The sequence below is a fragment of the Onychomys torridus genome, chromosome 2 (assembly GCF_903995425.1).
Source record: "Onychomys torridus chromosome 2, mOncTor1.1, whole genome shotgun sequence".
Classification (NCBI taxonomy): domain Eukaryota; kingdom Metazoa; phylum Chordata; class Mammalia; order Rodentia; family Cricetidae; genus Onychomys; species Onychomys torridus.
The window spans coordinates 89,911,726-89,983,814 of record NC_050444.1 but is presented as its reverse complement, the minus strand read 5'-3'; positions in this window follow the sequence as shown (position 1 = coordinate 89,983,814).

Below are 72,089 nucleotides of genomic sequence, written 5' to 3'. Positions count from 1 at the left end.
GTACCCTTAAGCCAACAGGCAAAGAAAGGAATAACAGTGTTAGGATCTGTAATCGATCCAGGTTACCAAGGGGAAATTGGATTGCTTCTCCACAATGGTGGTAAGAAAGATTATGTCTGGAGTACAGATCCTTTAGGGGGTGTCTTGGTGCTACCATGTACTATGATTAAAGTCCATAGCTAATTACAACAGCCTAATCCAGGCAGGATGACAAAATGCATAGACCCTTCAGGAATGAAGGTATGGGTCCCTCCTCCAGGAAAGAACCAAGACCTGCTGAGGTGCTTGCTGAGGGTGGAGGACATACAGAATGAGGGTAGAAGAAAGTAGTTATAAATACCAGCTAAGGCCATGGGACTAGTTGCAGAAATAAAGATTATATCTGACGTGAGTGTTCCTATCATATTTTGTTAAGAATGAGTTTGTACAGATACTTGTATTTTCTTTTCTCAAAATTTTTATCATGTAATGTGTAATATAACATCAATTAAGAGAATATCAGTGGTTATAATATTTAAGCTACTAAAAGAATGTCCCTCAAGGGGCATTGCCACCTATTCTAAATTTATAATACATTTGTGATTGTACAAGGGAATAGTTAAATCATGTTAGGCATAATTATGACCCACTTAAACATATAGTGTGTTTGTGATTGTATGTGGGATAGTTATTGTCATGTTAGGCATAACATTATGATGTGGTCATTGCGTTCATTTGGAAATTAAGCATAATATAAGGAGATATGATGTCAAGTTGAAAAGATGTGTACTTATGAAGACTATTCTTGGTTGTCAGTTTGACTACATCTGAAATTAACTAAATGCAAATGGCTGGCCATAAATGTGAGGGATTTTGTGTTTTAATTCAGTCATAGAAGGAAAAATCACTTCTAATGTGGATCTTTGAGGTGGAAAGATATGCTTTTAATAGTTCTTTTGAGGTTGGAAGATCCACCTTTTAATCTGGGCCACACCTGCTGGCAATCTATATAAAGGACATGGAAGAAGAGAACTCATTCTCTTTGCCTATTTGCTCTCACTCACATTATCATTCCTTCACTGGTGTTAGAACCTACTTCTTTGGTATTCTGGCATATACTGAAAACCAGCTGAGAAATCCAGTCTTGTAGAGTGAACAACTACAGGATTCGTAGATCTTCTCTTGGTAGACAGTGATTGTTGGACTAACTTGACCACAGTCTGTAAGGCATTCTAATAAATCCCCTTTTGATAGGTAGGTAGGTAGGTAGGTAGGTAGGTAGGTAGATAGATAGATAGATAGATAGATAGATAGATGGACAGATGATAGATTTAGTCAAATTCTGTTCCTCTAGAACAATGGTTCTTAACCTTCCTAATACTGTGATTCTTTAGTACAGTTACTCATGTTGTGGCGACCCCTAACTATAAAATTATTTTTGTTACTATTCATAACTGCAATTCTGCTACTGTTAGGAAAGGCGGCCCATGTGAAATGGTCATTTGACCCCTAAAGGGGTTGTGATCCACAGGTTGAGAATCACTGCCCTAGACTCTAAAGGCCAGAGAACCCTGACTAAAACATCTCTGAAAAAGTTTCAGGGCCCTTCTAACTCCTATTTTTCTTTATGCTTATTTGAATTGTAGCCCATATACAGTCTGTCTTATGGATCAGCAAAGTATGAGTTCTTGTTCTCAACTCCTGGCATAGGTGCCAGCATCACTGATTGTGTTTCTATGGAAACCAGTTTCAGATGGATGCCAAGAAGAAGAGGAGTTCCAACATTTCATCTGAAATAATTCAATAAAACCGCCTAATTCTACTACCCCTACCTATCTAACATTCTTTCTGTGGAAACAAGATGAGAAAGGTATGAACAGGCAGCAATGGATAGCAAAGCTACATCTCTCTAGGTGGCTAGCATCCTTTTAATATCTTTTTATCAAGCAATTTATTATTGAGAATATGGCCAAGTGGTTTGTGTCATTTTCCCAGATTTCCTTTAACAGTGTGCAGATCCCTCTGTCACATTTGCCATTCTTGTTTCTGTACTCATACTTAGCCTACATGGTGACAATCTACTCTGCACTGTGAATCTGATTGGTTCAATGTCAACCTCCTCTACCATCAGTATATAGGATGGAAATATCAGAGGTGGTGGTGTTTCTTTTTCTTTTTCTGTTTTTTAATCTATGGCCTAGTGGCTAAAAATTGGCCACATTGACAGATTATTCCTTTCCAGATGTAATGACTACTATAAGACCCTGACTGTATGTAATAATTAGAAACTATCAATTTGTTGTTATTATTTATTATTTTGTTTTGTGGTCCTGGGAATTGTACTCTACACACGTATCAGAGGACTTAGGGTCCTTCAGCCCTCACCATCTATCTCATGTAGAGTCATGAGACATCTCATGCTGTGCTAGTCACTCACATCATCAATATTATTTGCCTTTCTAAGTTTGTTTGGTTTTAGATAGGGTCTCATGTAACCCAGGTTGGCCTGGAATTCACAGTAGTCTTGCCTCAGCCTCCCAGTTGCTGGGATTCTAGGTATGTACCTTCACTTCCAATTTTCTTTAAAATCTCTAAGTTTCAGCCGAGCATGGTGGTGCATGCCTTTAATCGTAGCACCCAGGAGATCTCTGTGTTTGAGGCTAGCCCAGTCTACAAAGCAAGTTCCAGAACACCCAGGGCTATTACACAAAGAAACCCTATCTCAAAAGAACCAAGAGGCAGGGGATGGGGGGAGAAAGGGAGACAGAGACAGAGACAGAAATAAGTTTCCCCAAATGCTTTATATTTAGTAAATATTTGTTACTGGCTATTAATGGTGGGACACAATAGATAACTTTAATAACTAAGTTTTGAACACAACACTTAACCTGTGTGGTACAATACTTCAGTCTAAAGAGTTCCTTTCCATAACTTTGTTCAACATACTCCTCTTACCATCAACAGCTAAGGGAAGCTTTCCAGAATGCTTGTGAGGGCAAGGTGCCAAAGAGTAGCTGGTCAGTGGATCTTAATGCTGGCCCCTCTCCTTACAAGTGCAAACAAATATTAAGATAATTTACCAGCTGGCTCCTATTACCACAAACTGGAGAATAAGAAATAGCCTAACCTCCTCCCCATTCTCTTCTATTATCTTCAAATCAACTGAAATGAGCAAAGATGATATCCTGCCTGGGATCCACTGATAGGAGTTCTCTGAGTTGGGCTGGGAGATACTGAAGTCCTTGTGGGGTAGGGTTTTGTGGGTGTATGTGTGCCTTTGGTTCGATTTGAGTCAATTTCATTGTATGTAGTAAAGTTGGGCATTACCAACTGGTAGCTGTCTTGAAGCAGGTTATTAAATAGATTGCCATGGATAATTGTGAAACCTTTAAGTAGTTTTTTGGCATAGTCATAGAAATAGCAGTGACTGTCCTGTTAGAATGGGAAGGTTTCTGCAGCCTTTCCATAGGTCATCTCACAAATGACAATTGTCAACATGTATGTTTTAACTACTATGGTTAATGGCTGCTGTAGTTAGAATTTTCCTGCCTGGCCCATAGTCAGGACAAATCTCTCTCACCTGCCAGGCCCATAGATGCTCAGAACCAACAAATAAACACTCAGAAACTTACATTGTTTACAAACTGTATGGCCGTGGCAGACTTCTTGTTATCTATTTCTTCTATCTTAAATTAACCCATTTCTATTAATCTAGACTTTGCCATGTGGCTTGTGGCTTACTGGTGTCTTTACATGTTGTTTGTCATGGCGACAGCTGGCAGTGTCTCTCCTTGCCCAGCCTTCCACCTCCCAGAATTCTCTTCCCTCTTGTCCCACCTATACTTCCTGCCTGGCCACTGGCCAAACAGCATTTTATTTATACAGAGCGATATCCACAACAGGCTACTTTAATTTTTTTTCATTGTGTATACAGAAGAAGGTGCCAGATCTCATTACAGATGGTTGTGAGCCACCATGTGGGTGCTGGGAATTGAACTCAGGACCTCTGGAAGAACAGTCAGTGCTCTTAACCTCTAAGCCATCTCTCCAGCCCCTACTTTAATTTTTTAAATTCCAACTGTGTATATTTTACCAGTATTTAATATATTTTAATCATTCTGATCAATATTTCAGTGACAAGAAACTAGAGGAAAATTATAAAAAACAAATCCTGCTTCTTTTAAACATAATTTTTATTGGTTCTTTGGGAATTTTATATCATGCACCCCAACTCCACTTATTTCCCAGTCCCTCCTTATGTACCTTTCATCCTTATAGCATCCCTCTGAAGGAAAACTAAAAATAAAATAATAAAAATAAAACATACAAATAAGAATATTAAAACAAACAAAAATGCAAACAAAAAACCCACTTCATTCCTGCACCTTTCCCACCCCTTCATCACCTCCTCATTCATCTTAGTGGCATTGGGAGCTACTGAGTATCATGCATTATACCCTTTTGTCCAAACAGCATTACTTGCAACCGTTCATTGTATAATATGTTATTGGTCAGGTTCAAGGCCTCTGGTTTCTGGTACACCATCAATACTGGACCTTTACCAAAATTCCTCTCAGATATCCTGCTGTTTTCTGGAGTCATGGAGATCCTGCAGTTATGGTTCTATATTCCCTCTGTACACTTCAGCAGGTCATAGATGGGACAGATGTTGAGTAGGGCCAACTCAAAGCCCTGGATGTGTGTCTGTGTGGTAGTTCATTTGGTCAATCCCAGTTGCTAGGACCACTCCCATCAAGTGAGGGGGCAGGGTCAGCTTTCATAAGTGTGTCGGGGAAAGAGAGGCAGCTCTCCTGTGTCAGGGTCATCAGGATCATTATACCAGGGCTGACAAGAAGTCAGCTCTCCAGTGAGGACAGGGCTAGCTCATCATGGCCCCTGTACTTCAACACATGGTTCCTATGGTCCCCTGTGGCAACACAGGCAATGGACATCAACCCCAGCTGCAGTAGGACCATGGACCTAGACATGGCCATCAGCAGCATGTTGGGCCCAGATGTCACCATAGCCTTGGGTGGGTGGCATGGGCCTCTCAAATCAGTATGGGCCCATCAATAATCTGGTCCTTGGACTCCTACTTGGCCCCATGTGGGGGCCCAGACGTCCAGCAGTTGTAAAACCTCTGATGATAATAGAAGCCATGGACCTTAACACAGACCCTGGCTACTATATGGCCATGGACCCAGACATGGCCCCTGGCCACAGCTCAGGCCAGATGATTATGGCTCCAGGTGGCAGCATGGGTTACCCTGATCTGCATGGCCCTGGTGTCAATATGACCTCTGGGCACCAACATGGCATTAGGTATCTACCCATAGCCCTGACATCTAGACTGCCTTTGGTGGTAATCAAAGCCATGGATATCTGTGCAGACCCTGGCTGTGGTAGGACCACAGACCCAGACATGGTACTTAGCAAATCCTGGGTCTGGATACTACTATGGCTCTGGGTGGTCTGCACAGGCCACTCAGATTGGCATCAGTCTGACTTCAAGATGGTCCTCAGATACCAACATGGCCCCAAGTAGTGGTTCAGACCTTGGGCAACCACACAGCTTTCAATGTAACAGGATTCATGGATAGCAACACAGACCTTGGTTGTAATTGGGCCATGGACCCAGACATGGCCCTATGTTGAAGCGTGGGCATAGATGTCACCCATAGCCCCAGGTGGCAGTACAGGGCACTCAAATCAATATGGCCCCATCAGCAGCAGGCAGTCCAGACCTGCAGGCATCTGCACAGCCTTTGGTGGTAGCAGGAGCCATGGACATCAACATACACCCTGGCTGTGGAAGAGTCCACAGACCCACACAATGCCTTGGACTGCAGCTTAGGCAGATCAACATTATGACCACTGGTGTCTGTGTAGGTCACTCAGATTGGCACATCCTTCAGTTCCCAATATGGCTACAGGTGGAGGACCGGAACCCTGGGAATCTGTGTGCCCTTTGATGGTGGCATAAGCTGTAGGTATCAACACAGACCACAGCTGCAGTAGGACCATAGACCGAGACTTGGTCCTCAGCAGCATCCAGCTCAGATGTCACTGTGGCCCTAGGTAGCAGTAAAATCCTGATCTTTTAAAGTAAAACTAAAGTTGCTTTTTAAAAAGAAAAGAAAAAAATGAAATAGAAAAACCATCAAAACAAATCCAAAAGTCATTACCAAATTGAACTTCACTTTTTGAATTTTAAGTAGTAAACCACACTGACATGTGGCCATGTGGAAGTGAGTCTGCCTGGCACTCTTTATTGAATCACATTATTAAATCACCAATATAATCTCAGAGCAGATCTACATTCCACTCCCTGGAGAGACAGAAGAAACTGGTTTTTGTCCGGCATGAATTGAAAGTCTGATCTATGAAGAACTTAGAAGAATTTGGTGGAAGGATTTACTCTCTAAAAGCATAAAACTTTTAAAATATTGGAATATAACATGTAGACAAGCCTCAGCAAACAGACTAGACGTGCTAGACAACAGTAAATAAGTGGTGTGGTTTTGAACTAGGTAAGGGATAGTAAATGGACATAAATAGTCTTGATCTGATTATAGTTCACTTTATAATATTTCAGCTTTGCTATGATACAAATGCAAGGTGAAGTCTATGGAAGGTATTGCTGTGGAATATTACTTTAAGATGCATTACATTTGTTTATGCTGTGGAACATTTGTTAAATGATGCAAAGATGTGTTGCATTCTTTTCTGTTGCATTTGTTTAACTCTGGAGCTGTGTCTAAAACATTGCCTGTCTAAAACACCTGATTGGTTTAATAAAGAGCTGAATGGTCAGTAGCTAGGAGGAGAAAGGATAGGTGGGGTTGGCAGGCAGAGAGAATAAATAGGAGAGAAAATCTGGGATGAGAGGATCAAAGAGGAAGAAAAGGAGAAGGAGAGAGGATGCCAGAGACCCACCACCAAACTGCTCAACAAGCCACAGAGTAAGAAATAAAGAAAGGTAGATAGAATAGAGAAAGATAAAAGCCAGAGGCAAAAGTTAGATGGGATCATTTAAGTTAAAAAAAAAAAAAAAAAAAAAGCTGGCTAGAAATAAGCCAAGCTAAGGTAAGGCATTTATAAGAAAGAATAATACTACATGTATTTATTTGGGAGCTGGGTAGCAGGCTCCCAAAGAACACACAGTAAAAAGAAAAACAAAAAATAACAACAAGATATACTTTAAATTTTGGTGTTATATTCTTATTGTTTCCTGGGTGGACTAGTTCCTGGTTTCTGTGACCAAACCCCTGACAAGCAACTTATGAAAAGAAGCATTTTATTTCAGCGCAAAGTTGGAGTGTTCCAGTTGATCATAGAGAGGATGGTATGGCAGCAGGAACTTCCATTATGGCTGGAATATGCAGCTGAAATTCTTCACCACATATCTTGGAAGAGGAATGAGAGAGCGGACAAGACATGGGCTGAGCTGTAAAATCTCAAGATCTATCCCCTGTTACCTACTTTTCCCAGAATCACTGTACTTTCTCATGGTTCTAGAACTTTCCAAGACTTCACCCCCAGCTGGCAACTAACTATTCAAACATATGAGTCCATGGAAGAGATGTAACTTCAAACCACAACTCTGTTTAAGCAAGATACAGTACAGTATTTTCATTCTGTGCAGAGCTTAGGTAGCACTTGGACAACCAGATCTCTTAGTTAAACACCAGTCCATGGTCTGTGTTGATGCCAACACTGCATAGATATTGTATTCTTTGGTTTTGCATCCCATCTATAAAATGCTCATTTCTGTGTATATGAGCTAGTTAATACTTACAAAATAAGCTTTGTTTTAAATAGTTCCACCCAACTATAGACTAATGTAAATATTTGGAACAGTAAGCTAAGATTTTGGATAGTTATTGGATAGCATTATATAGTTATTTTTAACTTATGGGAATGGACTTAGTAATGTATATGCTTTTTACCCTAGAGGAATTGAGTTGAGAACCAGGAAGATGAGGTGACGAAGAAGTTGGCTTTGAACTCAAAATGTAAGGTGTTACCGAATACCTCAGTGTAGCAGGAATCTTAAAAAGATCTTATTAATAAGATCAAACCTGAGCCAGGTATTGGGGTGAATGCTGGAAGATCAGAAGCAGAACAAGCCACGGCTACCTCACCTTGCCAGTTCCTCAGCTGATTCTGTTTCCTCAAACTGGAAGCTTCTGAGTCCTCATCCAAATGGATCTCAGCTGAACTGTTGCTCAGAAACCTAAAAGCTTAACCAGCTCTAGTTCCTGATTTTCACGCCTTATATACCTTTCTGCTTTCTGACATCACTTCCTGGGATTAAAGGCTCTCTTCTGGGATTAAGGGCGTATGTCACCATGCCTGGCTGTTTCCAGTGTGGCCTTGAACTCACAGAGATCCAGAGGGTTTCTGCCTCTGGAATGCTAGGATTAAAGGCGTGAGTGCCACCATTTTCTAGCCTCTGTATCTAGTGGCTGTTCTGTTATCTGACCCCTGAGAAGTTTATTGGGATCTACAATATTTTGGGGAACACAATACCACCACACCTCAATGGTCTTTGGAAGTGATATTTTGTTGCAATGTATAAAATTTCAGTTTATGCACACACATAAAATAGATGTCAACATGATATAGCAAGAATTCTCATTCACTGCTATAGGAATGCAAAATGGTGCTTGCTATTCCTTTGGAAGGTAGTGTAGTAGTTTATTAGCTGACCAAACTCCTACCATCTGGTGGAGCAATTATGGTGTTTGGTATTTACTTAGATGAACTGAAAACATGCTAACACCAAAACCTGCACATAATGTTTACAGAAGCTGTATTCATTAATTCTCCAGACCTAGAAACAACCAAGATTTTTTTGCAGGAGGTGAGTGGATATATTGGTTGAATTTTTGGTCAGCTTGACTTGGTGGGCCAAGAGCTATCCAGACGCTTGGTTAAACAGTTTCAGAGTATGCCCTGTGAAGTTGTTTCTAGATGAGATTAACATTTGAATTGTAAGTCCAATCAAAGCAGACTACTCTTGCTAATATGGGTGCACCTCACCCCATCTGCAGAAGACCTAAACGGAGCAAAATTACTGCAAGAATTTGTTCTCTTTGCCCATTTTTGAGTTGGAATATCATGCCACTGCTGCCTTTGACTGGATTCTGGCTTAATTCACACCCCTGGCCCAACTGTTTCTCAGGCCTTTGAATTTGGGACTTTACCATCAGCACTCCTGTCCTGCCACAAGGCTTCAGACTTCTTGGCCTACATCATTGCAGAACCAGTTCCTTGTTTTCAGCCCCACCCTATGTGTGGGAACTTTTTTGGAGAATCTATACTAAAACAATAGCTAAGCTGTGATTTATACAACTCAGCATCTAAAAGTAAAGAATCATCAGGCTACTGAAGGAATTTAAATAAGTGCCTATCTCTGAGAAAAGTCAGTCTGAAACGCCTATATATTGGAAGTTTCCAACTATAACATTCTGTAAAAGGCAAATCTCTGGAGACAATGTAAAGGTCAGTAGTTAGTGGTTAGTACAAATGGGGGTGAGTAAGTAGAACTGGATCTTTAGGGCAATGAAACCATTCTTTGTGAAGCTACAATGGTGAGTGCATGCCATCATACATGGACCCAAACTCATACAACATAAAATAATAAATGTTAATGTTGACACAGATACAGGCTGTTGCCAGTACAACACTCTGTATTAGGAGGCTACTGATGGGGGGAAAGGCTAAAGTGTGTAGGAACTCATGGTGCTTTGCATTCAGTATTGCTGTGAGCTTAATACTGTCTGAAAATAAAGACTATGAAAATCTACATGAACAATTTAAAGTCAGTATCTAGCCCAGTGCTTGCTCAACAGTCTTGAGCCTGCTGGGTCACACCTTCATCTAAAATATTCATACTGTATCCACCACAACTTTTCTCCCTTTTTTTCTTCCCTCCTCCCTTCCTTCCTTCCTTCCTTCCTTCCTTCCTTCCTTCCTTCCTTCCTTCCTTCCTTCCTTCCCTCCCTCCCTCCCTCCCTCCCTCCCTTCCTCCTTCCCTCCTTTCTTTCTTTCTTTCTTTCTTTCTTTCTTTCTTTCTTTCTTTCCCTATTTCTTTCATGAACTGTTTAAAAAATCATTGCTTAAAAAAACAATTATCTTGATTATAGAATTTCTGATGCCTCTTTAAAATTTCTACCCATGGCTCTCTTCTAGCCCTGCTTGTGGCAGGTATAACATGCCGGCAGTTGTGATATAAGGGGACACATGGCATGGAACATTAAATAGATTGTAATAATTAAAAGATGACCTAGAAGAGTATAGGAAGCAAACAAATAAAGTATATAAATTAGAATAAAAATAAGGCTTGTGATACAACTCTTTCAGCTCCATATAACACTCATGTCACAAGATATCTGGAAGAGGGATAGCGAGGACAGTGACTAAGAGTTGAGAAGGGTTCAGAATAATAAATTGTGATATGTAACTCATTATCCAAAAGTAAGACAAATTTCTGCAGTAATCGATCACAGATTTAAGTAACTCTTACCAATTGTATAGGTATTTCCATCCTTTAGCAATAGGCTAGAAGTTGAAGTAATTCCAGTGATAGAAGCATGAGCAGTAACAAATGTCAATGTTGCTACTTTCTAGTTAGAATACCTTGAGTTTCTCATTAGCCAAATTATGAGGTTAAAAAAAAATGTGTTCATTAATGACAATGAGAAGTTTATTCTGAGAAAAGTTCAGAATTATCAAGATTGGAGCATCAAAAATGGGATTTATATTTATTCTGGCTAGGATTACATTCAGTCCAGTTCATTGAATTATTTCCTTAAATTACATCTAGGTGGTAGCTTTTTGTCTTCTTACCTTTTAATGTGTGACCAGATGAGGGACTCAATCATTATAATAATGGCACCCACAAATTGTTCTCTGTGGACATGCCTCTGCAATGGTATTGACCTTCTTCTGTCTGCCTCCTTGAATCTGGGTTGGCCTTAACTTCCTCTCTCCAGTAGCAAGTGTCAGAGTGATGGTGAGATTAGAAGCCACTGTTACATCTTGGAAATATGAGATCATTGTTGCCTGGCAATGTGTTCACATGGACCATTACAGAGGTGCCCCATTGACAGCCAGTACCAGTGGCCAGATATGATGAAGACAAGTCATATATAATCATCAACAATGCGTTCAGGAACTCAGATTGCCAACCTTCAAGAATATGAAAATTAGTAAATCATTGTCTGATGCCATTAAGTTTGGGGGATTGGGACTTGGGGGTGATTAGGCATGAGACAACAAGTAACTAAAATGGCCTAAAATGGGTGCTAGCTCCAGTCTTTCAAATATACAAACTATTATTTTTAAAAAAAATCTTTCTCAGAAATATCATTACCATAGAACTTTTCCCCTGAGCCTTGGTGCAGTGCCGTTTACTGTCCTCTTGGGTGTTGTGCATTCCACCCTGTGTGGAAGGATCAAATCCTCTAGTAGATCAAGCAGATGAGCCCTCTATGAATGGAGCCACCCAGTACCATGTCCTGTAACTGAGGTGCTGTTCTGAAGGTACTGAATATAGGATTTCTTGTGTGCTTACTACTTTGTTTCTATGGATAATGGTGCATACATAATTTTGTTAGCAAGCCACACATCTCAAAACATTTATTCTCCAGTGAGAAACTTAAATCTGTCATCCATATGCTAACTAAGAACTCTGGTGCTAAAATAGATGATCAGCCACTCAGAGTGCTAAGCATTCAAGAAGGCTGGAGTAAATTAGCACGTGTAGGGCACTGATTTTGCTTCCTCTCTTTCTCCAGGTGATAAGCTTAGATATAAATCTAAGTCTGTCTTATATAAGCCAAATGATCTTAAAGAAGACAGGAATTCTCCATGGAGACAATTAGTAGCTGAAGGGATGTTCAGGACCAACCAAGAAGGAGTCAGAGTACACCACCACCTGAGAGGCTTATGAACATTTCTATATGGGGCCATATCAGAGTTTCTGATTCAATCAGTTTTCTACAAAAGTCCACGTCTCAGATGTCAGCACCAAGGGGCACACTCTGAGAAGCTTTGCTTTAGATGCTGGCCATTCATTGTTCAGCAGGGGCATCACTTTCTCCTGGCATCCTGTAAAAATATACACTCATAATTGTACCTGCTACCTATGAAGTCAGGAAGTGTAAGTCGAGAAGACCTTTGGGTCACTTGTGAGATCTAAAGAAGCCCTTCAGAGATGGGAGAAAGCAGTTTCTTCAGCAAGCTGGACAAAAGCAAGGTTTGCTGCACGTATCTAGGCTCAGGGGCAGGGATTGTGAGTGATTCTCTGTGGTCAGCCTGCTTAGCCTTCATTGATTTCATAATTCCTCATTGAAATGTGCTACAGCATAAGTTTTTCTCAATTTTCTGAGGAAGATTTCAAGCCATTTTCATTCAATTCCTCACAGGTATGGAATTTTTCCTACAGTATGTGGGCAGCTCTCGCTTGTGAGACTGGATGTGTAGCCATGGTGGAAACTGCAGAAAGGTCAGGAAACAACAGACTTGTAAGAAAGCAAGAAGTCTGGGTACTTTCTGGAAAGTTAGGAAATATAAACTTGAGCCAGACTTGAGTGGCATTCACACTGTTGACTAAGTGAGAAGCAACTAACAGAATGAGCATGCCTGTGACCATGGACAACAAAGCTGAAAATGCTGAAGTGACCTCCAGGTGAATGGGCGGTTTCTTTGGTGATTCTGAGACAGACTTGGTAGCATCAGCTGTTTCAATGCTCAGCCTAAAGAATTTGATCTTGTGTGTTTGTGCGGACAGAGGAGTTTGATGAACTTGTTCTGTCACATCAGGACACAGGGAAAGCCCCAGTCCATAAACCTTCCAGTCCCAAGATTTCATTATGTTTCTTTCTGTTTTGAGGGTTTTTACATTTTTATCAACTGAAGTCATCCACTCAGACAAACAAGCACACTCTATTCTGGGAGCACTAAGCTCCTTTTTAAAAGCTATTTCCCTCTTCATTCAACAGCTATTTAGCAAACATTCCCAGCCTTTGAGCAAAGATAAGTAAGGTCATCCCTTCTGGGGAAGAGAAGCATGCCGATTTAAAAAGCACAAGGCAGCACAGCAAAGTGAAGTGCGGATGTTGTGGCATTTTCTCCCTTCTATTATGCAGAGCTTCCCAAACTCTTTGTTTCAGAAGCCAGTAATGTTTAGGGGATATCGCAGGTCTAGGTGTTCATAAGCAAGGCCCTGCTTGCATCTCTCATGTGCATGTCACAGTCAACCTGGTAGGCATAGGAATCACAGGGGGCCCCATATTTCTGGTCTGTAGTAGGACTAGACATCGCTGCAGGAATCCAGAACCCTGGCAGAGTGCCGTGAATCATCTCTGAAGCCATGTTTACCAGTCTTTTAGTCACGGTTCTAGTGGGAACTAGTATTGTGATACTTGAACTGGGGCCTTGAACACTAGAGCTTACTAAATAGCTGTGACTAAGGAAGTATGTCCTCAATTCTGTTAAGAAAGGTCTGAAGCCCTCTGGCTTCCAAGGTCACTTGCACACATGTTCACTTGCACACACGTTTATACCTATACACCAAAGAACATAGACACATAGTTTCCATGGCCTGCTAGGAACAGTGAGTTTACAGGCTAGCAATGTCACAAAGGGACTCCAACCCTGCGTGCACCATGGAGACTGAAAATGAACTTGCCATGGCCCTTGTTATGTTTCTAATCTGTTTGAAAACCAGTCTTTTAGTCTCACACTGTGTGTTCCACTGCCTCTCTGCAGTCCATACCAGAACATTGCTTTAAACTGGCAGCACGTACAGTAAACTCAGAACATTTTTTGTGGTTTGGTCAAGATATTCTGGAACATGACTAACATATTCTCATGTTCTCCCCCCTGCCCCATCCTTTAAGTCATTGTAACCTACCATCTTCTAACAAATGCTGAAGTAGAGCAAGTAGGAAACAAAGCTCCTGTTGTTCAGCCCTTCATCTTCCTCCTCAACTAACCTGCAAATGCTAATTGGCCTCCAATTGACCATACATCACACAGAACATCTTGATTCAATCGATTCCTTTTATGATCTCCAAATCTTAATTTCAAACAAAGCTTTGCTCCTTTTTCAGGAAAGAATTATCTTCCACGCAATAAACCAGAGTCCCCTGAGGCATTTCTTGGAGAGGCATTGATTCCTTTAAGGTCACCTAACCCATTAAAATACATGTTGTATTTCTGGATAACTAAGGTCATTAGAAAATGGGATTGCATGCAAGATATAATTCAAAGAAGTGAATTTGGGATTGTTGGCTAATCTGTTCATAGGAACATTTGCTGATTGGGAAAATATTTTTATTTGCTGGCTTAATCTTTTGCCAGACCATGGGAAGCACTGAAGGTTATTTTTCATTTGTCAGACCCAATTTTGCAAACAGAGAAGCAATGGAATTTATGATTTTTATCACTGTTCCTGATTAAGAAACACTGGCTGTCATTTCAAAGAGTTGTACAATCTGTGGAGGTTGCTATTTTTTTCCTTTGTTGGATGTGAATTGTGGCTCAACGTTATCATTTCCTCCTATCTTATTCTGAGGGACCAAACACATAGGAACATTATGCTAATGAGGCTAGACATTACGATGATAAGTGGTTTAAGCTGAGGAGTGATTGTTGAAGGATCTTAGTGTATGTGCTTTCATTAATTTTACAATTTTCATTACTGTGGGCATTAAAAACTTCCTTGGGGCTGATACTAAGCATAAAGATTTTTTTCCCTGGACAGTGTTAATACTTTAAAATTTATGTTGTGAATTCATGGCATGAAAAACTGTAAACCTTACTAATTTTATTCAACATTATTTTCTCTAAATATTATTATGAGATTCCACAACTCACATATGCATATATGTACATATATACATACACATATATATGTGTATGTATATGTGTGTGTACATATATATCATCAAAGGCTAGCCATAAATGAAGGATATCAATATTTTTGTCTCTCTAGTGAATTTTGTTAGTTTAACACTAAGTTGGATGGGACTCCAAGCAACAGATGCAACTTGCTGTCAAAATAGTTTGTGCAGCGGGGAAGCCTCACTATTGAGTATTTGCAGATAAGTTACAGGAGCTGAGCTCTCCAGATCTAAGTTCATGAAGGTCATGAAAATGTATGTGTACCTTTTATTTTCTTTTATTTTTATGCGTACTTTTTAAAATTTGAGGTTATGTAATATATAAAATGCCCAACATGTGACTTTGGGCAAGTCCTAGATGTGCCTTTTATCTCTAAAATTTAGTGAATTTAATTCTCTCCCTCAATTGAATATCAGCTCTGAGAGTAGCAGGCACAAGATGCAGTGAGGCCAATGGCTTCCCAGTCATACCCCTGTCTCTGCCACTTGGTTTGTTATTCCCATTCATTTTAGCTTTATGATTTACTTTTCTCCTGCTTATGGACAGATATGGCAGCAGCATACAAGAACTGACACTATCTGAGTGTGGTGACATGCTCTTCGAATCTTAGTACTCTAGACCAGATTTCTATAGCTTATAAGACTTAAAGTAGGCCTAGAACTGAGGGCCCATCCCCATGCATTTTCTATGGTGTGTTGTTGCTGTTTGTGGAAAAGTGCTATGGGTAGATATCTGGTGTCCATTCTACTCCCTTTATAATATATCCCAGGGCATTTTAACCCTTAATCTACAGAAGAATGGATCATGAAGATGTGAGAGCCTTTCTGAAGATCAATTCAGTTGGAGTTTCCTTAAGTGAAACTCCATGAGAATTGACTGATTTGTACCAGAGTATAATCAACTCTCCATTTGTATGATCTCATCTACAATTCAACTGAAGAAAATAGTATATCAAAATACACACACATATGTATATTGAATACATAAGATTTTCTTGCTATTTTCTTAATACAATGATTTATATAGTATTTATGCTGCATTAGTTATTACATGTAAGCTAGAGACAGATGTGGTGGTACATGCTTTTAATCCCATCACTGAGGGTAGAGCAGAGGTGGGTGGATCTTTGTTAGATCAAAACCATACTTTTTGTATTAGTCAGGGCTCTTTAGAGGAAAACAACTGATACAATGAATGTGTGTGTGTGTGTGTGTGTGTGTGTGTGTGTGTGTATAATTTATTCAGTGAGCTTCCACTAGAAATGTAACAACAGTTGTCTCACACTAAGAGGCTGAGAACCCAGTAGTTGTTGGGTACTTGGGGCTGATGCTTCAGCAGTCAGAGTCATCCTACAGTAGCTGTTTAATATTGGACAGGCTGACAAGACAGTAGTTGATGAGTCTACATGATTAACAGTCTCAATAGTTCTATCTAGCACTGAAAACCTGGAAGGTACTTGGAGAGCCTCTGCTTCTTAGTCTGTGATGGAAGCCTGGAAATGCTGGCTCTGATGTCTTCAAAGGAAATCAGTAGCAACACAAACTAGATGAACCTAGTGGCAAGAGTGAAGGCCTAGTGAACAAAAGGCAAATACTCCTCTTTCTGCTATGGCCTTTTTGTCAGGGCTGCAACCAGAAGGTGAGGTCCACACTTGGGTGGGTCTTCCTACATCAATGGAAGCAATCAAAACAATTCTTCTGGAGAGGCTCTCTATTCAGGTGATTTTTGACTTGTGGCAGTTGACAGTAAAACCAACCATAATGCTGGTCTGCATACAGAGTTCTAGGCTGGTGAGGACAGCATAGTGAGATCCAGTCTCAACAAAAACAAAAACAAAAAATCCCAAGTACGTGAGAGATGATCTGACCTATAGTATATAGGAGACATGCAAGTTACATTCAAATATTACAGATTTTAAATAATAAACTTGAGCAGCCATGGATTTGGGGTCCTAAACAAATCCCCCATAGACACTGAGGGATTGGCTATATTGATATTTTGATTAAAGGACTGAGTGTTACTCACAAAATCACCATGAAAGGAGGATTATAGCACTCCATGTCTGCACACTTCCAGATAAGAAACACGGAAGAACTTATGACCACCAAAAGAAGCCTTTGGCATGAAAGAAAGTCCTATGATTGGCTGGTGCCAATAACTGGGGTTGGAAGTGGCCTTTCCAGGACTCCTGACATTTTGTTCTTGGGGTGAGTCTCCCTGACTGTCTTTATAACAAAAGCCAGCAAATCTGTTGAAATCAACCCTGACAGACAAGATTGAAAATGGCCATGCCTAGCTTGTTTCATTCTCTCTTGGAAGTGATCTCTTCGTTGCCTCCGTCATACCTGGTATTAAGCACCAGCTGTGGGTCTGTGTTAGTTCCCATCTGGTGCAGGCAGGAGTTTCTCTGATGAACAAGACACTGAATTATGGGCATAGCTGAATGTCATTAGGAGTTCTTTTCTTGCTATGTTCTTTTAGCAGAACAACAGTATTTGGTTTCCTCTAGCCTGAGCAGTGTCAGGCACAGGCTTCATCTCATGAAACGGGCCTTAAATCCAATACAATATTGGTTGGTTGGTCTCTCAAGCTTAGTGCCACTGTTGCACCAGCATGTAGATTACAAGGCTTGGAGCTGGGTTAGTGTTTACCTTTCTCCTCTGGTAGTGTGTGAAGAGTACCTTCCAGCACCAGGAACACTAGCCAATAGGGGTGAAGACATTGGTTGGCACCAGGTGGACTCCTCCTCAGTGTTCAGTGAGTTGTGTAGGTGCTGTCTTCAGAGCTGTCTGATCTTTAGGAGGTGATTATCCTTTTTCCTGAACTTATTCTTTCTTTTATTCTTCTGGTGGAGTGGGGGAGAGTACAGAATGAGACAGTATCTCTCTATTAGGTAACCCTGGCTGTCCTGGGCTTTTTCCCAAATCCTTTTTTAAAATCTTATTCATTCATTCATTCATTTCATATGGTGTTCCGCCTGCATGTATGCATGCATGTCAGAAGAGGACGCCAGATCACATTACAGATGGTAATGAGCCACCATGTAGTTGCTGGGAATTGAACACAGGATCTCTGGAAGAACAGCCAGTGCTCTTAACCTCTGAGCCATCTCTCCAGCCCGTTTGGAGGTAGACATGATTTGGGGATGAAGTGTACAATGTGAGAACATCTTCATCATACACAAAGAGCTCTTAACCCTCCCGAGTAGCTCCTTTAACACTTGGGCTTACTGAAGCCTTTCACTAAGGACAATGTGTGGTGGGTATTGTGTTCCCTGAAATATTGTGTGTTCCCCGAAATAAACATATCTGGGGTCAGAGAACAGACAGCCACTAGAACAGAGCCAGAAATGGTGGCTAGAAAATGAGAAGAGTAAGCCATAACAGAAGTTGGGCGGTGGTGGTACACACCTTTAATCCCAGCACTTGGGAGGCAGAGCTAGCTGGATCTCTGAGTTCAAGGCCACTTTAGAAACAGCTAAGCATGGTGACCCACGCCTTTAATCCCAGGGAGTGGGGGCAGAAAGAAAAAGGTATATAAGGCGTGAGGACCAGGAACTAAAAGAGGAAAAAGCATGTGGTGAGTTAAGCTTTGGAGCAACACAGTTCAGCTGAGATTCATGTGGAGGAGGATTCAGAAGCTTCCAGCCTGAGGAAACAGGATCACCTGAGGAACTAGCAAGATGAGATAGCTGTGGCTTGTTCTGCTTCTCTGATCTTCCAGCATTCACCCCAATAACTGGCCTCAGGTTTGATTTCATTAACAAGTACTTTTAAGATTCCTACTACAACAATGGGGAAAAATGACCCTAATGCTAGTGCTCAGTCCATTTCTGTGTGCACACTTCCAGCAGCACATAAGCAGAGCACACAGGTGACTATTTGCATATTGCTCATCTAGACTAGACCTGAGTGATGAAAGCTAACTGAATCTCAGGTAGGAAATTTATTTATGTGGATTGGGGTTTTGTTTTTCTCTTTTTAAAAGTAGGATCTTGCTATGCCTTAACCTCATCATTCTCTTGCCTCCGTCTCCTGAGTGCTGGGATTCATGTGTCTACCCTCACCTGGCTATTACTTGCTCTGTTTAACTCTATCTGAGCTGTTGTGCCCCTTATAGCATTCATATAACTTCTTCCGTCAGGAGAGTTGTGATACATCTGTTTGCACAGCTGTCTTTTCCCCCAGATCAAATCCCCAGCAGCAGAGTTTCATGGTATTCATCTCTGCAGCTCAGGGCTGGCCATTCTTGCCTCAGAGTGGGTCTTTATAAAGAGCGGACAAACATGAGTTACTGTAACCACTAGCTTTTTCTTTAGTAAATCCTCTCCCTATATCCTTTCCAAATTTTTTAAGATGCACATTTATTATTTTTGTAACAAATACAGATTTAGGCTTGAAGCATAGCTCAGTGTTGGAGCAAGTGCTTAGGATGAAGGAGACCTGGAGTTCAGTACCTGGCACACACTGAGATAGCAGGGCTGGAGGTGGGGTAAGTGTTTCAGTTTAACTTTATAAAAATGTTTCTATTGTTATATTAAACCATTAGTTTTTCTTTACAAACATCAAGGCAAGGCAAAAATAAGTGCTGTAAACATGCTTTGCCACTGTTAATACTGTTTTCTGAATTGTGCTTGACAACACACAAGCATAGACCTACTGCACATAAGAAACAGTCTATCTGCTGCCAAATTCCTGTAACCTTTGTAGTGTCTCCTTTTCCTCTTCTTCCACCTCCTCCTCTTTTCCTTTTCATCTTTCTAGTCTTCCTACCCCAATCACTTAAAGACTACCAGCTTAGCCTAAGTCTGTAAAGAGAAATTACTAAATGCTAATAATTCCTTGTAAGCAATTTAGGAGACATTTAAGTCATACACACACACACACACACACACACACACACACACACACACAAGTACACACACACTTCTTTTTCTTTTCTTTTCTTTCTTTTTTTTTTTTTTAAACTGTGGTTTCCAGGGAAAGTGCTGCAAAGTGATACGAGGCAATAACAAATTCAGAAGGAAGTGAAGGGAATATGAAATTCTACTAGCAGCATGAATGATTTGCTGTTAGCATGGGGCCCAATAACACTACAAAGCTATAAACTCTGTCGATCTAGATTGCCCAGTTAGGTGGCAGCGATGCAATTTGTCTTTTCTGAAGCTACCTGCTGCTTGCTAGCTCCATCTCCTGTCACAGCCTATTAGCTCCCCAAGAAAATTGGTAGGAAATTGCCTACAGATTGTAGGAAATTGCATCTCCAGGCCCTGGAAAAAATGTAGGCTAGCACAACACTGACCCTCCCAGAGCAGCTATTAATACAGCAGAAACTGCCCTTTGACTTTCTGGGAAACGACTTTGCTATTTGCTAAATAAAGCCTGTATTACATGTGGCTGAAGGAGGGTGCAAATGATTATCCTAGAGAGACTCATTGCTAGTCTGCTTCGGAGACCTTAACTATTAGTTAGAAGTTGTTGTTGTTTGGTTTGGGTTTTGATTTGTTTGTTTTAGGTGAGAAGGGTTTTTTTGCACAGGACCACTGCAGGGAGAAAACAATCCAGCCAGTTTTCTTTAGCCAGCACCTTTTCTCTGTGTTAAAAAGCAAGAAGTAAATTATGGCCAGGAAATTTTCAGGAGTCACTGAGGCAAACATCCAGGAAGTCAGTGTTCCAAAGATGGGATGTAAAAACAGAGCCAGTACATTTGAGCCTGTCTTTCTCCTTCTGTGCTCCTGTGTACACACCTGGGTTTTTTTTTTTTTCTCCCTTTCCTAATTGCATTTTACAATTCCATCTACTTCTACTGACTTCTGAACATTTTCTTTACAGACCATCCCTACTTGTTTAGACATTAAGATAATTAACTGTTCTGCTGGGTTATGCATCATGCATATTTTAGATATCCTTGACTTTAGTTACAACAAACAAACAAACAAACAAACAAATAAATAAATAAGCCCTGATATGGTATTTCCAGGCTTGCCCTTCTCCTGAACAAAATCTGAGCTCCCATTTCAAAACCATGTTTGGCACAGTAGGACAGTGGCTTAGCTGCTACTGATTAGGTAGGTGCCTTGGCAGTGCTGCTGTGTTCTCGCTGTGATTCCTACAGCGCTGGCTCCACCCCTCCCTGCTCTTGCATCATTTATTTTCTGTGCCCTTGGGGAGAAAGCCTCACCTGACAGGAACTAGCAGGTGAGGATCATCGTTTTTATAAGGCTGAAAGGTATAAGCCATGGAGACAAGGAGAAAAGCCACTCAGGAAAAAAGCAATAACCCTGGTGGTACTCAAATGTGTACATAACAGAAAGCAAGGTCCATTCACTTCCATTGCTAAAGATGTGTGATCCAAATTGCTTCTGCATTTGGCTTTTCTTCTCTTGAGAAGTGTAACATCTCCCCCTTCATTATTTGCATTGATTAAAGACTTGTTGAAGGAGAGTTGTGCCAGCTTTTCCAGCCTAATGGGTTTTCTTCAGCCTTACTGCTTGCTTACATTTGTTTCTTGCTTCTGGGGAAAAAAGTACTGAATGCCGTGTTATTTCAGGGTGCTGTATTCAGCTCAAGAATTTCTGATTTTTAAAATGGGCTTTCATACTTTAGCTTTGTGATCCTGGGTTTCTTCAATTATTTCATCAATTTTTCTGCCTTTAAAGTAATGATGTTTTGTAAGCAACATTTTATATCTAAACTTCTGTGCTAAAAATAAGAACCAGGTAGTATGACTGAAGACTGAGCTATTGTCACAAGTCAGGGCCATCACAATGGAGCGTTCTCTCTCTCTCTCTCTCTCTCTCTCTCTCTCTCTCTCTCTCTCTCCTACTCTGCCTCCCTTACTCTTTCTCTCCTCTTTTCTTTTTAGAAACAGAGTCTCATATGTATACTAGGTACGCAGACCTCAAATCATAATTCTTCTGCCTCAGCTTTAGGAACACGGAGAATATAGTCATGTGTTACCACACTATACTAAAGTATCTCTCTTCTGTGCTGACTAGCTGTCCTTGAAAAGAAAAAACAAGGTTCTGTTTACCCCTCTCCAAAGTGTTTTGCAGTTATATAGACCCAACATGCAACCAACTGCATACTAATCACCACTTTCTGCAGCTACTGAAGAAACCCAAGGCGTTTTTTACAACAGGATACACTGAGACACAAACTCTAAGAGTGAGTAGATAGTGAGTGGCAAAAGGCCCATATTAAGATGACTGCCCAGCTGTAGAATTCCATTAGGTTAGGATTTATTTGCATAGCTGCAGGAAACAGAATGTGAGTACTGGCATCAAAAGAGACCCAGGTAACTGTGAAACCTTGGTTTGCCTAAAAAAGCCAGATGCAAAATGTCATAGTGTGCGTCGTTTGGGAAGAATTATCTAGAATAGGTAAACCCATAGAGGTCCAAAACAGGACTGTGATTTCCAGGGCCACAGAAGCAGAGTAGGGTAGGATTACTTGATGAGCACTGTTTTTGTTTTGGAGAGATAACAATGTTTTACTACTGGAGCACCTTGTGAATTTACAAATGCCCCTGAATATTACACTATTCAAGTGCACTGGAACATGATTCATTTTATAGGATGCAGTAAGATAAAATAAAGAGACCTGGTTAGTTTGACAAAGGAATACAAACAAAACACTGGATCACTTAAAATATAGGACAAAGACCTGTGTCCAGGCAAGGTAACTTTTGCTACCTACAACCTCTTTTATGGCTTTCTGTGGCACCAGCACCCTTAGCACCACAGCTTCAGAGCCTGTACTGGGCTGGTTTAAAGATATTTTGGTTTGCATACAATTTATGAGTACTACTCTTTCAATATACGTGCTTTCAAATTCAGTTCTGGGGTCCAGTCTTTGAAAAGTCTCCAGCATTTTCCAGCTGAAAGAGACCCTTAGCTTTCCCTGAGCAAATGGCATTTCTTGGCCCCTTGAGGAGCCTTCCTCCCCTACTTGAGAGAAGCAGCAAATACTCACCTGTGTCCGCACTAGGCTCGGGTGAGCGGTGCTCAGTAACCCCTTCCTGAAATAGCTGTGGACCATTCCACACCAGTTTCCCCTTCTTCCTATCTGGACATTTTCGATAGTCTACCCGTTCCTCATCATCAGTCCCTGTGATCTAAGCCAGTCTGGAGGCTTTCACATTTGCTCCTCATCCCCCTAGCCAGCTCTGGGGATGAGGTCTTCAGTATATTCCAAATCAAAGAGTCTCCATGTAGATTGAAGATTTGGGCCCCAAACCTGGAGCTGCACTAACAGTTTGCCAAGCAATGGGAAAACCTGCCTAGGAATAAAAACTGCAGAAAAGCAGAGCCCAGCTCTAAAGAGGCAGCTTCAGAAAGCTCACCCCTGGGGTCTCATGGTGCTGCCAACCTAACACTAAATTTGCCCCTGGTCCTGCATGTTACATGATCCAACCATTTTTCCTCTTTTGACTCAGTTTGATCTGTCTTTTGATCACTTGTTATTGAGGGACTCATATGCTAAACATTCTTAGTTTCCCCTCTCTGTGTCTAATGTGTCCTTTGAGACTTGGGTAAAGCCAGATGTTCTCTGAGAAACTCTTATGTGTCTTACTTTTTAACAATTGCATTCACTATTTTAGTTATATTCCACTTTCAACAGATTTATTAAGCAGTAGGACAGAAGTAGATATTTAAAAAGTGAAACTATGTTTGATTCTAGGAAGACATATTTATAGAAAACCTTATGTTAGGTAATTTGCATGATTTGTATCTTCTTTAATCTTTCTATTAGTCTTGTGAGGTGAGGACACCTGCATTTTATAGATGAAGAAAATGAAAACCATGGATCAGAGGTTGTAAAAGTACTCAGAGACATAAGACAATAGTTGGCTCATTTGGCCACTACCTCAGACATTGACTTATTTTTAATATAGTCTGCTCTGCATTATAGTTCACAGATGATTTTTGTCTCTTCTATTAGACCAAGGTCCCCCAAAGCAGGATCCATGACTTCCAAGTTTTTAATTAGTCACAACTTTGGTCATGATCTTTTAATAATGGTTGAATTCAGTGGGTATTTGGGGGAAATACCTGATAGATAGATAAGTGAACCACAGCCAAAGATACATATCCTCTAAAATCCAACCAGAACATCTAAATCTCCAGATTCAGGGAGGCTAGAAATGCCAAAATACTACAGCTGAAGCTTACTGTACAACTATTTGTTTTGACACATCATTTCCACCAAGCTGGGGGAGGATAGTGAGCACAGAACTAGATGCAGAGTTTCTACTAAATGATTAGGTTGGGGACATAAGGTTTCTATAAAATTGACAAAAACAAGTTATTTTAAACAAATTGACTAATTACTCCGACTTTCTCTCCAATATTCTTTCCCTAGGGTGGCATCGATGGCCATGCCTGCTTGGAATATACATAAGTATAGAGGCACTGTACCTAGTGAGATTTAGTTAGGATGAAAATGGCTTAAGATACCTTTTGTGGGAATACTAAGAACACAGATGCTTCCCACTGGGATAAACTCACAGAATGCTATGCAGACCTGACTCAAAGTTTTCCCAAAGTCTTAGTTATTGTTCTGTTGTCATGGTGATGAACACCATGACACAGTCAACTTATTTAATTGAGGGCTTACTTACAGTTTCAGAAAGTGAGTCCATGATCATCATGGCAGAGAGTATGGTGGCAGGCAATGTGCTAGAGCAGTAGCTGGGAGCTCACATCTGATCCAAAAGTTGCAGGAAGAGAGAGAGAGAGAGAGAGAGAGAGAGAGAGAGAGAGAGAGAGAGACTGAGACTGCTTTGAAACCTCAAAGCCTATCCCTACCCCTAGTGACACATCCCTTCAATAAAGCCACACCCACTCCAATAAGACCACACCTCTTCATCCTTCCTAAGCAGTCCCATTAATTAGGCACCAAACACTCAAATATATGGGCCTATGGGAGCCATTCTTGTGGAGGCCCACAAAGGTTTCCTAGTGAGATCTGAACTTGCTTTACCTAGCAGGGCTGCATTAGAGGATTGCTTGACCACATATGTGGTTACAGGTGATTGGAAGGGTCTGCCCTTGGCTGTGCTAGGGGGAGGCCTTTTGCTCCACCCCTTGGCATTCCTATAAAACATCCTTTAGAAGAGATAAAAGGGGGCAGTAGATGTTGATCCAGGCCCTCCCGAGGCTATCCTGTGTTTCTATCTATTTCTCTCTCCTCTTTCTATCTAAATATTTCTCACTCCTCCCTCCCCAAGAGTACCCTGGGGAAAAAATGGGAGCTGGCCTCCCACAGAGAAATGGGTAGGCCTCCCACACATTCTCACATAAACCACTACACCTACAATCTCACAACATTCTTTGGGTCAATTTTCAGCATTTCACCCATGACACTTGGTCTGAATTTCCTGAGCATGTATTTCATAAAGGGTCCTAGGCTGCTGAGCCACCATAGCAGCAATGATACCCTGCCATGTATAGTGAGTGGCACACTCTTCTAACGCTAGCCCTCAGGAGACAGAGGCAACTGGATATCTGTGAGCTTAAAGCTGGCCTTGTTTGTATAGTAAGCTCCCTAGTGAGATCCTGTCTAAAAAATAATAAAATAAATATTGCCTTGGCTCTGGATGCCAGCACTGAGCCCCTGTTCTCAAAGAGAAAGGAATTTCCCTTCTGCTGCTGCTGCTGCTGCCCTGGGTGCTGCTTTTCCCCCCCACTGCCTTAGAGTTTCTGTTGCTTTTATAATAACCCTTTTCCAGCTTTCCTTAGGTCATTCCCTGGAGATGCAGACTGATTGTCCCTGAGTGTTGTCTATCATCCTCTGTCTCAACAACTTGGTTCTCCATTACAAAGTACTTCCCATTATCTTTATTGCATATCTTTTGTAGTCCATTGTTTGATGGGGAAAATAAATTGGAACACTAAAGAAGGTAAATAAGAGGGTTTGTATCTAGGTATGTGTCAGCTAAGCTAACCAGATAACAGAAAGGACAGGTAAGACAAAACCAACAAAGCCAGTTTCAGCTGGCTCAGACTAGCTTAGGTAGTCTTCCTAGACAGTGCACACAAGGCACTCTTGCTCTTTCCCTAGCAAACATCCCAGCTGTATGGATAGTTACACACTTATATATACCAAGGTTCCTGCATTGAATGCATTTAATTATAAGAGGCTGAGTTGTGGGTAAGAGCTACTTCTAAGAAAACCTCTGCCTCTTCCAGGGAGGAGAGCACCCCATAGCTCCTCAGTGTGGATGAGGGGAGGGGAGGAGCAGTAGAATAGGTTTGATGAGTCCAGTTCGAAGAGGTAGCGGCATTGCCTCTCAGCTTAGCTCAGCCCAGTCTGCCCTCCACCTCTTTTACACTTTTGCTTTTTACTAGCTGAAATAAGGCACCCTTACTTGTGCACCTTCCCAGTGTGGTGTGAGCTCTCCACTGGGACCACAAGGACTGAGACTGTGCCCTGGAAATGAGAGGAAGTGGGGCAGTATATTAGTGTCTCAGTTTTGCTCTCAAGTGTTTAATGAGTACATTTGAAATTATTGATACAGAACAAACAAACTATTATTACTGTGAAGAGGTGGGTCAAGGATGGAGATAAAAATGTAAGGGAAATATAGTGGTTTACCAGTTACAATTCAACCTTTTTGAGTATTTTGTAACTTGTGATATTTTCCAATAAGTCTTTAAATGTGTTGTGATGCTTTTTGTTTTAAGACATAGTCATTAAATATTCCATTTACTGAAAGCTTCAGGCTTCACCACATCTGGTTTTGCCCCACCTGGGAATAATGTTAGTAAGTGACTTCTCCATGTCCACCTCCTAAAACACTTGTAGGCTTCAGTTTCTAGGTTCCCTCCTGACACATTCCCGTTGGTTTCCTTTGGGGACAAAAGCAGGGCTAGGCATGTTTGCCACCCACGCATGTCTGCAAATGCCAGAGTGGTAAGGTCACTCCTGCTTTCTGATGCTGGGGCTGTTTGTTTGGGCTCCATGTAACTTCATCTTCACCAGCTGATACAGGGTATCATCATTACCAGGGAGCAATGCTCCAGGCCAGGCTTCCTGGCTTAGCAGAAAGCAATAAACTAGGACATTGTGATGGAATACTATTAACTAGCTTATGTACAGACAGGCCACATTCATGGGGATAATGAATAACAGGGCTACAGTCACAATTTTCTGACTTTCCAACTGTACATGCAATTTACAGGTTTATGATCCTGTATAGGAAGTTGACAGAGAACACACATGGGCTTCTAACCCTTGCTAATGAAAGCATCACTAGTATTGCTGGAATAATTAAGCAAATACTCAGTCACACTTTAAATGAATCCAAACACTTATCCACTGAATAACATTGATTGTGAACTGAAAAAATTTTTACTCTGAAATGTAACACCTTGGCATGGTGTGTGTGTGTGTGTGTGTGTGTGTGTGTGTGTGTGTGTGTGTGTTTATAATTTAAAGCAGAGAAGGGTTAATCCAATAACCTTATTCCTATTGTAAAGCCACATTCCCCAGAAAACCCAGGCTTCTGACACTCAAAAGGCACAAGGTCAGAAGAATATTTTCTCTTTGTTGATTGTGCTTTTTTTCCCACTGAACTTTTGTTCTTCCTTATGGAATTAAACTGTTAAGTAAATTGCAAACAGTTCCCCAGCGGGAAGCAGTGTCTGGCCTCTTCTTCTGCCCCCCACAGTCATTGACATTTCCTCTGTAAATAACAGCAGTAGACTCTGCCCCTTCAAGGATGGGAACTAAGGAAATCATAAGCTCCTTTGCCAGGACAGAGCATTTTATACTCTTCAGAATGAGATGATCCAAGGAACAAAAGAGAAGCAGATGACTAATAATTATTGGTTGTGTTTCCGTCCAGTTCTCGATGGCTCCTGATTCTCCTTTCCCGGCCACCCTTCTACTGTTTTCCATAGGACTTAGCACCTATGAATCAATGCAGATCATATTTAGTTATTGTGATACAGTTCACTATCTGCCTCCTCCTGCTGGAATGAAAGATCTAAGTGGACAGGAATTTTCATCTGGGTGGATCCCAAGGCACCTAAAATAGCACCTGACACATACTGGGAACTTGAGAAACACTTCTTAAAAGAGTACATGCTTTGTATGTCAGCACTTGGAGGGTAAAGGCAGAATACGACATCTTTTCCCCTGAGGAACTTAATTACTTAGTCTGTGGATTGAAATTTTAGAATGATGGCATTAACTGTTTCCTTCTTGTCCTTACTATCAGAATTTTTATTTTTATTTTTTTAAGGTGGCCCACTTTCCAGCATTTCTCACCCATTTCTTTCACATCTGATCTGCAAGGTGGAAGGAAGACATTATTGAGAGTATGTAGGAAAGGTTTGCTTTCCCCATATTGGCGTCCTTTTTCTTTTCTTTCTGTTTGGAATCAGGATACGATGGCTGGAGGTGTACCTTTTTATTGAGATTGGGGGTAGGAGACGGCAGAGTGAAGATAGTATAGGACGGGAGACTCCTGACTTCTTGCATGGAAGAACTAAAACTCCTTGGTTATGCCTTTTTGTATGGATCTGTGTTACACTGACTGGAAATAAGCAAAGAAAATGGACCCACATTAAGTTGCAACTTAAATGAATGTTTTAAATACTTACCATAATCCCAGTCTTTCCAAAGCTTAAGCATACTAAATAAATTCAGCACATTGGTGCCTTATTATCATGAGCCAAGATGTTCTAAGAAGTACAGGGGGAAAAGTCAACTACAGCAATCCACCAGTGCATCAAGGCTTATAGCACTGATGGCCAAGTAGACCCACAAGATCTGCTCTTCCACCGCTATCCATTTCTACTAGAGGCTTCTTTGTGTGTCCACTCATTTCTTTCTTCTCATGACACTGATTATAATAGTTACTGCTGTATATGCTTAGGACAAAGTATCATCTGAAATCTGAGACTTGAGGTTAAGAAGGCTGATCATTGGATGGTTGCTGTGGTTCACACACAGTTGTCTATACATGGTGCATATATAGCACCTGAGAGTCTCTAGATCCAGGAAATTTCCTCTTTGCATCCATCTCCAAATTAGAGTAGCATTTAGTTCTCTTGTATGTTATTCATAAGAACCAATCCCAACAACCACTTTAAAAACAAACCAAAAACAAACAAACAAACAAACAAAAACCAGGGTTTTCTACAAACCCCAGGATGGCTTCAAACTCTGTCCTCTTTCCTCACCCCACTAAGTGCTGGGATTACCTACTTAAACCATCATATCTGATAGGTCTTGGTCATTTTGATATCTGCACAATGGTGCATCTTATGTTATTTTATATATTACTAAATATACCACATGAAAAAAATCAATTATTCCCCCTAGTTCTGGGAAATTGGATATGTCCTCCTTATAGATTTCTGATTTGGTATTGTGATTTCTTAAAAATAATATAAAACTAATTCCATAAAGAGAAATATGGATTCTCCTTACACCATAAACACTCTGAGCAAGTACCATATATATAAAATATGTTGACTTATTATAGAACATGGCCCTTTTAAGCCACTTTAAAAATTAAAGAGTGCATTTCTCTATGCATTATTTAGAAACCTGAAAAAACAAAAACAACATCTTAACAGATAAAAGCAAACACCTACTTGGTTCCTTCTTTGCTTTCCTAGCTCTGCAGAATGGCTTTGCCACTGCAGCCTTTTAAGGAGATCTAGCCATGGATGGTAGAGTGAAGGAAAGGTCAGAAAGCAATCCTCAAGGCCACATCCATTCTGGTTACCTTGTTTGTTTCAGGGGACTTCAAGTTTTCCTTGGTGGTGGAAAGCCTTTGATTTTATTGCAGTTTATAGGATTTCTTGGCTTCTATTCTTTCTTTTATTTTTCTTCTATTGTAAATATTTATTTATATATATTTATTTTTTTTGCTATGTGGAGGTCATAGGACACCTTGTAGGAGTCAGTGATCTCCTGCTAATACATGGGTTTTGGGGACTGAAACCATGTTTTCAGGCTTGACAGCAGTGCATTTATTTACTCCCTGAGCTATCTTGCCAACCTCCCTTTTCTTGTTATATTAGAAATCAATTCCTAATTTTCAATACTTTTTAATACATCTTAAATAAGAGATTGAGAAGAAACAGAACAAAGATTTTCTTTTTTCCTCCTACACTAAGTCTCCAAAATCTCATCCACTGATGACCAGACAAATGTCCAGGGGACAAGTGTTATCTTATTTCTCCCTTTAGGAACTATCACACGTTTCTACACAGAAAAAGATGGGGCTTGCTTTTACTCCTACCCCCATGTTTATTCTTTAAAATCTTTTCATGAATAGAATCTTCTGATGAGGAACAAAGAAACACTTCTTTTTTGTTTGTTTGTTTGTTTGTTTGTTTGTTTGTTTTTTGGTTTTTCGAGACAGGGTTTCTCTGTGTAGCTTTGCGCCTTTTCCTGGATCTCACTGGTTAGACCAGGCTGGCCTTGAACTCACAAAGATCCGCCTGCCTCTGCCTCCCGAGTGCTGGGATTAAAGGCATGTGCCACCACCGCCCGGCTAGAAACACTTCTTGGCATTCCTCATGGCTGGACCTGGCCACATACTAACAGTCCTGCTCATGTAGGAATTCTGGGAGATGAGATTGCCTTTCTCCTTTTTTCCTGCATTCATATCATATGGGTTAATGACTGGTCTACTTAAGATAAACTTTTATGGTCTTCTGGGCAAATTTTTAAGCATTTATAGAGATGGTTGGAATTCTGACACTAGAGCATAGAATAAGGCTTGTGGTTAGAATCTTCTCAAGAAGATTCAGTTATTGTTTTCTACTTTACCCAAATGTAATGCCAGAGCCAACAGAGTTGTAAAAGCCAGGTATCTCCCTGTGATATGTGTAATACCTTTCTCCCCTACATGCTAAGCATGGCTATATTGGGGATCCATCTTCATGCCAAGGCTGTCTAATCTGACTTGTTCTGCTATAGCCTCATTTTTCTGGGTACAGCCCAGCTTCTTGGAATCCTTAGCTGCCTTTGCTACTTGCTAGTCTTTTTACATTCACACTTTTCATCTCTGCCCTCCAGACTATCCATGCCAACCAAGTAATGCATTCACATGACATTTAAAATATTTACTCAGCATTCTATCTATGTCCAGACGGATTACTCTACTTTGTTGCTGGAAATAAGGTTCTGGGTTCTTTTGGCCATTTGGCCATTTGCTCAGTCTTCAGAATAGTGCTTACTTGATTACCTTGCATCATTTGTTAGCCTCCATTCTCTCCAATCCATCCCTTCTTCATGTCCTGTTGGCCAGAGCTATAGGTCTACCATTTCCTTCTGTTTTCTCCCTTCCTTGTGCATGCCTTTCTTTCTTACTTCCTACCACCACCTTTTAGTGGGGTTAAGTCGAAGTTTGACTGTGTATTCCTGGTGGGACTGGGGTTTGCAATCCTCCTACCTCAGCCTCCTGAGTGCTGGGATTTTTAAAATTATTCCTAATTCTATTTTTTCATATCTAACCTTTTTCTCACCCTTCTGTTTAAATCTTCCTTCTCTCTTCCAGGTTTTTTTTTTTTTTTTTTTTTTAAAGTCTGAAGGTTTACAGCTATGGCTAGGTCTGGTTCTACCTGCCTTTGCCTCCTGAATGCCTCTTCCTCTTGTTGCTATTACAGCTGTGAGATGATCCTATTGCCAAGCCTTCCTGCCACTTTGAACCATGAGCCAGAATAAATGTTTCTGGTATATTCTTATCTGGTGTTCTGTCATAATGATGAAAAAAAATCTAATATACCCACTTTACAATAATTTTAGTATAAAGTATTTTAGGCAATAAATTCAGCAAGATGACTGAGATGGGACAGTATTGGATGGGCAAAGATAAGGATCTAAATTCAGATCCCTAGCACCCATGTAAAGAGCGGGGCATCACTAAGCCCACTGATAGCTCTGGCACTAGGTAGGGTGTGTATGTAGATACAGCTGAATTACTGTGTTTTGCTAGTCACTAGCTGCTCTAGCTGAAACATGGAGTTCTGGGTTCAGTGAGAAACTCCATCTCACAAACTAAGGTGGAGAATGCTAGAGGAAGAATCTGGCTCCCCTATGAACACATGTGTATGTGCTCATCCACCCATGCTTATACAAACACATATATCACATACAAAAAAAATGACAGAAAGTAAATGTATTCTTTACACTTTAGTCAGAGGTCAGAGGGCCATCAAGGTCAGGATTGGGGAAGTTGTTTGTATGGGAGCATACTGTACCTTCTCGCTGTTTCCTTATGTGATCAAAAGGTGAAAATGCTCTCTGGAGTCACTTTTATAAAGGGACTAATTCCATTCACAAGGCCCACCCTCATGGCTTAACAGTCTCCCCATGTGTGAGTCACATTAAAGGTTAAGATTTCACTGTGTGACTTTTAAGGAGATACATTTCGTTTACTGTGTAGGGCATAGTGTGTCATAGCTTTTTGTAAATGAAAAGCTTGGAGCTATTAAGATGCATTATTAAATGCCTGCTATAAAGCAGTGATGGAGGACCCCCAATGGGCTAGACCTAGCCCATTCATGTTCATGGAGTCTTCATGACTCAGAGCCTCAAGGTCCTCTTCTAGTTCAGTTACTCGCACCAGCTTCCTACAAACAAATCTTACAGGACTTCATTGCAGACCTTCTAATTAGAAGAAAAAGAAGAGCAAAGAGAAAGCTTATTGGAGGGCTGAGGATATAGTTGAATTGGGAGAGTGCTTGCTTGGAATGTACAAAGCCCTGGGTTTAGTCTCCAGCATGACACAAACTGAGGATGGTGGTACACATCTATAATCCCCACACACTGGGTAGGGAGGCAGGAGGATCATCCTTGGCTATATACTGAGTTCAAGGCCAGACTGGCTATATAAGACCATCTTTAAAAAAAAAAAAAAAAAGCCACTTGGGGAAGAGCACAGACCTTGTCTTACCACCATGGATTTTCACATAACTTTGAGTATCATGACCTGCTGTGCCAGAGTTTATCCCAACTGTTCATATAGAACACATTTACTTGGTGTTTACTGTATGTTGGGTACCTGATCTCCATGCATTAGTAAATTTCTGATCTCAAATAGCTAGTTGCATGGAGGTTTGTATGTTGGATGCCGTAATGGGGGAGTGCAAGGTGCTGAGAAAAAACAGAGACGAGGGCAGAAGTAGGAGGATTGTGAAAGAGAATGCCACCAGAAGTAGTCTGTATGTGGAATTTTCTCTCTAAGAGACAGAATGTGAGAAAATGCTGATGTTTGGAAGGAGTAACTGGAGTACTCAGAGCCTCAGAAACAAAGACTATACAATGATTGCTTACATTTTGTATAAGAGATTACTTTTAGTCCCGGGGGGGGGGAAAGGCTATAAGTATTTCTCTTGTGTGGTATCATTCAGTTTTTGCATCCAGGAGGAACAGGGATCTTGGGGCTTCTCTTTCTCCTCTTCCCCCTCTCCTCTCCCTTTTCATCTTCCTCCTCCTTCTGTGGTGATATTGTGTTCCCCAAAATATTGTGTGACCCTAATAAACTTATATGAGGTCAGAGAACAGAACAGTCACTAGATACAGAGGCTAGAAAATCGTGGCACACACACCTTTAATCCTATCACTTGGGAGGCAGAGATCCATTCGGATCCCTGTGAATTTAAAGCCACACTGGAAACAGTCAGGTATGGTGACTCATGCCCTTAACCCCAAGAAGTAAGCCTTTAATCCCAGGAAGTGATGGCAGAAAACAGAAAGGTATATAAGGCATGAAAACCAGGAATTAGGTTGGTTAAGCTTTCAGGCTTTTGAGAAGCAGTTCAGCTGAGATTTTCTGGATGAGGACTGAGAGACTTCTAGTCTGAGGAAACAGGATCAGCTGAGGAACTGGCAAGGTGAGGTGGCTGTGGCTCTTTCTGCTTCTCTGATCTTCCAGCATTCACCCCAATAACTGGCTCCAGGTTTGATTTTATTAATAAGACCATCCAAGATTCATGCTACATCTGGCGCCCAACTTTTGTGGTACAAATTCACGAAAAAGTCGCTTTCCTGTGGCCTTGTGGGCCCCAGCTCAGGCCCGAGGTACACTTGGCTGGTTATGATGGCCCACACCGATAGGATTTGCTGAAGGAGGCAGAGGCAGGAGGATCCCTAGTTTGAGGCAAGCCTAGGAGGCTTGCTAAGGAGAAGCTTTGGGCAGGACGGAGCCACAAATGGTAGTGGTGGGACCATGGAGGCAGAGGCTGCTGCTCAGAGTTGCTGGCTGCTTCTCATCAAGTTGATGACTGCAGTGATGCTACTACCTGGGACTAAGGATTTACTGCTGCTTGTTCAGATTGCCAGGACCATCATGTTACAAGAAAACATTGGCAAAGGTCAGTTTGGAAAAGTTTGGCAAGACAAATGGTGGGGAGAAATTGCTGTTAAGATTTTCTCTTCTAGGGAAGAACATTCATGGTTCCAAGAGACAGACATTTATCAGACTGTGATTGCTCCAGACCACAGAGGAGACAAAAAAAAAAAAAAAAAAAAAAAAAAAGTCTTAAGGGAAACATGACCACGCCTAACAGCAACTTTGAAATCTTCAAAAAAATGACAGGAGCCCACAATGATGATTCCACATGGACTATGGTAAAACCATTAAGCTGATTAACACCATGGAAAGATCAACTTTGGACTATAAACTACTCAGAACAATTTTGAGATGGCTAGCTGAGATGATCCAGCCTGACAGACTACTTGAACAAAGACTTGAAATAAGCCCTGCACTTTCTCATTATGCAGCAACTGGACAAATGATACAGGGCTTGACAATTAACCCCAAAAATTTCTTTTCAGGATTCCCTAAAGATGTCTTCACCCCCAGAAAGCAGGAAGTAATTTTAAGAAAATGACGCCCACATTCCCAAAAGGTGGGATGGGAGGTTTTTGGTTGTTTAATAAGTTATGGATATTGTCATTGTTTATGATGGTTGGTTACAAGTTGTTAATTGTTAATGGTCAGGAAAAAAGCTGAACAAGGAGATTAGATTCAGAGTTTTTGTTTGAAAAAATGAAAAAGAAAAAAGAGTATATAGATATGAGGTAGATCATTGAATCTACTCTGAGAAAAAAAGATAAAGAAATAGAATAAATGGGTAGATCATTGAATTTACTCGAAAAAGAAAAAAGGGAAGATATAAAGATGACAAAAGGTAGATTATTGAATCTATTATGAAAAGAAAAAAGAGAGAATATGGATATGGTAAGATAAAAAGGTCAATAATTGGATCTACTTTTAAAAAGAAACTACTTGTTTTAAATAGGATAAGTAATGAAATTTTTTATCTGAGTTTATCAAGTGTTACTAGACTGGACATTGTTAGTATATATATATATAATGGAGTTTTTTGTCTGAATCTGTCAAATGTTAATGACTAGACATCATTAATGTAATTCTTGACTGTATATATATTGTATATACTTATTGGATAGTTTTTCTTGTATTAGTTATAAGCTTTTTTAAACTTTAGACAAAGAAGGGGAAATGTGGTGGTATTGTGTTCCTCAAAATATTGTGTGACCCTAATAAACTTATCTGGAGTCAGAGAACAGAACAGCCACTAGATTCACAGGCTAGAAAATTGTGACACTCCTTTAATCCTAGCATTCCAGAGGCAGAAATCTGGCTGTATCTCTGTGAGTTCAAGGCCACACTGGAAACAGCCAGGCATGGTGACTCATGCCTTTAATCCCAGGAAATGTTGGCGGAAAGCAGAAAGGTATTTAAGGCATGAGGACCAGGAACTAGAGGATGGTTAAGCTTTTAGGCTTTTAGCAGCAGTTCAGTTGAGATTCATTCTGGAAGAGTACAAAGAGACATCCAATCTGAGGAAACAGGATCAGCTGAGGAATTGGCAAGGTGAGGTAGCTGTGGCTTGTTCTGCTTCTGATATTCCAGCATTCACCCCAATAACTGGCTCCAAGGTTTGATTTTATCAATAAGTACTTTTAAGAATCATGCTACATCCTTCTTCTCAGTTCTGTTCCACTATGCAGCCCAGGCCTCTGCAACTTGCTCTTTCTGCCTCAGTCTCCAAACAATGAGATCACAGATATGTGTTACCATGCAAGGCATATTTTTGGGTTTTAAATAAATGAATAAACTGATGATGCAGCTCAGAATTCAAGTGCAAATCTTCATTACCACAGAATGAAGCAACGAAGCAGAAGTAATAAAAGAACTGCCTGTGGTCTCTTTACATTTGCAGCTTGGTAACCCCAAACTCTGTATAGAACCAGCGTAGGCTGGTACAAAATGTATTGTATTGCATGTCAGTATTTGAATGCATTCTAACTGGGACAAGGGAAATGATGAGGAAAAGATAGAATTCCCTCTAGAGGCTCATTTTCCAATTACTAGAAACAGAAAGTAAAAAAACATCATTACCTTTGTTAAAACCCAGTCACTTAAGATCATGCTTTACTATGTACTCCAAAAATACATGCCACTTGTTATTTGTACAAAAATAAAGGAGATAACAGATCATGAGTGGCATTCTGGGTACCCAATGCCTCTTCTTTGTATTCCCAGTGGCTGGAGCAGGGCCTGGACTGTACCTTGATGACTCACTCCTGTCCTCTTCATTGTGGATCACAGCTGAATAAACTGCTGTGGAGTGTGAAGGGTCAGCACAGTCTATACAGAAATCAGCACTGGCCTGTGAAGTCATCTCAAGACATAATAAACACAGTCTGCACTCCCCTTCTCATCATCGGCCGATTCAAGGGTTCTCTGGTGCCAGGGGTTCCTCTCCAGAGCAGTATTTCAAGTCCAGCAGACCATTGTATTTGGACAGATTTCCTAACTGCACTTTTAATTTCAGAAAAATAGTTTCCAGCTTCTTTTGAAAATGTCTCACACACCTGGTGCTTCACTAAGAAAGAACAAAACCCTTTTCACAACACTGAGCTTTGGCTACCGTTAGCTTTAGTCGGGAAGAATTTCACCTGGCTTCAAAGAATGGAAATAGACCTCATTTCTTATTCTTAATCAAAACTTGTCACAAAATCACTAGCTGTTCAACTCCTCCTGCTACAACTTAGTTCTTTAGTGTGCTTTTATTGAGGAACGTCCAGGCCAGTATTGCCTCTTGCTAAAGATTGGCCTACATGCATCCTGTTCTCCTTTCTGGGACAGCCGCAGATCAAGTCTCTGCTCACGGTGGATGAAAGGACTCTCAGATTACACTTTATCAGCAGCACTTAGGGTACTCCACACTCACCTATGAGGTGCTTTAGGACAGCACTTCTCACCAGGACCCAGATGTCTGAACATGATGAGCAGGCAGCATTCTCTCCACACTTCCTGTGAGTTCAAGGGAAAGTGAGAGAAAGGCTTATGAATCTACCTGAAGAACCTTTCTGGTTTCCGCTGTATGCAAGTTGTACATAGATTTGTCTATCCATTGGGTATCCTTGACCAAGGACCCAGTCCACTCTCAGAGAAGTACTATCTGATGCTGTGCTGCTAAACATAATGTAAATGGGTGGTAAGAAAAACAGAAGCTCTTCACCAAACCAAACAGAAAGCTCACCTCCATAGCCTGTAGTACTTAATCCAGAAGGTCAGCCATTTTTTAGACTGTAAATGATTTTGTCTTTTTCTATTCTGAGAATTCACATTCTGGCTTGCTAAATGTCATCCAAGAAGAGAAAAAACCAGAAGCCAAAGATGAACTAGTTCAAAGCCAATGATATTTGGTTAAGATAAACTAAGGGAATATGATAGTCTTCAGATTCACAGTTCCAAAAGTTAAAACTTGCTAACTGAGCCTTAACCACTAGATAGTTGGTTTTACTCCGAAGTCAAGTAGCTGTGAAAGATAAAGGCATTGACAATAGCCTCAAGGGGAAGATGGATGTAATATATTGAAGGGATGGTCTTAACTTACTTTATTGCTACATGGCATCAGTGAAAATCACAGCCAAGTTTTTCCAATGAAATAGGACATTAAGGAAATGGTGAACTTACTGATATTAGTACTCATACCTAAGTATCTAGCACTGGAAAGGCTGAGGCATGAGGACTATGATTTGGAAGCTAATCTAGACTACTTAGCAAGATGTTGTCAAAAACAAACAAACAAACAAATGAAAAACAGCTAGCTTATGTCAGCCATCCACTTATTGAATTTGAATCACATGTAGGAAATTTTATGAGAACAAATTAAACCAAGGCTAAAATGTAGTACCCAGAAAAGCCTTCATTATACAATTACATACAACAATTTATATTTTAGCAAATTTTTAGCTTGCACTAAACACATATAAAAGACAGGCTTATCTGACTAGTTAAGAGTAATGTTAAGGGGTTGGGGATTTAGCTCAGTGGTAGAGTGCTCGCCTAGCAATCGCAAGGCCCTGGGTTCGATCCCCAGCTTAAAAAAAAAAAAGAGTAATGTTAAAAAATAATTCATTTCTAAACCCATTGCTTTACTTGGCAAATAAAGTTATTTATAGCCTACCCCATTCACTGTTTTTCTTTGTCTTTCGAATTTCTTCTGTGTATATGAAACTTCCCAGTCCTATCTCCTTTCATATCCTCACAACACTGCTTCAAATGTAGCCCCTTCCCCAAATGTTTCCCAATTTGAGATATTCTATTTTTTCTTCAATCCAAAATTAAACACATCTTTTGTAGAGGTGTAGACATATTCTGCACATGTGCAGCATGGTCTATCTTGAGATACTCTACACACGAGTGCTTTGTATAGGTGAGACCCTCATCACCTGTGAGCAGCTGTGATCTCCATTCCTCAGTAAACACTGAGTAAAAGTGAATTGCTTCCCTGGGAACAGATTGGCCCATACAGTCTGTTGGTTCAAGGTCCACTTTCTTTCTTTTCTTTTCTTTCTTTCATTTTTTTTTGTTTGTTTTTTCAGAATTCAGGGATTTTTTTTTTCTCCCCTCTTTGAAATGTGTTCCTGACCCAGCCAGAATTGTATGTCTCTGAAAATTGTTCACAGCTTTGCTAAACAGGGAAGCCATGGGATTGCTCATTGTATTGCCAACCATGTTACAGGCAGAGCACCAAGGAACTTGCACTTACTTCACACAAATGGGCTTTTGTTCTCTTTCCCTCTTTCTTTCCCAGTCTATTTTTGCTCCTCCTTTCCTTCCCTTCCCCCATCTCTCTCCTCTTGATTCTTCTTTCTTCCCCTCTGTCCTCTATTTTATTTTGGAACAAAACTCTGTGGTTAAGCTCAGACACTTATACTAAGATCAACAGCAGTGAAGAACTGAACCAAAGTTGGCCCTCCTCTCTGCCTAGTGACAGCACTGGTCTAGCCAGTGGGAACCAGAAAGAACACTTCGTTCCAGCCTTAAGCTTTCACTTATTTCTATAGCTTAGTGGCTCACAGACCTTTTCTGAGAGCCAGATAACAATGTACCTTTCTCGTACTATTTTTTCCCCTGTTGAAATTGCAAACTGAACATTCTCTCTCCTATTGTTCCATCAACAAGGCCAGAATAGTGAGGCAACTTCTCCAGTAGCCCTCTTTTATTTCTTTGGATGTCTTTTTTCTTTCTACAATAAAGGAGTACAGGAAAAGGCTCAAGTCCAGAGCATGAATGATGGCTGGTAAAGGCCTCTGTGTGAGGTCTTTGGGAAGATAATCTCTTTGTAAAGATCTGGGTGACTGGAATTTCCCTCCCTCTCCCCAGACATCCCCCTTCTCAACCTTCCTCTAATACAAATCCTTAAGCATTAAGTCAGGCGGAAAATGAGTCTGCTCTGCATTTATCTTCCTGAATGGCAGTCAACTCCTGCTTAATCTTTCAACATATATTTGTTCAATGGATCAACAGATTGTGTAAGCAGCGTGACGGTTGGGTTCAGAAATGTGTCTGCTCATGTTTGGTTTGTGCTGAACCATTGACCATTTTGTTTGTGAATCCATCATAAAATTATATCTCTGAGTTACCCAGCACCAGTCTGGGGACAGAGGGCAGTGCTCATACTGGTGGAAAGACGATTTAGTCCATGTCGCTTTGTAGCATCGAGAGTGCTGACTTGTTTCATTTTGTGAATGCTTTCCCCTAATCTTTTCAAACTAGAAAGCCTTAAAATTGCATTCTTCTAATCTTTCCCCAGATGTGCCTCTAACATTCTTTCACTAGTCTTTCCCCATTAGAGTAAAGATTTACTGGGTATAAAGCAAGCAGGAAGACAGCTTTAAATATAAATAAAACGTTAGGGGTTAACACCTTATAACTTTCCTAATTTCATATATGGATATTGATTTGAAATACTGCTCCACAAAAAATTGGAAGGGGTTTATTTGGGTGATAAGACTTTAAGGAGTTGATTACTCAGTAAAACAATGAATCTAACATTTTGAAAGAAGCAGATTATCAGTTATTTCACAGGAAATTTCAACCAACCATTATTTATTGAGCATCTGTTATCTTAAAGGCCATGGAGATAACATATATAGATATGGACACATTTCCTGATCTTAACAAATTAAATTAGAGAAGTAAAAAAATGACATATAGTATTTCAAAAGTATGATGAAGATTTATAAATAAAATGAAAAAACAGAGAAATTTTATGTAGGTTAGAAGAGTTAGTGCACAAAAATAAGAATGGTTTTCAGGGGAGTTCTATTTATTATTTGGAAGCTGCTCAACAATACTTATTGAATGACTAGTATTCTTTGAGTACTAGGCATAGAATATAAAGCAGTGATGATTTACCCACATGTGACTTGAGACTGAAGTAGAAGTAGTTGGAGAGATGAGGAAGAAAAGCAGAGGTTATTATGTTCAAGTTATGGCCAAGTCATGTCCATTTGAGGCCCATAGTCCAAACAGGGGAGACTGCATTTCCTGGTAACTGTGAATGGATTTTCAGTCAAAGGGGAGGAATTTTTGGATAATGGCATTCCCATACATTTAAAAATGACATGCTCTTGTATTTAGAAACAGAATACTCATGGTTTTAAAATAATCAAGACAGAATCATGCTTGGATCAGTCAATAATACATTATTTTTAAAAGTTATTGTTGGGGGCTAAGAGATGGCCCAGCCATTTATGAGCACTTTCTGCTCTTCCAGAGGATCCAAGTTTGGTTGTCAGCACTAACACTGTGGGTAGTAGAGGATGAGGAGATAGGCTGACAATCACCCATACTTCTAGCTTCATGGTATCTGACACCCTCTTCTGGCCTCTGTGGGCACCTGAATACACGGTATGCATACATAGAAACTCACACACATAAATTAAAAATAATAAAAATTTAAGTTACTGTTGATAATGCATGTTAACTTTACAGTCATCTCTATGTGATGCTTTTTGCCTTACTGACTCTCCAAGGATCCTATCAATAACCAGAGTATTGTAACATTTCTAGAACTCATTAGAAAGGGACAGTCATTGCCAGCTCTGGTGGAAGGGCTAATTATTAGGAAATTCTACCTCATTGCCTGAGTCACCTAACTTTTATCTAGCTCTCACCTCTTTCAAAAGAGCTCAAAAAAGGTACTATACAGGAGTCCTCTTTAACCAATTGAGAAGCTCTGGAGAGCTCAGCCTTTCAGTTATACTTTTAACTTCTCTTTTCTACCACCAAACTGCTTTTCCTATCTTGACCTTATTTCTTTCAAGCAATAGGAATTCTTAAGAATTCGTGCATGCCTGTGTGTACTTGTATAGGTACATGTAGCTTGTATGCAACTCTGGATGTTTCTGTGTGTGAACATGTGTAACTGCATATTTGTGTGTGTGTGTGTGTGTGTGTGTGTGTGTGTGTGTGTGAGTTTGCTTCTCCAGAAAAGAAATGATGACTCTTGTTGCATAATTTCCAAGGTAGTCTTATTAATAATTATCATTTGCTAAGTGCTAATAAGCTAAAAGTCAAATAAATGGATGGATGATCTTATGTTGAATACATATTGTAATATCTATTCTCCAAATGTAGTTCATTTTGAAGTTCATCAAGTGCCTTGAAGTCCTAAGGGTAGAGGCTATGATATGATAGCTTAAGTTTTCTCAAATGCTCACTTGTGCACTGTATTTTAAGAACAGGCATCTCCGCTTTTGTGAAAGTGTGCACATTACCTTTGATGGCTGAAAGCTATCAAAATTCTTCCTTTTCCTTTTCAGCATATATTATTCTTGCCAAGTGCAGATTAAATCCCATTATTAACCTATTGAGTTATAATGGATTGCCTATAGAAATGTCTATTACAACCACATTAATATCCTATTAGTTCATCACATTAATCTTATTACAATTGTTACCAAGGAATTGACACTGACTGACAACTAATTTTGAAAGGTGATTGTCCTGAGCATCATTGAACAGAAAGCTCAAGGGAGGAGGTAGAAATCTGCTTTGTGTCTTCTACACCCCCCAAAAACAAATCAGAAAGAGAACAAGTATCCTAACAAAATCATACTACAGAGGCTGATATTCAAAGTAAAGATCAATTTTGAAAGGTGCAGTCATTATTTCTGTCAGCTAGGATAGCACTATTCTTTTGGTTTATTGGCAAAGATAGCAAGAAGACAAAATTTGCTTTATACAAATGCCCAAGAATGTAGTTACAATTAGTAATATAATGAAATTATTACTAATGTTGATAGCTTCAAATATATGTCTTTATAACTTACAATTTTCCTCAAAGGTGTTCCAATAGATTTGCAAACATATTAAATCACTCCTACTTTCCTATTTATTTGCATAAATTAAGAGAAATAAACCATAAAAGTTGATCTCACCATTTTATAAGGAAAACAATGTTCTACAATTTCAAACTCCTGATTTACTCCCTGACTCTCCAGGTTTGGGCTATAGTAAGGAAGTTGAACTCATGAGTTAAGGTGAATATTCACCCCTGTATCTGCAGGGTCTTGGCTTGGGGCATCTGACTCAGCAAATCAGAGGTAGCTGCTAAGAAAAAAAGTAAATTCTGCTGTGAAAGTTGCCTTAGATTTTTTTTTTTTAATAATTTTTCTATCTTCTTGCTTTTCCTCCAGACCTTCATTAATGTTTATGATCTTTGAAATTTTGAGATGAATTCTCAGATCATCAAGCTTTTGGTTTGATTTTATTTTCTTAACCCAAACCAAGTCCAAACAGACAACTACACCGTCCCCACTACCACCATGCTGAAGATGGGTGTTGTGCAGAAGTTTCCTCCAAGGTTAAAACTTGTTAAGACATAAGACACAAAAGAAAAATGAAGCAACTGGATATTTTAGGGCAAGATGTTTACAGGGAAGTGAAATGGTAGGATGTTCTAGGGCAGAGGTTCTCAACCTTCCTAATGTTATGACACTTTAATTCAGTTCCTCATGTTGTAGTGACCCTCAACCATAAAATTATCTTTATTGCTATTTCATAACTGTCATTTTTCTACTGTTATGAATAATAATTTAAATATCTATATTTCCTGAGGGTCTTAGATGATCCCTATTAAGACCCTCAAAGAGGTTGTGACCCACAAGTTGGGAACCACTGTTTTAGGGCAAGGTGAAACATTCCACCTTGCAGGGAAGCTCCATTAAGACAGGAAGTAAACAACAGAAACTAGCTTCAGGAAGTCCCTGAAAGTGACCAGATTCACTAGGTCCCTCTCTTGCCCCGACTATATAATCAGTAAAGCTGGCTGTTAAGCCCAGCAAACTGGAAGAAGTAGAAACCAGTCCAACTACCTAGAAGAAACAAAGGCCCACTGAGCTGCCTGGGAGACTCTCAGAGGAACTGAGCTGCCTGAAAAAGACACACTCCAACCTGTTGTGCTGTTGGTAGGCTGTGCAGTGTGCTCCAGGATCCCAGCTTTTGTGAGCTGTTGACTTCGGTAATACAGCTATCTTTGAATTAGTTCTTCCCTTATAAGGGAAGATTCCTTATCCATATTCTTGTAAGTAGCCCCAATGAAAGTCGCTGGTTCACCAAGTTGGACATTAGTACAGTTGTTACTTTGGTCTGCCACAGGCTTCCTTTCTAGGGTAAGTACATATCTATGTTGCATCTCTTCAGGAAATATCTGTCACTTAACAATGGAAAGTCAGAAGTTGTTGGGGTTTTGTGTTAATTTGACAGTGTCTTTATAATCCAATAGAGAAAATTTTATCAGAAGATCCTGAGTAGGTTTGTCGGGCAGTACCCTTGAAATATAAATAAGCTCTTAACTCGAAAACTGCCACTGTGTTTACAGGGTTCTTTCCTACCAGGTTCAGAGCAGAAATGCTGGATGAGTATTAGGATAAACATGGCAAGCCACAAGGCAGTTCAGATATGAGCCAAGCCCCAGACAGGCCATGACATACTAATTAACAAACCCAAAGGTGGTGTTCATATGCTAGTGATCCAACTCCAGTCTGTGAGCCCTGTTATTAAAAAGCAATTGCCCAGTGATGTAGTACCAGTAGGACCAAAGTGGTCTCCCACAATGGCAGTTAGTGCTAATGACAATGTCCTAAACAGAAGGACTCTGGCCATATAAAGGTTGTTATTGGGTAAATAGAAGCCTAAAATGGGTTTCTATATATCAGGAACGTTCTTTAATTCACCCACAAAGGTCACCTACTTCAGGCAATGATATCTAGTTCTATAGTTCTAGGTCAATGTGAATAGCCTGTATCAGCTGAAAGACCCCCTATTCTTCTGATGGTCATATAAAATCCCCTTGCTTTTCTGCCATTTTGCTTTTTTCTGCCAGCCACCTTTCCCCAAGAGATAGCCTTGGCAATTTGATCCCCACGAAAACTTTCTTTCTACCTATGGTGTGGTCTACTTTGTAGTGTCAATATACCTCACTTACAAATAGAAAAATTGAAACTTTGGAAATGGTCCCTAGAATCAAACTGCCGTGCTCACAAAATTAGATTTATTTGGCCTTTGCATTGGTACCCAACAGCAAGAGGACTTGAGACTGGCCTCTGTATGTGACCCTGGCTCCTTTGACATTTGAACTGTCACTGGACTCACACATGCCTATCTGTCAGTGCTAGCCACTGGCCTATGGATCTCTCAGATCTTCTGGATCTCTCAGACCAGTGCCATCGTCCTGGCCTACTGCAGCTGAAGGACTTCACAGTAGACATGTTTCAAGCCTGTAAGCTTATGAAGCATCCTCACCTGAGAAGATTTCCCAGTGGAACACTGCACTAGTGTTTTCTGCCCGGTTAACTGTTCCCTGCTTGTGAGGTATGTCTGGTTAACTTTCATTTTAGCATGTATTATAAGCAATGCTCGTGTGAATAAAACAAGTATATTTGAAAGACAAATCTTGTGTGGACATTTTAATTGCCAAGTGATTTACAGCCCACTGGCTGTGCTTTCCACAGTACCCAATGCTGATCTCTGCTTCTCATATACAGGTAAACCCAAACACATGTGTGCACAACAAATGAATAAAACTCAGTGAAATATGAGTTGATTTAAGACATCAACTAGATAGGAAATAAAATATGTATGCAATAAACTGCAAGCTGTTTATCCTAATACCCATTTAATTCTTTTTCCTTGATGGCAAAAACCTCATTTTTTTTTCAGTGGCGTGAATTGATTTACCATAGTTTTCTCCCCTAGTACTCTTTAAGCTGAATGGGACTGAATGTGTAGCTCCTGACTGTTGAGACATACTGGAAAGAGAACATATCAATGGTAAAGTGAGATGGTCACAGTTTCTCTGGCAGTCCTCACAGTTAGAAAGAGTCTAGAGCTCTTCACTATGGGTCTGGTCTGTTTTTGAGGCTGTTGTCAATCTGAAGGGCTATGAGAAGCCCAGGTTACACATAGAGTACATGCACAGATATTCATGCTAGGACTAGCCAGCATTACTTGCCATCATGAGTCAAACATCTCAGGTATTCAGCCAGTTGAGCCTTGGATGACCTCTTTATAGATATTTCCAAATGGCAGCTGCTTAGCAGAACCCAGCCATCCACAAATCTGTGAGATGCAATAATGCCAATCTCATTATCTCTTGGTAGACTCTATGCAACAATAGACAACTGGGTAATATTGCTGTCTTAATGTTTGGGTTATCTGCGTTAAGAGACTATTTAAGGGCTAACCCATTGCCATGTAACTTTTAATAGCTTTCTGTAGGCATTTACCCTGATTTTTAGTTCCTGTATAGTTTGTTCACTTTAACTGCCTTTGGCCAAGCAGGTGCTTTAAAAAATTTCATAGCTCAACCAGGACCTCATCTCTACCCTGAGACTGAAGATGATTTCTTCAATTTGGAAACTTGTGAATACCACAGTGTGTGTGGCTTAAATAACTGACATTTGTTTCTCACAGATAAGGAGGCCAAAAGTCAGGGAGCTTTCCCTTGTCCTCTCAATGTATTTCTCTCTCTCTCTCTCTCTCTCTCTCTCTCTCTCTCTCTCTCTCTCTCTCATAAATACCAGTCACATTGGATTAGGGTCTACCTAGCTGATGGAATTTAAATACCAAATATGGTTTTATGTGGAGGGACAAATATAGTCCATAGAAATCTCTAGTGGGAAGAAATGAGAATGAAATTTCAGCAACCTACTGATAATCTATGAACAGAGTGAGGAAAATGTTATAAGCTCCTCAAACTTGGAGCTGTTGTTATGGTACATATTAGTATGACCCTCCCACTGCAGTCCTCTGAAGGAGGCACATTTTTCCATCACTTTCTCCACTGTTTTGCCTATGGATGAGAGTAGCACTCACATTCACTCAGGACATGAGGACTGCGTTGAACGTGCTAACTATCTCAGTGAAGATGCCATATTTATGGGACAAGACTCTATTAATTTAACACAGGAGAGAAAATAATAAAAAACCCGACCTCTAATAGAATCATATTTTATGAAACTCTAACAAGGTGAGCAGAAAAAGATCCCAGGCTGGCAGAAAAGTCATAAAGAAAGTAGAAAAGCCCCTCTTGCTATAAATGCATATCTTTTAGTTGCAGTATCTGTGGGTTATCTATCTGTAGATGCAAATAAACATTGAGTTAAAAACATTTTGTAAAACAATTGTGTTTGTACTGAACACAAACAACCTTTTTCCTGTCATTACTTCCCCAGCAGTGCAACGTGGCAGCTTCTGACATAATATTTACAGTGGATGAGGTGTTCTGAGACGCTACACAAGATATAAAGAATGTGGAAGGATTGTATAAGCCATGTGTATTTATGATTTTGTATGAGTACTTGAGAATCAGCAGATTTGAATATTTGTAGGGCTTCTGAAACCGGTCTGCCAGGATACTGGGAGATAACTGTATATCTCAATTTCTTAAGAAAGAAGAAAAAGAAATAAAGAAAGAAAGGAAGGGAGGGAGGAAGGAAGGAAGGAAGAAAGAAAGAAAGAAATAAAGAAAGGAAGAAAGGAAGGAAGGAAGAAAGAAAGAAAGAAATACAAGAAAAATTTTTGTAAATGAGGTTGTTACTCAGATAATAGAAGCTATGTTAAAATCAGATATGGTAATGCTGTTTTGCCATTCCAGTTTTCAAAAAGAGGAAGAGAGATTCTGCAAGCTATTGGGTTATGAGTTTTGTTTCATTTCCTAGAGTTCTAGGAAGAGGAAGTGACTGGGTCTTCATTCCAATGAACTCACTTCTTACTTTGACATATGTATGTATGGTTATGATACTGGGAAAAAAATGTACTTTAGAACTATGGCAAGACATTTGAAAGGGTTTTCCAAATGTCTCCATAATTCAATTAGAGGTGTATCCATTACATAGATGATTGATAGGAATTTGAGGGATAGTTTTTAATCTCACATCCTTCGTTTGATATCTCTTATTCCCTGTCATGGTTGATAAAGATTAGCTCCTCCTCGTGGATAGGAGTCTTGAGACATGACCTGACTCTCTTTGGGTGTTCTCTGTGTGTTTTTTCAGAAAGCTCCTATGCAAGACTATGATAACAAAACTTTGGTCATATTTACTTACTTTGATTGGATTGAAAGTCCATCCTTATTTCAATTATTCTGCCTAGGGAATAGAATACTTGCTTAGCTTCAGCTTGATTAGCCGGGAATGGGGTAGGCTTCCTCCAAAACTGGCTTTGCGTGATATGGAGGGTTTGGTTCTATTTAAATAATGCATGTCTAGAAAGACAAGAGTAGTAATGAAGGATGGAGAGGATTTTCTGGTATGTGAACACAATATCCATTATTTTTTAAATATTTTAAGGTTGAGTTTCTTTAATTTGATTATGTAAAAGTTTAAATTTTGATGGCACAGAGATTCTGATAGCATTATAAGTATTATATCAGCCACAATTTGTGAATGAACAGAAGAGCAAAATTATTTATTTTGCTCTAATTTTAGCAAATATGTTGGCTTGAAGTTATTACTTTGACTTAATTGTGATCAAAGTTAACACTTTACCTGATTATAACTGACCAATATTTATCTTTTTTAGAACACTACATGTAAATTTGTTCTCAGAATTGATAAAAGTGGCAGTTGTTCTTCTTTTAATTATAGAAGAGCTTATTTAAAAATTTGTATATAGTTGCTCAGGTATCAATTTAAAAGAAAGTTGCTGGAATATAATCATTTTAAATGTTTTTTGAAATAATACTTCAGTGCTAACATGAAGGTGATCATGCAAAACAAACAAAAAATGAACCATTTCCCCAAAGATTCCTGAATGTCTAGGATCATATTATTGAGGTCAGGGACAGAGTCTATTAAGAAGAAGTTCATGGATTTGCTCAAAAGTTGCTAGTTTCAGCCAGTTCTGCTGATGAGTGAATCAGTGTATCAGCGATCTGGGGTAAAAGTTTGTCCTGAAAGTAGATTCTTTTCAATGTAGATTTAACTGACAAGTAAATGTGCAATCAATTGAAGAAAACCATTCTATAGAATCTGAGTAGGTATCTGGTAAAATGATATATCCATGAGGCAAGTTAAAAGATTTTTTTTTTTAGAATAAGTGATTGCATTTTTTTTCTCTCCAAACTGTATGTTTTATATTTCTGTTTGCCCTCCTTGCTCTTCTTCATTACAGTAACATTAGTAACCAAGTCACAGACTCAATGTTATGATGTCTTCTGAGGATGTAGTCTAGAATATCTAAATCTAAAAACTGAAAATGAAAAAACAAATGAATAGTGTTAAAGTGCTTTCATTTCCAACTGGGAGTAATGAAGTTTATGAGCAGAAGATTGCCCATTGCTACCTAAAGACAGTTGAGCACCCTGCCAACTCTTGCTGCTCCAAGCACGGTCCAAGGCCTGACAAGATGGTTGCCAAGCAGAGCTTGGTAGACCTGAAAAGAAAGGTCTCATCCTTTCCCCAGATATGCTGATCTGATTATGCCATCTAACAAGTCCCCCAGAGGATTATTATGTAGTCATTAAATTTGATCATAGATTACTAACTCATAATTAGCAAAATTTCCATGGTCTGCAGAGTATTGTCATTTAGGTTTTTGTTTTGTTTTTTGGTGGAAGGGTGAGGAGATATGATAAAAATTTGTGCTTCTACAGATTCAAACAACAAAATCCCTTCAGCTTTCTTACAGAATTTTCATTTCCATTTACTGTGATGGCTGTGTACACTACTTCCTACTAATGTGCATTGTAAGCATGGTAGTTTGACAAAGGAATGTCTCCCATAGGCTCACATAAATGAACATTTGGTCCTAAACTGTTGGCTTGGTTTAGTGGAGGTTGTTGATCACTTAGGAGGTAGAGCCTTGCTTGAGAAAATGTGTTACTGGTGCCAGGCTTTAAGAGTTTACAGTGTCACTTCATGTTTGCAGTTGAAGATGTGGTCTCTCAGCTTCCTTCTCCAGATGTCTGCTGCCATTTCTCCCTGTCACTATGGACTCTCTGTCTGGAACTATAAGCCAAAATAGTTTTCTGTAGATGTAACTGGCTTGTTAAATAAGAAACACAGAACCAATTGCAGAGTTAAAAACCACGAGGTCAGAGCAAGAGTGGAAAACCTTACCCTTCACTGCTTCTGCTGTTCTTCCTCTCTGCAAGAGACCTAGTTCTGTGTCCTGTCTATTTATAGACTTTCTGTTCTGTTTTCTCATTGGTTGTAAACCCAGCCACATGACCTCCTCATCACTGCCTGTCTATACAGACCTCCAGGTCTTCTATGGTTGAGATTAAAGGTGTGTGTCTGCCATGCTGGCTGTGTCCTTGAACACACAGAGATCTACCTAGCTCTGCCTCCCAAGTGCTGGGATTAAAGGCGTGCACCACTACTGCCCAGCTTCTGCTCTGGCTTGCTCTGACCTCAAGGCAATTTTATTAACATACAAATAAAATCACATTTCAATACAAATAAAATATCACTATAGTTTTCTTCTATAAGTCACTTTTGGTCATTACTTAAGTAACAGATGTAGAAGTTGGTATCAGGGAGTGGACTGGGGCTGTGAAGAGCCAGGCCATGTTGTTTTATGGAGGAATGTAGAAGGCTTTGGAATGTTGAACTACAAAAGTAGTTGGATCCTGTAAGCAAAGCTTAGTGGTCCATTCTATGACAAGCATGAATAATATAGTGTAGAGAGTATTCCAGACTATGGAGGACTGGCTCATGGGGTTTCAGAGGGGAATAAGTTTACTATTACCAACTAGGCTAGAGACCATCTGTGTGATAGTTTAGCATCATAGTGTTTTCTGCCCATTAACTCATGGGCTAAATTAAAAAGTAAAAAATTAGTCAAGAACCACCTCTGGCCCCATCCCAGCTAAACTTTCAACTTAAGAAAGGAGAAAGCCTAGGGATACTTTCTCCTAGAAAGCAATAGTTTCATCATACAAAAGCTACTGCTAATGTCTTTAGAGGAGTCAAGAATCCACCCCAATTTGGCGGCAGAACTTGGCAGTGTCAACCTTGTGGTACCAGCATTGGAAATATGAAGATGCAGGAGTGAGGCTATTTGACACTCTCTCTGAAGTTTCAGAGAGCTGTTGAGCCTGGCAAGGCAACATGTGACAGAGGAGATCCTACATGAAAGCCCTGAGAGGCCATGGCATGAAATTTGAAAATGAAGCCTGAAATGAAAGTGAAGATGTTAGAGATGTCAGAGGTGTGATGTGCCCGACAAGGATAGCTCTATACAGGGGGTGGAACCATCTCAAGAGAGAGATGTATGTTATAGGAAATAGCAAGGACAGAGATGGAGCTACAGGATTTGGAATTTTCCCTGCTGGATTTCAGTCTTGCTTTGGTTCAGTTATTTTCTCACTGTGACCCCCAATACTCCCTTTTGGAATTGGAATGTATATTTTAAGCCATTCTACGTTGGGAATATGTACTTTAAAAAAAACTTTAGAGTGGGTTACAATTAAGAGATTGTTTCAAATCTCAGAAGCTACTTTGGACTTTTAAATAGTGTTGAGATTGTTAATGATTCTTGGGACTTCTAAAGTTGGACTGAATTCTTTTTGCCTTATGATGTGGCAATGAGACTGTGGCAGTCAGGGAGTAGAATGTGGTGGTTTGAATAAAAATGGCCCACATAGGCCCACAGGAAGTGGAACTATTAGGAGGTGTGGCCTTATTGTAGTAGGTGTGGCTATGTCAGAAGAGGTGTGTCACTAAAGGGTGGGTTTTGAGGTCTTAGAATCTCAAGCCTGGCTAGTGTGTCACTGTGACTTCCTGCTGCCTGTGGATTCAAATGTAGAACCCTCAGCTACCTCTCCAGCACCATGTCTGCCTGCATGTCACCATTCTTCCCGCCATGATGATAATGGATTAAACCTCTGAAACTGTAAGCCAGTCCCAGTTAAGTGTTTCCCTTTATTAGAATTGCTATGGTCACACTGTTTCTTCACAGCAATAGAAACCCAAAGTTGGTCCCTGTAGGTTCCGATATTAGAACAATTGGTCCCCACTTGATGATGCTATTCAGAGAGTTATGGATCTTTTAGGGGATCTTTTGGAGGAAGTAAGTCACTGTGGGTAAGCTTTTAGGGTTTATAGCCTTCCCTACTTCCTGTTAGCTTTCTGCATCGTTTTCTGATGAAGATGTAATATCTCAACTTCCTTTTCTTGCTGCTTGCTGCCCTGCCTCCCCAGCCTTTATGGTTTCTTCTTTTGGAACAATAATCCAGAATAAACTTTCTTCTACAAGTCACTTTTGGTCAATGGTGTTTAATCATAGCAATGGGAAAGTAACTAATGTAAAATTCACTGACTGCTACTCATGATATTTCCTACTAAAACATGTATTGTGCTTTTTATAAAAAAAAATTGTGCTGTCTCTAGGATGTGTTTTTGAAATTCAACAAACTAGCTTTGAAATCTGAACCCACTGTTTCCTAGCTACATGGGCATGTTGTTTCAGCAGAGACAGTCTGGTTTTCCAGCTTTAGGAGGTGGATGACACTGACCTGCTCTTAGGATGGATTGAAACAGTGCAGGTAGAGTGTAAAGCCCAGGGTTTGCTACAAATAAGGAAGTGTGAGCCCATTCCTCGTTTCTTCCTTTTAGGAACTTGCAGGCAACTGAAGCAACTATGAATGAGGCTGCAGAAAGCCTTCCCCACAGAGCAAAACCACAGTGTGGTTCCTATTAAACAGATTTTCAACATTTCTAGTTGCCAAGTAAGTGGTTCACAACATGATATTTAAATAATTAAAATAGAATTCAATTGTTTAGTGTGGTCCATCTGGATGCCAAATTGCACCTGCCAAAATGACTATTTGAATTTTAATATAATTGTTGCTTGACTGTTCTCTCAATATCTGAGTTGTCAACAAATATTACTGCTTCTTTGCTTTTTTTAAAAATTTATAAATGGCTTATATTATTCTTAATTATATAATTATGTAAATGCATTTGTGTGGGAGTATGTGCATGTCAATATAGGGGCCTGTGAGGCCAGAAGAAGAATCTGGATCCCCTGGAATAGGGGTTACAGGCCGTTGTGGGCCTCCCAATGTGGATGCTGAGAACTGAACTTCAGATCTCAAAGAGCAGCAAGTGCTCTGAGCTGCTAAACTTCCCCTCCAGTCCTGCTACTTTGTCTTTCCTCAGTGGCTGCATCTGAGTGCTGCTTAAAACTTTAACTTCCTTTCAATCATGTCTGCTGATAAACCAGAGGTCCATTTCTTGGTCCTCAGATGTATGACCATGAGGTCTGTCCAGAGTTGTTGAATGTGTGACTGTGAAGTTGCTTATGAAAGACAGTCTGGGCCCAAACCTGTAACCACTTTGGACTAATAATAGCTGTTTTAATTTAAATTGTACACACACACACACACACACACACACGTGCATGCTGAAGGAAAACCATAACTGTAGGATTTAAAATTTCATTTTGACTGGTTATAATCTGTGGGAAAGCAAGAGGGCCTCAAAGGATGGACCCACTGGGAGTTGGAAGAGCCACCTTTTCTAAACCATTTCTAGGCTTACTGAGACAGAATGGTAACAAAATTTCAGTGTTTTAATCACATGAGCAAAAATATCAGTCCAGTGTCAAGCCATATGTCTGAGAGTATCTCAAGAGATTAGTGCAGTATTTCTTGGCCATGATTGTTAGTGGGATAAGTTAACAGGATCTGGATGGTTCTCCTAATTCTGACTCTGAGTATTTCTCTCTAAAACCTACTGATTTCTTTACCAGCTGGGTGTGGTATCAGAAGAGCAGCATGCCAAATAATGCAATCTCCATCTCCCAGAGGTTTCTGGATAGGCCCTTTAGGCTAGGCCTGGAGCTTACTTCAGAAATACTTGTGGAAGCTTGGAGAGAAGGCAAGCCTATGAAATAATGCTGTGTCTAGCACAATTTGTTAGGAGGTCTTATTAATAAAAATCAAACCTGGAGACAGGTATTGGAGTGAACGCTGGAAGATCAGAGAGACATAATAGCCACAGCTAACCTCACCTCGCCAATTCTTCAGCCGATCTTGTTTCCTCAAACTGGAATCCTCCGTGTCCTTATCCAAATGGATCTCAGCTGAACTGCTTCTTGAAATCCTGAAAGTTTAACAGATGCTAGTTCCTGGTTTTCACACCTTACATACCTTTCTGTTTCCTGACATCACTTCCTGGGATTAAAGGCATGTGTCACCATGCCTGACTGTTTCCAGTGTGACTTTGAACTCACAGAGATCAGATGGATCTCTGCCTCCAGAATGCTAGAATTAAAGATGTATGTGTATACCACCATTTTTTGGCCTCTATGTCTATCTAGCAGCTGTTCTGTTCTCTACCCTAGATAAGTTTATTAGCATGCACAATATATTGGGGAGCACAATATCACCATCCCTGTGGACACTGATCATTAGATAACATGCAGAAGAGATTCTTACTTTCATAGTAAGTTAATCATCAGGTTGAAAAGATCTGTTTGTATCAAATCCTCAAAAGCCTCTCCAGGAAACATCCAGGTCCATCCACTTTGAAATCTTTCTTCCTAGTCACTCTTGACTTTGCTTGCCCTATTCTTTCTTGTTGCTATGGTTCTGCTATTACAGTGAGAGAGGCCCTTAGCCATAGACTCTTACAGAATAGTTTGGGTTTTGCCTGGTCTGCTTGGCAGCATTAGTTATAAGTTGGGCACCCATGTACCTCCAAGTATTTGTGTGCATTAGGATATTTCCTGAACTTGCTTACAAGTGTTTGTCATCCTCCTAAACTTTAGATATTTCCTTTCTTCCTTCCTTCCTTCCTTCCTTCCTTCCTTCCTTCCTTCCTTCCTTCCTTCCTTCCTTCCTTCCTTCTTTTTGAGAATTCCATACATGTATTCAATAAAATATGATGATAATCTGCTCTTATGTCCCCCTCCAACTCCCTCCACATTCTTCCAAAAAGTCTTCATCCAAATTTCATGTCTTCTTTTGATAACCTCACTACATCCAATTTGTGCTGTCCATATGTGCATGGTGTAGGTCCATCCACTGGAACATGGGAAACGTACCAGTTGCCACATGCTTAAAAAAAAAAGAATGATCTTTGTTTCATTTACTCTTTGTGTAGTTCTCTTTGTTTCCACTTTATTTATTTCAGCCCTCAGTTTTCATTATTTCTTGCTGTTTACTCGTCTTGGGTGTAATCACTTCTTTTTGTTCTAGGTGTGCTGTTAAGTTGCTGGTATGAAATCTTTCCATTTTTTAAAACGTAGGCTCTTAGTGCTATGAACTTTCTTCTTAACACTCCTTTCATCGTGTCCCACAAGTTTGCCTATGTGTGTACTCATTTTCATTGAATTCTAGAAAGTCTAAATTCTTTCTTTATTTCTGTCTTGACCCATTTTTCATTCAGTAGGGAGTTGTTAAATTTCCATGAGCTTGTAAGCTTTCTGTTGTTGTTGACATCTAGCTTTAATCCATAGTAGTCTGATAGGAAGCAGGGAGCTGTTTCAATTTTCCATCATCTGTTGAGAGTTGCTTTGTGTCCAAATATGTGGTCAGTTTTGGAGAATGGTCCAGGATTACAGAGAAAAATGTATATTATTTTGTGTTTGGGTGAAATGTTCTGTTGATATCTATCAGGTCTATTTGGTTCACAACATCTGTTGGCTCCAGTATTTTTCTGTTTAGTTTTCATCTGGATGACCTGTCCATTGATGAGAGCAGGGAGTTGAAATCTCCCCTCTATCAATGTGTGAGGGATGATTTGTGTTTTAAGCTTTAGTAATGTTTCTTTTACAAAGGTAGGTGCCTTTGTGTTTGAGGCATAGATGTTAAGAATTGAAATGTAATCTTGGTGGATTTTTTTCTTTGATGACTATGTAGAATACTTCCCTATCTCTTTGAATTTGTTTTGGTTTGACATCTACTTTGCTGGATATTGAAATGGCTGCACCAGCTTGCTTCTTAGGTGTATTTGCTTGGAATATTTTTTCTATCCCTTTACGCTGATGCTGTGGTATATTTCTTGGATGCAGCAGAAGTTTGGATTGGATCCTGTTTTCCCATACATTCTGTTAGTCTGCATTTTTTTATTGGGGGAATTGAGATTATTAATATTGAGAGAGTCAGCTGAGCGGTGGTGGCACATGCCTTTAATCCCAGCACTTGGGAGGCAGAGGCAGGAGGATCTCTGTGAGTTCCAGGTCAGCCTGGGCTACAGAGTGAGTTCCAGGAAAGGTGCAAAGCTACACAGAGAAACCCTGTCTTGAAAAACAACAACAAGAAATACTGAGAGAGTCAATGACCAATGATTAATTCCTGTTATTTTGTTGCTGTTGCTGGGGTATGTGCATTTCCCTTCTTTTGATTATTCTGGTGGGAGTTTATTATAAATTTCTTGTGTTTTCATGGGTGTAGTTAATTTAGAATTTTCCTCCTAGCATCATCTGCAGTGTTGGAATTATAGATTAGATACTGTTTAAATTTATCATTTTTTATCATTTAATAACTTATTTTATTCATCTATGATTGAAAACTTTGCTGGAGATAGTAGTCTGGGTCGGCATTTGTGGACTCAGAGTCTGAACCACATCTGTCCAAGACCATCTGACTTTTAGAGTCTCCATTGAGAAGTCAAGCTTAATTCTAATTTATATGTTATATGTTTATATGTTACTTAATCTATTTCCCTTGTAGATGTTAGAATTATTTCTTTGTTCTGTATGTTTAGTGTTTTGATTTTCATGTGGTAAAAGGATTTTATTTTATGGTCCAATCTATTTGGTGTTCTGTATGCTTCTTGCTTTTCAGGCATCTCCTTCTTTAGGTCAGGAAAGTTTTCTTCTGTGATTTTGTTGAAAATATTTTCTGGGCCTTTGAACTGGATTTCTTCTCCTTCCTCTATTTCTATTATCCTTAGGTTTGGTCTTTTAATGATGTCCCAGATTTCCTGGGTGTTTGGTGTCATGAGTTTTTTAGGTTCAACATTTTCTCTGGCTGATGTATCTACTTCAACACTTGAGATTTTCTCTTCCATCTTTTGTGTTCTGTAAACCTTTCCTCTGTAGTTCCTGTTAGAATTCCTGAAATTTTCACTTTCAGAATTCCTTCCATTTGTGTTTTCTCTACTGATTCTATTTTCATTTTCAGGTCTTGAACAGTTTTATTCATTTCCTTCAATGGTTTATTTGTATTTTTTTAAAAATTACTTTAAAGGATTCATTAATTTCCTCCAGAATTTTTGTTTATGTTTTTCAGATTTTTTTAAAGGGATTTATTCATTTCTTCTTTATGGACTTCATCTTCATATAGTCAGTTGTAAGGTTTTTTTGGTTTTGTTTTGTTTTGTTTGTTTGTTTTTTTGTGCTTTAGCTAGGTTGGAATATTCAGGGCCTGCAGTGGAAGAATAGATGGACTGTAATGGTGACATATTGCCCTATCTATTATTGATTGTGCTTTTATGGTGGCATCTAGGCTTTTGAATTTGATATAGGCACCGATTTCTGGACTTGTCTTTGTTGGGTGGGTGTTTTGTTCCCTGGTTTCTGTTTCCTCGCTGGATTTTCCAAGTATGATGGCTGTGTGTTGCTTGTTTTCCTGGCCTGCTCAGCTGCTGAGTTCACAGGGGATGCTTACTGATGTTTGAGGCTAAGATACTGGGATGAGTTGAGGAAAGAAATATTTCAGGAGAAAATCTTTGTGTTCCCTTTGGGGATGGGGTTAGAGATGAAAGGGAGGCCATAGCAGATTTCCTGCTATAGATATCAGGATGAAAGTAGGGGATTGGGTATTAGTAGCAGTATAAGAAGTTTGGGTCTGCTTTCAGCCTACTTGTTTTCTTTGGATAGAGTCCTTGGATTATCATGTAGTGCCTGCTGGGGTTGGGGTCTGGGACAAAGCAATGAATTGGAGGAAGAGGGTTAGAAAAGGAGGATCTGTGGGATCCACTGGAGATAGGAAAGGGCCTGGAGGCTGGCAGAGAAGACTGCCATGTGTGTCTGCAAAAGAGCTAGGGATGGGATCTGGGGGAACACATAGAGAGAGGAGTTCTATGGGGAGAGTACCTAGTTTTCTGGCAGGCATGGCCTGTGTGTTAGCTCAGGGCTGTCTGTTGGATTTAGGGGTTGTTTCTTTCTTTTGCTAGGCTGGTGTGTTCCCAGTGAATCAGGAATCCTAGGTTTTTAATTTTAAGAATTAAAATTTGTTCTGTCGTCCTGAGTTAGTTCACCACAATATCTTTTTTCCTTTTCATAATGTTTACCGTAAATGTTAAATTTAATTTTGATTTAATATGCACAACAATGGGTTTTATTATAAAATTTTCATAATGTTACAATTACCTCCCTATTACCCTTCTTTTCCTGTCCTTCCTTTTCACCCATTACCTTCCTCTGTTGAAATAACCCCTTCTGTACTTAGATTGTAGACTTACTTAACTGTAGATTCTATGGGGGAGAAAACATGTGCTCCTCATCTCCCCCTCATTTTTTCTTTGGTTGTTTACTCTAAAGTTATGAAGACATTTAGAAATCTATTGCTGTTTGCATCAGAGGAAAATAATTTAATTTCAGTGTAATTGCATCATTGTCCTGCTCACTCAGCCTTTCCCCCCTTTTGTTATTAAGTGGAATCAGAAGAAATTGCTATCTTCTAGACTAGTATATTAGCAGTTTCTTGACAAATATTAGATGGCTACCCAAAGAGTAATTCAGTAACTGAAAGTTAATTCTGTTCCTGAGCTATGTCTTGGTATTTATTATCTGATTTATTATTTCTTTTAAGATAACCATCTTGAATTACATCTTCGATATACTTTCCTTTTCAATCAATTCTATCTTTTCAGGAGCAACATTATTTAATTTATGATCTCCTTTGTTTCAACTGCATTCATATGCCATGGCGTTAGTGTGATCAACAAGGGGGTCATCTAGGTAATGTTTATCTGGGGAACTGAGGGTCTGCTATCTCCTCAGAATTGGAGCCTTATCTCCCTGCTGCAGTAACACTATGTCAAGGGATACAGGCAAGTCTGTGTGTTTTCTTTTCTACCCCTACTTTTGTTCTTGCACACTGCTAAAATGGAGCCAGGAAAATGTCTACCATCACTAGGCTTGTCTTCCATGTTGTTGCAAATACAGACTTTCTGGCACAGGCACTATGTAGTTTGACTCGGTGACTGCCACGTGTACCTGGTTCTCAGTGTGGCTCCTATTCTAGGCCTACAACCTGGCTCTTGATTGTGGGCCAACCAGGCAAAGTGAGGCCTGACTTTTAAAAATGTCTTGTTTTTATATAATTCAAAGAGGAATAGAAGAATAAAACATCTTTATTTTGTCAAAATCCCCCCTCTTCTCTCTCTTTCTCCCTTCCTCCCTTCTTCCCTGCCTCTCTACTTTATAGTACTGGGGATGAAATTCAGGCTTCATGTGATGATCATTGACCTCCATCCCTGGTTCTGTAGAATTTTTGAAATTTGTTTAGTGAATTTAAAATAGTGGTAAGAAGGAAACTGGGAGTCATTCTAAACTATTTCAAAGAGGCAAACACTTAAAAATAGAAGTACTTAATCTGGAAGGCCAAATGACTTTTAACATAAATGTGGCCTAGAATTAATTATGAGATAAGCTAGACTACCTTAATTGCAGTGTAGTGAATTCTCAGATATTTTTTTTTCTTTCAGAATAATCTCATTTGGTGAAGTCAAGTGGTTTAATTATATTTATGTTCAAGGTAAACTCAAAAGGCTTTCAAAAGATTAGGACTGTGTCCTGCTGTGATGTTTAGGAGACTTCTGGATTGAGGGCCCATTCTTAAGAAATAAATTTATACACCATTTTAAAAATTGGAGCTGTGAGGAATGTTTTAAAATGTCTAGATACCATAGTTTAAAGGTGAGTATTTGACCATGGGGAGCTTCATTTGCATATTTGGTAATGTGCAATTTGTACATTAAGCAAAGTGTGTTCTAGACTTAACATATTCCTAGATTCTGTACTGTGTGTATCAGCTTCATGATTTCCACATACATATAAATTATTTCACTGGCTCAGTTGTTATTTTATGACAAATTAATTTAAAGAAATTTTTGTGCAGTTGCTTTGGTAAAATAGTGGCATTAATGTGATACACTTAGAAATACTTAGAAATGCAGTTTCATGGCCCCATCCTTATGTGGACTTAGTGAGTCATACTCTGAAGATGAAGTCTAGAGATCAATGCATTAATGACTTTTCATGTAATTTTTTTATGCACGTTCAAGTTGAGAGCCATGGTATTACTGTCGATTGAAAGCTGGTATCACTTTCTGTCCATGAAAAGATATTGAAAAGAATGAAAATGAATCATGATACTAAATTTTATGTAAAAACAGGTTTTTTTGGTCAATGTTCTTAATTTGAAGTCTGTACTCTCATCATTAAGAATTAGAAAAAATTAAAAAGGCATTATATGTGTAAACCACTAAACAGATTTTTTGACATATTCAGACCATTAGAAAACAATAACTTATGTGCTAAATCATGTAAAATAGTTTATTTATTTATTTCATGAAAAAGGATGAATTTTGTATTTGTAATCACTGAGTGTCAGGCAAAAAAGGTTAAAGACTCACATAGAGGGTCTAGAGAGATGGCTTAGTGGTAAAGAGCACTGATTGTTCTTCCAAAGGACCAGGGTTCAGTTTTTAGCACCCCGCATGGCAGGTCACAACTGTCTGTAACTCCAGTTCCAGGGGATCTGGCATCTTCATACAGACATACATTCAGGCAAAACCCAGAAGGTACAGTGCTGATGATGCTCTTCTCTCTAATCTTTCCCACCAGAGGCCACTAAAGAGTTCTGAAATGATAAGATATAGCTTTCAGGTACTTAAGACATTTTTTGCACCTTAGAAGTCCTTTTGGCCCCATGAGAGTTCCCCTGAATAAGCACTGAATAACTGAATTTACTGTTGGTACTTCAAAAATATCTTGATAGATTATCATTTTTGTTTTAATTCAATGGGAGAGCCATTCCTGAGCATGCCTAACTCCACAGATTTGATCTCTAGTACTATAAAAAATTTTTTTTAAAAAGTCTGCTAGTACCCAATTACTATCAGAGAAGTTCCACCCAGTGTAGTAGGACAGGCCCATAGGGTAGAGGAAATTGGCTCAAACCAATTGCCAAGGCATGCATATAGCTTACTTCCTTATGAGCCAACTTGGAGTCTGCCTGAGGGTCTAGCAACAGGCACTGTCAGAGTTACTGGTCTCTGGCAGAGTTCCTGATCATGCTCAGCCAATGAGGGATGATCACACAATTCCACCAGATTGGGACACAGTTTGGGTGCTGGGAGGAGGGTATATAGTCCTTCCCCATTATTGAGTAAAGGAATTTGCTGTTTGCCTTCACCTAATCCTGGTGTCTGTGTTATTGACACCATGCTTTCTCACCCCATTCCCCTGAGGGAGCCGTTAGGATCCAGCAACAACCCAGTAACAGACTGGAACATGCAGAGACCCACAGCCAAACGTTAGGTAGACTTTGGGGAGTCCTGTGGAAGATGGAGAAGAAGGATTATGAGAGCCAGAGGGGTCAAGGATACCACAAGAAAACCACAGGATCATCTAACGTGGTCTCATAGGGGCTCACAGAGACTGAACTACTAACCAGAGAGCTTGCATGGGACTGAACTAGGCACTCTGAACATATGTGTAGCTTGATCTTCTTGTGGGTCTCCTAACTGGAAACACAGGCTGTCTCTGACTCTATTGCCTGCTTTTGGTACCCTTTCCTCCTACTGGGTTGCCTTGGCCAACCTCAATAGGAGAGGAGGTGCCTAGTCTTCCTGCAACTTGTTATTCCTTGGTTGGCTGATATACATGGGAGGCCTGCCCTTTCTGAAGAGAAAGGAGCAGGAGTGGATGGAGGTGCAATTAGAGGGAGGGACTGGCTAGAAAGGAGCGAGAGAGGGGAAATTGTGACCTGTCTGGAAAAAATTAATTAATTAATAAAAATAAATAAAATGTCTGCTAGTGACTGGTCATTATGAGACTGTTCCTCTGCATTTTCCCCACCCTCTCCTTTCCTGTGCCTCCTTTTGGCATAAGATGATAGAAATACCCATAAGTCTTTGCACAATTTGAAAACACACTGTACCCTGAATAAGTCATACAGAGAAAATGTTGACAGACTTTGTATCAGGCCCATAAAATTCAAACCTTAAAAAAAAATTGTGGGCTTGGGTCAAAAGAAACTACTTCCAAGAAAACAGTTGGATTACACGCAAAGGATTTTTGACATAGAACATACTCTTCTTTTAGACTATTAGTGGGAACAAGCTGGTCTCCAGCAATGCATAAATCTGTCCATGTGTAATCTGTAGCAGTTTTAATTGGAGAAAAGGAGGGTGAGAACGGACTGGAGCAATGGAAGCTGAGATAGAAGGCCAGGCAGAGCCAGGAGAGAAAAGCCTAGTGCTCACAACCACCCTTCCAGACAACCTCCATGAGGCTGAATGAACATAAATCACACCTTTCCTGGAGCTCAGGAAAATAAGACCATAAATAAGCAAATGAACCTCAAGTGTATTCCGGCATGACTGGATATTGAGGGAAGAGGAAGGAGGATGTTTCTAGGTTGGGAGTGGCAAGCAGGGAAGCATTTATTGAATGTAGTAAAAAGCTGAGCAGCCCAATTAATGTTTATAAAAACTCTTTCCTTATCCTGGCTGTCCAATCCATGCTCTCTTAACTCCTGGTGGGCTATAAATTTCCAGTAGTCTTGGATGGGAGAATTCACAGATTTCTGGAAGACTGATTTCCAGGGAGAGGCCCTGTGCATTCTCCAGACTTGTCCCCATAAAATTGCCTTTCTCTGGGCTAGAATGCTAAGTGCCACCTTTGGAAAGCCACTTTTGTAAATTTTTACTCCATTATGCTATAATTTTAACATCTCATACATTTGGCACTTAAAGCATTTTAAAAATGGTCTTTGGTTTATTTTTGCCTCAGTTTTAGGGCTCTCTGCCAGCCTCCAACTTCTGCAGTGTAGCTGACCCAAAATAGTTTCAAAGGCTCAGATTCAATTTGATATCCAGATTTTCTCCAAAGCTCTGTAAATGCTCAAGGCATTGAAAAGTTCCCCTAAGGAGTTGTTAGGTGCACAGGACACATTGTGCCTTTGGTTTTTGAGATAATGAAAGCAGGTCACTTACAGGTGACATCAAATCAAAGATGCCTCTGCAATGGGATACTTTCCATATGTGATAAAAAGTTCTAGCTGTACAGAAAAATGGCTGATATTTGTAGAGTTCTATATGTCTCCTGACAATCTATGCTGCCAAGAGTCCCTCTAAATCTTTGTCATCTGGTTCCATTCACTGCTGCTAGCTAAGGGTAACTATTACCTCCATTTGTTTATGTCAAGATCTTTACAGTAAAAATCTTGTTAAAATCTCTTATTAACAGTTTACAACTGAGGCTCTTCTCACCACTGTTTTTTGTACAAGACAGTTTATAGTTAAATAGCAATACTGGGATCCCTGAGGGAGGAGTTTTCAAAAATCTAGTGGTTGCACCTGATATATCAGAATGTCAGAGTATAGGTGTAAGGTATTCAACTTTTATAAAATATTAATTGCAATGGCGAGTATCAGTGTGCTGCTGTGTATGGTGCAAGTGTACTCTAGTACACAAAGCAAGATACACAGGTATTAATTAAGCAGTTAGAGGGGAGGAACGGCTCATACCATTTTGCTATGATGAGGACATATGTGGAAATCAGAAAGCTTGAGCAAAGACCTGTGCAGCTTGAGCACATTAAAAGCTGAGTAGCAAGTTGCACACCATTGATGGGAAACACTCCTGAAAGTAGGATCAGCTTTGTGTAACAGGAGAATCATTCTGCTTGCCTTGTTGAATATTTTGTAGTAAGACCAGAATGGACTGTGTCACTGGATGTAAAGCATTTCTGTTGGGAATTCCAGGGACTAAACACTTCTACTTTGTGGCCCAGTGTGTACACACATCAGAAGAGTGTTAGTGAAATATTTGCTCTTTAATGCACAGAACATGTTTGTGTTTTATTTTCTGTTATCTAGCTGTGGTGGTTGGAATGAGAATAGTCCCCTTAGGCCCATATATTTGAATGGTTGATCTCCAGTTGGTGGACTCTTTAGGAAGGACTAGGAGGTGTGTCACTGGGGGTGACCTTTGAGGTTTCAAAACCCTCAACAGCCCCCTTCTGTCTTCCTTCCTCTTTGCGTGTCTCTGTCTCTCTCTCTTTACTCTCTATTTTTCTACCTCTACCTCATGTCAAATGTAAGCCCTCAGCTATTGCTCCAGTGCCATGCCTGCCTGCCTTCCCTTCATGATGGTCATGGATTCATTATCTGAAGCTATAAGCAAACCTCTAGTTAAATATTTTGTAAGCTGTGTGTTCGTGGTGTCTCTTCACAGCAATAGAACAGTAACTATGATACCATTCCAGTGTGCTTCATTAAAAAGTTCCATTTGACATCCACTGAATTTATTTCATACTCTATGAATAGTTTGAACCTTAACAACTATTCTGTTACAACTGGGTAGTTGAAAAATTACTGGAGATGGAAAATAACATATTAAAAAATATGAGATAAGAGTGACAGGGTCAGGAAGAGGGAGTGAAGTCTAATAAGGTTGGCTTACTTTCCTGGCTTTTGTAGAGGAGAAATGATTTTGTAAGAAAATTGTGCATGATAGACAAAGATTATGGATTTATATTTGATCATTTTGGGACTATGGTATCTGGAAACACCGTGGAGGCAGAATGCATTTACAGGAGGAGGCTGTACTGAAGATGTACATTTTTGTGCCTTTAGAAAGTCACTAGGGGATAGACATAGATGAGCTTGTCAGGAGACAAGGATAGAGTAAGAAGTCCCAACTGATAATTGACAATGAATCTGTGAAGGGACTGTGAAGAATGGATTTGAAGAAAATACAGTAGAGGGAAAAGCTCAGATGATAATGAAGAATGAATCTATGAAGAGAATGAGAAGGATGATGTGGTAGAGAAAAGAGAGACATGTGTTTGTGTTCCCTCAACACAATAGAAGAGTATTTTAAGGAAGAGAAGCCAACAGTGCCAAATACTGATATATAGTGCTAAGTGGGATGAAGGTAAACATATATAGTGTTTTTATAGCCATTTATGTCAGCAATGGTCCTAGAGATGTTCTGATGGATTCATGAGAACAGAAACCAAATTTCAGTAGCTGAAATAAATGCAAAGGGATTTCTCTTGAGAGAGCATTCTGCCACCTTCAGAAGAGAAGGAAATCAAATGGTGTGCTTGGAAAAGGCAGTCTTGGACAGAATGTTATAGTAATAGGAGAGTACCAAGCTTTCTGAAACTGTCCAGGGTGGGGTGGGGTGCATGCTCCTTGCTTTTCCATCCCCTTTACCGGCTCTGTTTTTCAGGTTGACTCTGGCTGAGTCTCTTGTTCCAGAAGTATGACTGTACTTGGGAAGATAAAATTTTTGTAGGAACAGATGGATTAAAAATCAAGGAGCCTGATGTATTATGTCCACCGACATTGTTAAATCCTGACACAAAGGCCTTTGAGCACCTCTCTGGGCTCTCCCATATGCCACACATTCTTACATTAAGGAAACAGAAATGTAGAAGGTAATGAACTGTTTACTATGGCTGTTTCAGACCTGGGATTTCAACTGGTGCTCTCTTCTAAAGCATTTTGTTCCCTGGTCTACTACTTAGGTGTGGCTGTGTCTTTACCATAGAAATATGCTCCCCCTTGTCTTTTGTAGGTCTACAGAAAAGGTCTTAGTGCACAGAGGCCATTTCCAACAGTTAGACTTCATTAAAAACTTGTTCTATGGACAGATCTTCTCTAAGATTTGTTCCTCATACAGGGCACTCTTCACTCACCTACACACTACTGCATGATTATAAGATAATGGTGGCCTATTCCACCATAAAAAATGAGTATAAATTTCTCCAAGTCATGACAATATGGGTCTAACAAGAATTGGAAGAAAGCAACAAGAAACAACAGAACAGAGCCATTTATTAGCAACTGCATCTTAGGTAAATGTTGGCTGCAAGTTCTGCATCACAATTTCAGCAAGAGGTGTGGTTATTTTTTTTCCCTTTACTTGTATCCTGGTGAGCTTGAGCTGCAACACAATACATCAGAGAATCACCTGAAATGGGAGCCTCAATTGAGGAATTTTCTAGATCAAATCACTCTTGGGAATGACTATGAGTGATTATCTTGATTAGTAATTGATATAGAAGGGCCCAGCCCACTGTGGCAGGTAGTCATAAAATGTATTAGAAAGCTAGCTGAACATGAGCCAATCTGCCAGATAGCAAAGCAATCCTCCATTACTTCTTTGCCTGTGAAATGAGATTTTTGGTAATGCTGTGTGGTATAGCAAGCAGGTCTGCCTCCAAATTCCTATCTTGAGTTTCTTCCTTAACTTCCTTCAATGACAGGAGGTAATTTGAGATTATAGGTTGAATAAAGTCCCTTCTTGTATCCTGTTTGTGATATTTGTTTCAGACACATTAACTGAGACATTAAAATCAAAAGTAGCAAAATTTAATTGGCATGACAAAGATGAAGACATTCTAAAAATATACTTATATAATTTCCTTTGGCTATTAGATTGTAAAACAAGGCACCCAAGGGTAACTTGACTTAATTCAACACCCCTAGGAATCTAATACAGAGACAAAGAAAAGCCTGCCACAAAACAGGAAGAAGTTTTCTTCTGGAAAGAAAACTCTCACAGAGCTTATAACTTCTCAGACTTCCTTAGAGGAAAGACTGGAGCCCAGATAAGAAGGGCTAGGAACATATCTTCACTAAGATTGCCCAAACTTAAACTCAAACTTTATGTCAAGATCCAAAGATAGACTTCCAAGGTGTAGAGTTGTCCACTGAATCTCTGTGATCCATTATACTACATTAAAGAACTCTTCTTTTTCTGTTTTTTTTTTTTTCTTTATTTGTATTTTGAGGTAGTTACACTTGAAGAAGCTCAAGGTAATCATGTACAGAGGTTACTTGTTGTCTGAGGTAGAGGGAGGAAGAAAGAAGAAAGGAGAGAGAGAGATTGAGAGAGAGAGAGAGAGAGAACGAGCGCTTCTGTAGTTATCTTAGATGCATTCCAGCCCTATTATCATGCTGGTTGGAGAAGAAACAAACCAAACCAAACTAAACCAAAGCAAACCAAACAAACTCACACACACACAGATCTATCAGCCAAAATATAGTTCCTAAACAGACACTGTGGAGCAGAGACAATGTGTCCCTGCTGTGCATGGGCCTCATTCTCTCCCCACAAATCTGTGCCTGTGGTAAAGTGGTTGCTATTTCAAACCACTGAGTTTTGAGGTGGTTTGTCATGCAGCAATAAGCAACTTCAACAGCATTTCATCAAGCAAAATTGCTTGATGACAGAGCAATGAGTAGAGTCTGGATTTCAACCCACATCTGTCTGATTACAAAGCTGGCTGCTTTATGCTGTTCTGTGTGGTTTCTTCTTTTGGGACTTCCAGGCCAGTGCTTAGTTTCCCTCAAGGCCTGCTACTAAAATTCCCTTACTTTAAATCCTGAACACATAGAAAAGAGGAAGCAATGCTCCTTCAGTATAACAGTCAAGGTAAGCCAGGTAAGCATGGTTCACAGTGATCTTGCCTGGAGCTGTTGTTAATTCATTTCCCCAGACCTTCAGATTAAAGTTGGTAAAATAGACAGAAGAAAATTCACAACCCCTTTGCATATCACTCCCATTCCAGTCACTAAAATATGATGATATTTTCCCTCCTCTTTAACTGTTTTATACATTTTAAAATAAAATATGGAGTTAATTCTGTCTGGTAAAGTGTGCACAAGGAAATTTGTGTTGAACATCTGTCTTATTCCTTATTGCAAATTACCATGAAATAAAATCCATGGGGTCATTTTGTAGAACTTTTGGGGACTGTCAGGAACTCAGTTTATAGGATGAATGGTAGTGCTTCTATAGAAGAGTCTGTGTTTCTGTGGTAGAAAATGCATCATGTGAGGATAGTTCTGTGAATAACTGTGTTTATCAAATTCCAAAGTAAATACTCAAATGAAATGTCACAGAAAAGACTAGACCACAAGCTGGAGATTTTCATGACATTGACAAATTTAGGAAAATTCCTGTGGTTTCTGAGTACATGTGTTTAAACTTCATATTGCCTATACATGCCTCTAATCCTGGTGACAATGATGGCTGATGTTCAAAGAGGCTTCTTGCTTAGCGAATGCTCTAATCTCTTATTATTTTATCATGTTGCTTATCTAACATTCATTATGTATGATAGGTAGACTTCACACACATCTTATGATAGACAGCTTCCCCATTCATAGAAGTATGTTATCTAACTTCTAACAAGAAGACCAATATTGAGACACAGGAAAATATTGAATATAGAAGGAATGAGAAGCTATCATGTACAAAGATATTGCAAATTGGATTTTTGGCTGAAAAATATTCAGTTTGTTATCTCAGGGAAACTCAGTTTGATAACCTTGTCAATAAAAACTTTAAAAACAGACTCAGAAGATATTCACTGACAGTTTTATTGGAGTTTGAGAGAAAAAAAGTAAGGCAGGCAAATTGAAATCTTGGCAGCTTGTAGGACAAGGGAGACGGACAAAAGGAAGAAAAAGTCAAGTATTTTGAGTTAGTATTCCAGAAAGCTGGAATGTTCAGCATTGGAAGTCAACAAATGACTACATGGCAGAAAGGAAGAAGGAGGCCTTGGTGGAAGAAGGTGAAAGCCTAGAGGGCCAGGGAAAGTATGGTTTTGGTCAGTATCCAAAAGAAAAAGAGGTTGAAGGAAGGAAATGAAAAATGATCTGTCTGTCTATCTATCTGTCTCTCTGTCTCTCTCTCTCCATCCATCATCCATCATCCATCCATCCATCATCCATCATCCATCCATCCATCCATCCATCCATCCATCCATCCATCTAATATTTTTTTGTGATAACTCAGAAAAGTGACCAAACTTAGCATTGCTGCATGGCATAACTTCTGTAAAGGCTGCACTGAGGAGGCATCTGGGAAGGATAGCATAGTTTAAGGATATCACTATTCCTCTCATCTCCATAGTATGTCTTCAAGTGAATCAGCATTTCTGAGGAGTGGTCTCTTGGTTAGGTGAATGACAAGCCCAGCTGGGCTAACTTCTGCATGACAGGGAGACAATAATCCATATTATTTGAAGCAGATCAGGGTGTCATGTTTCTATCCAGGGCCAGAGGTAAAACTCAAATCCCATTCTTTTAACCATGGAAGCAGCTATCCCTTGACAAAGTCCTGAAATCTGTACATTTTCACATATTTTTAAATCCTAAGGAAGGCAATTATGAAGCTTCTCTTTCTGGTTCTATCAGAGAAATGAGAGGTGGAATTCAAAGCTGACCAGGAAAGGGTGACCCATCCTTAAATGTCATTGTAACTTCCAGCCATAATTCTCTCTTTCCCACACTATTTTCTTACAAAAAGTTTACTTCTCTAACTTACACTGTGGGTTTGGCATTGTGATTTGTTTTGCCTCATGAAATATGTAAGTTATTACAGTGTGTGTAGTTAGAGTTTTCCTGCCTGGCCCAGTCAGGACTAATCTCTCTTACTCGCCAGTCCCACAGTCGCTCAGACCCAACCAAGAAAACATACAGAGACTTACATTGTTTAGAAACTGTATGGCTGTGGCAGGCTGCTTGTTATCTACTTCTTCTCTTTTAGATTAACCCATTTCTGTTAGTCTATACTTTGCCACATGGCTTGTGGCTTACCAGTGTCTTTACATGTTGCTTTTCATCGCGGCGGCTGGTGGTGTCTCTCTCCAACCTTCTACTTCCCAGAATTCTCTTCTCTCTTGTCCTGCCTATACTTCCTGCCTGGCCACTGGCCAATCAGAACTTTATTTACAAAGAGCGATATCCACAGCAAGTGTGGGTTCTGATCCTAGTCCTCAAGAACCTCTGGAAACTCCTGACTTCTTCCCTGAATAAGCCTCCATCTCTTGAGCTGGGGCTCAAGACAAATGATTGTGAGCTCCAGTTGACTTGTATCCTCCTGTCTCATGGTACAGTCACAGAGTTTTAGGTTGGCTGGTTATTTAAAGTAATTCTTGCTTTTTTTTGTCAATTTGACACAAGTCAGGGTCATTTGAGAAGAGGGACCTTCTATTGAGAAAATGCCACCATCAGATTGGCATGTAGGCAAGTCTGTGGGAAATTTTCTTGATTGATGCCTCATGTTTGAGGTTCCAGGTACTACCCCTGGGCAAGATGATCTTGAGTTGCATAAGAAATCAGACTGAACAAGTCATGACAAATAAGTCATTAAGCAGCATTCTTCCATGGTTTCTGCTTCAGTTCCTATGTTGAGCTCCTGCCCAGTCTCCCCTCAGTGATGTGACCTAAGATTTGAAAGATGAAATAAACCTTTTCCTCCCCAAGTTGGTTTTAGTTTGATAAACCAAGTAGCTTCCATATTAGGCTTGAAATTCATCTTATAGTAAAGAGAAACTAGATTCATTTCTGTTTGTGGTTAACTCTGACTACCTTGTGATGACCACTTTGCAACTATGTCTTTATTTCAGCAGATTATTATGATCAACTTGTTATGCTTATGTTCTGCTTTTGTAACCCCACCTATCTTCCTGCCAAATTTCTCATTTGGAAAACCCCTACTCCTGAACCATAAAAACCCATATCTCATCCATGTCCAGTGTAGATGTCTTGAATCTTGCCTTTAGGAAGAGATAGCTTGTGTACACATGATTGTGTATCCAAAAAAGCTTGTTTTAATAAATTTCTTGGTTATCTCACTCAGGATGATATTTTCTAGTTCCATCCATTTGCCTGCAAATTTCATTATGTCATTGTTTTCTCTGCTGAGTAGTACTCCATTGTGTATATGTACCACATTTTCTTAATCCATTCTTTAGTTGACAGGCATCTATCTAGGTTGTTTCCAGGTTCTGGCTATTATGAATAATGCTGCTATGAACATAGTTGAACATGTGTCCCTGTGGTATGATTGAACATTCCTTGGATATATGCCCAAGAGTGGTATGGCTGGGTCTTGAGGTAGATCGTTTCCCAATTTTCTGAAAAAGCACATACTGATTTCCACAGTGGTTGTACAAGTTTGCACTTGCACCACTAGTGGAGGAGTGTCCCCTTTGCTCCGCATCCTCTCCAACAGAGACTCAGAAGGACAAACATGGTATGGACTCACTCATAAGTGGATACTAGATATAAAGCAAAAGACAATCAGACTGCAACCCACAGATCTAGGGAGGCTACCTAGCAGGGGGACCCTAGGATGACTGTGGCTTACAATAAGCTTTGGTTTTACCCAATCCCTGGGCAAGCTTTAGTGAAACATTTCACTATTAGGATAAGAATTTGTACTGTATCAAGCTGATGAAAGCAAATGCTGGCCATATTTTCAGGAGGAGAGTCTAAAATCTTTTTAGATTATAGATTAGCCTATAGAAAAATGTCTGCCGTAAATCAAACAGTGAGTGGGAAGATGAATAGGAATCTCACTTACACAACTTAAGTAAAACAGCTCTATGAACAAATGAAGATAGGTTTCTTCTGTATCCCAGAACCTAATCAATTTTTATATGTATAATTCAGCTATAATTATTTGGCTTAAGAGGGCTTATTTGTTATTATTTATACTATTTGTTATTATTTATACTATTTTCTACAGAAAAATATTTTACTGTTTAAAATAACCCCAGACTTTTAAATTATAACCTGTTTTCATGTTCAAAATTTTTTCTTGCTTTTCTTAATTTGGCCATGATTTGGGTTGGTGGTCTTTTTCCTCTCATCTGTGAGATTAACAGGTATTTTATCATAGTAATAGAAACTCTAACTAAGAGAGAATTCATTACAAAGTTCATGGGATGTTCCTGTGACAGACTTGACAAAAGTGCTTGTTGAAAGGCTAACAGATTATTGAGTTGCTGTTGCCATCTGAAGCTGATGGTCTGATGTTCCAGAATGTCCATTTTGAGGTGTTTGTAATCTGCTTGAAGAGTCATGGGGCTTTCTTGGTACAGTCTCAAACTACAGAATGAAATGTTCCTGTGATGCTAACATTTTTCTTGGACTGGAAGAGGCTTCACATGAGGAGTTCATTTGCATGGATAGTCAACTTCTCTGCATTTTGTGCTCTGAAGGGACACTGGGAAACATCTTGACCTTCTAGTGTGTGCACATCAACATTCTTGGGACATACATTCAAAATTCTGTCACACATAAGAAACAAACTGAGGAAGTACAAGAGAAGGTAGTTTATTTGCCTCAAGGAGTAAGAATAAAGCATCATTGCGGCCCTGTCAGAGAGGTAAAGGA